Source organism: Hyperoodon ampullatus (assembly GCF_949752795.1).
Source record: "Hyperoodon ampullatus genome assembly, chromosome: 18".
NCBI classification, from domain to species: domain Eukaryota; kingdom Metazoa; phylum Chordata; class Mammalia; order Artiodactyla; family Ziphiidae; genus Hyperoodon; species Hyperoodon ampullatus.
In genome coordinates this window covers 13,596,776-13,665,182 of record NC_136931.1, presented here as the reverse complement: position 1 = coordinate 13,665,182, position 68,407 = coordinate 13,596,776, and the positions used below count along the sequence as shown (strand labels likewise).

General features: G+C 46.9%; 3 protein-coding genes across 4 annotated transcripts; 2 read left to right on the top strand and 1 right to left on the bottom strand.

Moving 5' to 3' along the window:
• Positions 1–6,366: 6,366 nt before the first annotated feature.
• Positions 6,367–23,280, bottom strand: DDX19B (DEAD-box helicase 19B). 2 transcript variants are annotated; one of them, XM_079723570.1, is made up of 12 exons: positions 23,191–23,280; positions 16,340–16,388; positions 15,400–15,453; positions 14,212–14,347; positions 13,838–13,930; positions 11,367–11,469; positions 10,683–10,797; positions 9,080–9,257; positions 8,507–8,744; positions 7,799–7,961; positions 7,144–7,335; positions 6,367–6,712 (listed from the first exon to the last, which is right to left on the bottom strand). In XM_079723570.1, the coding sequence occupies exons 1-12, from the start codon at positions 23,245–23,247 to the stop codon at positions 6,651–6,653; spliced, it is 1,440 nt and encodes a 479-aa protein (XP_079579696.1). In that variant the 5' UTR covers positions 23,248–23,280; the 3' UTR covers positions 6,367–6,650. The 2 variants fall into 2 exon arrangements, with proteins under 2 accessions (XP_079579696.1, XP_079579695.1); XM_079723569.1 differs by lacking the exon at positions 13,838–13,930 and having other exon boundaries at positions 23,191–23,277.
• Positions 23,281–34,697: 11,417 nt separating this feature from the next.
• Positions 34,698–53,230, top strand: AARS1 (alanyl-tRNA synthetase 1). The gene is made up of 20 exons (XM_079723162.1): positions 34,698–34,856; positions 38,380–38,568; positions 38,880–39,025; positions 40,957–41,148; positions 41,659–41,803; positions 42,152–42,297; positions 42,937–43,045; positions 43,200–43,350; positions 44,064–44,188; positions 44,623–44,767; positions 45,609–45,787; positions 46,486–46,599; positions 47,899–48,105; positions 48,612–48,796; positions 50,028–50,136; positions 50,808–50,921; positions 51,455–51,574; positions 51,698–51,784; positions 52,191–52,304; positions 52,712–53,230. The coding sequence occupies exons 1-20, from the start codon at positions 34,713–34,715 to the stop codon at positions 52,895–52,897; spliced, it is 2,907 nt and encodes a 968-aa protein (XP_079579288.1). The 5' UTR covers positions 34,698–34,712; the 3' UTR covers positions 52,898–53,230.
• A 1,219-nt stretch (positions 53,231–54,449) lies between these two features.
• EXOSC6 (exosome component 6) lies at positions 54,450–55,817 on the top strand. Its single transcript, XM_079722956.1, has one exon. The coding sequence runs from the start codon at positions 54,479–54,481 to the stop codon at positions 55,295–55,297; it is 819 nt and encodes a 272-aa protein (XP_079579082.1). The 5' UTR covers positions 54,450–54,478; the 3' UTR covers positions 55,298–55,817.
• The last annotated feature ends 12,590 nt before the right edge of the window (positions 55,818–68,407 follow it).

The window sequence follows — 68,407 nt, the reverse complement described above, 5'->3', positions numbered from 1 at the left end:
GGCAAAGAACATATCACGATCGTGCCTGATTCTGTGGCGCCATTATGTGTTCTGAGCCGAGGCGTGCGGGCACTCGCATTGCTTACGCTTGCGGTGGGGGTGGGCACGATAGGATGGCGGCTCTGCTCTCAGAATGACTGCTCTTTCTCCCTCGTGATGCCTCTGTGTACCGGAAGTGACGGGAAGGGGAAGGGGAATGCCGTAAGATTCAGAAAATAATTTAGCAATAGTGGCAGGAGCCAGACCAAGTTTGTATTTGGCCCGCAAAATTCTAATGACTAATTTATAAAGATCAATTTGTAAAAATTGTATGAAAAAGTGATTGGGGATTTTTTTTTTTTTTTTTTTTTTTTTTTGCGGTACGCGGGCCTCTCACTGTTGTGGCCTCTCCCGTTGCGGAGCACAGGCTCCGGACGCGCAGGCTCAGCGGCCATGGCTCACAGGCCCAGCCGCTCCGCGGTATGTGGGATCCTCCCGGACCAGGGCACGAACCCGTGTCCCCTGCATCGGCAGGCGGACTCTCAACCACTGCGCCACCAGGGAAGCCCCCGATTGGGGATAATTTTTACAGAAAATTTGTAAAACATACTCCACTGTTAACACACATTAACAAAGCAGCAACACGCCTGCTGACAGCTAGGAATTCAGTGATGACTGATTACACACCTCCTACCCTTACTGGACTTCACCTCAAGGGAAGACAGACGCTAAACTAGCAGTCCCAAACATATACATATTTGTATATGAGGCAAATACAGCCTAGCGGTTAAGAAGGTGAGTCCTGGAGCCAGACTGCCCAGGCGTGTAGCCTGCCTTGCTACTTCTGACCTGTGTGTAGTAGGACACATGACTTAACTTCTCTGTGCCTGTGTCCTCATCTGTAGAATAGGAATCATAACACATTTGTTGTCGGGAGTAAATAAGTTATCTATGTAGACCTTTTGAAGGTCACCTGAGACAGTAATGTCAATAAGGGAAGTGGGGACTCCCCTGTGGTCCAGAGGTTAAGACTCCCGTGCTTCCACTGCAGGGGGCACGGGTTTGATCCCTGGTCGGGGAACTAAGATCCCACGTGCTGTGCAGTGTGGCCAAAAAAATAAATTAAAAAATAAATAATAAGGGAAGTACAGGCACCTGTACAGGGCACCCTGGAGCTGATGACAGGGGACTGAGGCACACGTTCCTGAAGAAGTGGTTTTTACCATTGAAAGAGGAAGGACTAGGAGGAGTGAGACAGAAGGGAGGGACGAACTGGGAGAAGACTTCCAAGTAGAGGTGTTACCGCGGCAGTTGATGCACCCGGTCACTGGTTGTTTGGGGCCCACTTGGCAGAGGGGAGAGGTTCCCCCTCCAGGCTCCTCTCACCACATGGGGTACCGAAATCTCTGGTGCTCTGCTGAGAGGGGGGACTTCAAGAGACAAGGACTGTTGAACAGGAGGTTGGCCACAGGTGATGCCCTGGGGTGGCGTGAAGAAGGTATCCTCTGAACTTCCGTTCTGCTCCCTGAGCACCTGCAGCCTCTGAGGACTCCCGTTTTGAGTTACCTTGTCTCTTTCCTCATGCCCATCTTAGCTAGAATCCTGGAGGTGAAACACTCTTAACCTCATCCATAAGTCCTGGCAAATTCTTTGAATTTTTGTTCCTGCTTCAAAGTGGGCTGGCTCGGGGAGGAAGTTAACGATCTCAAAATGATAAACTGAAGAGGGAAATGCACAGGATCACCAACCTCTCCGCGGCGTGGCCCAGCACAGAAGCAAGTTTTGGCGCGGGTGGGATTGGAGCGGAGTCCAAGGGGGAAGTAAAGCAAGTGAGCCTGGAGACTTGAGGTGCCTTACCTGGAACGCCCACTACACACACGTGTCAGATGTACATACACAACATGGGACACGGTTTGCACTTAAGGAAAATGGAAAGTAACGGGGGGCTTAAGCAGGAGAGTGGGAAAATCAGACTCAAATGTTACAAAGATCACACTGGCTGCTGTGTGACAAAGGAACTAGAGGAAAACCCAATTAGAGGCAGGAGCACCTGTTAGGAAGCCAGTGTCATAGAACAGATGACAGTGGTGATCTAGACCAGGGTCTAAGCTAACTGAAGACTATTTGGCATTTCTCCAATTGCAGAATTCCAAGGATGCTGGAAGCCTATGGATGAGAATATAACAGTTGTAAAGACTCACAAAATGTGTACGAGTACTTCCAGGAGAGTTCCATTTAAACAGCCCCCCTCCCCAACCCCGCTTCCTCTGGGAGTAGCTAGCTGTAGTCCTGCATGAAAGAAAGATCTGCCACCCAAGTACCTCTGCCTATGAGATATGGAGAAAGCAGAGACTGTAAGTGTCTCATCTGAGCAGCTGACATCCCGGACAGCGACCGCTCTCAGGCTTCATCTAATATTTTTTCTCCACCTACTCCTATTCCCCATTTTACAATTAGGACTACTAAGGAGAAGCCCCTTGCTCTGCTGAATACTAATGCCAGAACAGTTTCTAAGCCAAAGCAGAAGCATCCAACAACAGGGGCTGGAGAAAGAGAGGACAGAAGGTAGGAGTGTGACAAATATCCTCCAAGCAGATCCCCACCTGCCCTCTAACTTCCCACTAGGTGTTTGAAGCTCTTCCAGGAAAGCCCTGTTCCAGACTCAGGATTAGGAAAGCAGGAAAGCAGGGTACTGGAGCCTCCTAGCATCAGCCCTTCAGGTTCCCTCACCTCCACTGTGTCATTTTTGGAAGATGCTGCAACCTGAGTGAGACAACAGAATAAAGAACATTTATTCTCAAGCAGAAAAGCAAAGTCAGATAAAACTGCAGAGGGTTCCAAAGAACCTGTTTTCTATGTTCAGGATCAAGAGAAACCTGGAGAGGGCCTCTGAAATTTACAAAGCTTAGGGGTGTTAGTGAAGAATGGCCAGTCCCTTCTTGCAAAGGTTACAGGCCTGACATCATTCATGAGTCATTCATTCATGACTCAACCCTGATGTCATTTGTTCTTTCCAAACCTTCCCTTTGGATTTCTCCCCAGAATTATTTGTGTATAGTGTGTCTAAATTTTAAGAGCCATAGATTCTTTTCGGAATAACAACAGTAAGAAGGTATAAAAGTCTACCATTCCTCCTCTGCAGCACCCCTCCAGTCCATTTCTTCTTCTTCATTTTTTTCTTTTTTTGGCCATGCTGCCTGGCATGTGGGATCTTAGTTCCCTGACCAGGGATTGAATCCACGCCCGCTGCAGCGGGAGCGTCAAGTCTTAACCACTGGACTGCCAAGGAATTCCCCATTTCTTCTTTTGTGTTCTCAATACAACCAGTGACATCCTGGCACTTACTGTGTGATGGGACCGATGTAATAATCTTCTAACTGGTTTCTCAGATGCCAGCCTTTTCCAGCTCCAGTATATCCTGTATATCTCTGCTAGACCATTTTTCCCAAAACCCCATTTCATCACTTCCTGTGATCTAAGAATCTATGACAATTCACTACTAAATCCAAACCCTAATATCCAAACCCAGATATGTTCAAATAATCAAATCTCATTTTCTACCTAACAAGACTCTTCTCTGCCCATGTGGCAAGGCTGCTCCCTTCACTACCCTTCCAGTGTACTGCATTTATCCTAGTGAAGTTGCTTTGGTCTTAATAGGGCCTCATCTGCCTAGGCCACTCTTCTTGTCACTTGGAATCCCACCACTTTTTCTCTCATAAGCAAACTCAACCCTTTCATGAAATCTTCTCTAACCTCAGAAATCCTTACCTTCTGAATACCAGACACTGTGAATGAAACAGCCTTCACGTTAAATAATAAACAAGATGGGAACCAAAAAGGGAGAAGACCTGTTTCCAAGCCCTATTTGTATTCCTTTCCTAGGACTAGAAAATCGAATGTAAGGCCTTTGTAATGCAGGCATCTACCTTCTTTCTGATTAGTTAGCCAGCATACGCTTATTTACTAGCAGGAAAAACAGGAATGTAAGGAGCCCTCTGGCAACTGAGTAGGGCCCTTGGCCTCTGGTGACATCCCAACTGCTTATGTTGGAGCAATGTCAACTCTGAAATGGAATAGTAGTATCAGGTGATGACTAGTCTATGGAATAATACATAAATCTTCACTAATACCAGCAACCAAAACGTGCTGTTTTCTTTTTATACTCAGAAATGATGTCTTAGTAACATGAACATGTCAATTCAGTTAAACATCAATAAAGAATACATTAACGACTGATTAGTTCTTATGCATACAGCCAATGAACACTCCAAAAAACCAATAAAGTCCATTGTTTATGGATAATTAACATATCCAGAATTTTCCACTGGGCCCAAATCTCCTTTTCTCAAGCGAGTTTCGTTTTGTAGGGCACAGTTTATCATTCCATACATAGGAACTTAACTAAAATCAGCAGAAGAAACTCTGGGGACTGAAGCTCAAGGCCTCCATACATTTTTACATCACTGATGTCTCAAAATGGCACAAGGTCACAGAAGCAGCTACGGACCATTACGCCCAAGAGGCTAAGCACTGGCAGGAATGAACATGGACTGCAGTGACACTGGGGGACTTTCCAGAGCCATACATACAGTGAGTCTTTCTTACCTTTTAAAAAGACACATACTCCTTTGGGAGTTTCTCCCCAGGAAAATACATTTAAACTCAAAACACTGCATAAACTTCATCATAAACTCCATAAAACCCATCCAGTGAGTTCTTAGGGGTCTAGCCCCAGATAAGGAACTGTTAATCTAGATTTCTACCAGATACCCATTTATTCCTACTATTGAAGAGTCTGAAGCACATTGCTTCCCATTTTCCTGCTCAGATTTAGGGCTACTCAGTAGATAGGTTATACACATTGTGAGAATGTGGGATGTACTCAGCCTGCAGCCTCAGGAGTCCACACTCATTTAATTATTGCCTTTGTTTTAAGTTATTTCAGGGTTGGTCCACAGGACTTTGCGGGGGTTGGGGGGGCATAAAATTTCTTCCCTTCTTACAAGACTCCCAAGGTGGGTCAGAGTTGGCCAGAAGTACAAACAAGACTCAACACAGTCAAGCGCCCCCAGGGGAATGTGGCAGGACTGACAGTCTGCGGTTCTCTCTGTAGCAGCTGTAACGTCAGATTAGGGAAACCACCTGGGAGGCTAACATTGGCCCCTTCCCTTCCCAAGAGACGAGTCTGGCCCTAAAACACAGAAATGCCTACAAGGAAGGTCTGGGATTGGAATAGTTCTCATCACAGAAAATCCCTCTTCCAGGCCTGGTCCTAGATAAAGTGGCCCTTCCGTATCGAAGTCAAAGAGCTGAGGAGGACTCTCAGCTGGGGTTTCATATGCTCTTATAACTCAGTTTCATCTCATCTTTGCTCTGTCACACTGGGTGCCAACAGCTTTGGCCAGGTGTGAGGAAGTGTCCATTACTATTATTTGCTCTGACCGCTCTGCACAAAGATGCCAAGTAAGGATGGAGCAAAGGCCTTGGCAGTTACTCTTGCCTTGGACAGATGAATGGCTGTAGTCCACCTTGTCCCTAAGTTGCACCTGGTTGTATTCCAAGTACTGTGAACGCAGATATTCAGAATTCCTTTATAATCAAGATGCCTAAATTCTGAAATCATTCCCCAGCTCTGATAAAAAACTTGCCTTCTGTGATCTGGAGGCAAAGCAAGGATTTCTGACTACTGCTGATCGCTTCTGGAGCCCTGAGACTGGCCATTAGCAACTTGAAACCACAATTTTCACTGAGGATCCAAACCTCAGAGCACCTTTTATTTGCTTAGGGCTACTAAACGGTCAAGGTGATGTTAGGGATGTAAAAAAGATGCTGCAAGTGCCCACAAGATCAGGTTTTGTGGCAAGCCAGGACCACCACTAATTCTCCACGATGACTTCTCCACAGGACTTGCTCAAGCACAAGCACAGTTATCAGATGTGCATTCTACAAAGATTGCACCCGCTGAGAAGAACAAGTCATGGTCTGCAACACAGACTTGTGTACACCAAAGATCCCAGGTTGGCATTTTGGTCCATGCTTAGCAAATCTTCCTGCTCTGGCCATCAGGACAGCGGGGACCGACAACACTCAGATGAGCTGTCCCAACCCAAATCCAAAGCAGCAGCTAGCAGGTCTCCTCTGCTGCTTCATGCCACACTCCAAACATGATGACTGGCTTACACACCAAACCTACTCGGTCTCTCTCTCTCTGTGTTCCCTCTTCACCTCTACTCTGTCACTTTCACGAGGGCTGGAGGCTGGCGTGAACAATTCTAAGCAGAGAACAGGCTGGGGCTGCCACAAAGGCTCCTGAGCAAGTGATCAGCCACAACAACTAGATGAGCGTAATGATGTGGGAAAACGCTGGCCAAAAAAAAGACGGAATTTCCAAAAGGTAAATTTCTGTGTATTCATGCCTAATCTTTAAAAGTTGTGTAAACAATTTTTTTCTACCTTCCCCATCACTTGTACAATTTTTGTCAAGTCCAAACGTAATTTAAAATGAGGTAGGTAGTTTCTCTCTACTCGTGCCTTCATCTTTGTCTTGACTGTTGAGGCCTGTGCCGTGAAAGCACTAGTGTGCCATGAAAGCACTAGTGTGCCGTGAAAGCACTAGTGTCCCGTGCAGGGGGAGCACCAAGGGTGGCACCAGTGACTGCAGGAGCTTCTCAGTTGGCTATTTTCTCAATCTCGTCCAAGTCATCTGTGTCCAGTCTTTCTATTTTCTTATCTGGGGGAAGGAAAAGAGAATTCAAAGAGACCAACATGGGGTTACAGAGACACACACTCAGGGAAGGAACAGCACAGCAGGGAGGGAGGAAACACAGGTCTCTGCTGCCTAGGAACGTGCTGTGCCTCTGGCCACAGAGATCCTTCACTGAACCCCAAAGGCTTCCAGTGACTGAGCAAGGGACACAGAGAGCAACAGCCAGAGCCCCAGGCCCCTCAGCCTGGCCAGGGGGGACTGTCATTCAAGTCCCTGAGCCCTGAGCTCTCCAGGTGTGCATTTGAGAACTTCCACATTGTCGGGAAGGAGGGGAATGGGACAGAGACAAAGGCCTCTCTCGGGGCCACGGGAGAACCTACCCTTCACCCTCCCCTCCCCCCCGGACTTGCCCCTGTAAGGGAAGGGCCCAGCAGGGGACACTCCCAGGGACTCACTGAAATGCTCCTGGATTCTGTTCAGGATGTTCATGCTGTGCTTGCTGTCCACCATGTTCACGGCCAGGCCCCTCTTGCCAAAGCGGCCGGTGCGCCCGATCCGGTGCAGGTAGGTCTCGTTGTCCGGGTTCCCATCCTTGTCCACGGGAAGGTCAAAGTTGATGACGACAGACACCTGTTCCACATCGATACCTGCATGAAGGAGAGTTGGACAGGAGTAAGGATGGGAGACAGAAATCACTGTTGTCCACAGTCAGGCCTACACACACCAACCTCAGGTGGAAGGAAGAGTCTGGGATGGGCCAGCTCTGGGATTCAGACAAAGGGGCAGGTAGCAGAACCCAGAGGGAGAAAACAGAACTGTGGCAGGTGCTGACCAAATTATGAAATCAGCCATCAGGCTCCAGAGAGCCTCTGCTGGATACCAGTATCTGGAGAAGCAGCTAAAGCCTCCCTGGGGGCCCCAAGAAGAGCAGGTGCCGTTCTAAGCCACCAAGTCAGGACTCCTGGCTTCTGTGAAAGTTCTCCTCTGCCTAGGGAATCCAAACAGGCTCTCCTAGAGAACAGGATCTCCCGCAAACCACCGGAGTGTCCCCCAGACGAGGATCTCTCTCGCTACCCTGAGCCTGCAGACCAGGACACGGTCTCTGCTCACCGCGGGCACACACGTTGGTGGTGACCAGAACCTTCTCTTTGCCCTCTCGGAAGCGCTCAATCACTGCAGCCCTCTGCTCGACCACCATCTCACCACTCAGCAGAGCCACCTGGTGGCCTTCCTTTGAGAGCTCTGCTGCCAGCCAACTAGCTGTTTTGCGGGTCTGGAGTGAAAAGAATTGTTTTAAGTGAAGACACCTGTAAAAAAAAAAATGAAGACACCTGCAGAAAAGTGGCTTGTTGCCATTAATATATATGAAGGCTCTACTGAGTTCAGTCAGCAGGTTAGGCTTAAAGTTTCTGAATATTTTTTAGCCATGTGATTTTTTTTTTGGATAAATTCCTTCAATGATCTTAGTGTTTACCTATAAAGACTGGTTTGAGCCAAAGGGCTTCATTCCTAAGTACTCTATATTACTAAAACTTTAAAATTATTTTCCTGGATGTTATTTGGAGGTTTTTTTCCCAAGTTATCTCTAAGAAGTGGGACCAAAGAAGGTTTAGATCTTCAGTCTTCCCCTTACAACTCATTATAACCTGCGAGAATATGTCCTGGGCAGATGGAGGTGATTCATTTCCTTTCCAGCCACAGGGAAGGAGCCTGGTCCACCAGCACTACGTGGCGCTGGCTGAGAGGGAGGGCGCAGGGCCACACCCTCCAGTGGAGCTCCTCCCCCGCAGGCCTCCTCCTGCTGCTGCTGCTACTCACATGGCAGAAGATCATGGCTTGAGCAATGGTGATGGCCCCGTAGATATTACACAAGGCCTGGAACTTCTCATCTCTGCTGTTGCACAGGACGTAATACTGCTTGATGGTGTCCAGTGTCTCCTCCTCGCGCTTCAGTTTGATGATGTTTGGGTCTGGGACCACTTTCTGGGCAAATTTCCAGACAGAGTCTTCAAAGGTGGCAGAGAAAAGCAGCATCTGGCAGTTCCTGGGAAGCATCCTGCAAGGGAAGGCCCAGGTGTTCGACATGACCCCGACCGAGTGTTTCACTGGAAGGAACAGAAGCACAGCCTCCCCAGGCTTGGATGACCTGCGTCCCCAGGAAGGTGGCAAAGCAGGGAGGAGCACTGCAGGGAGGAGGGAGGAGCAGACGTGGGGCAGGGACGAGTGGTGGTAGAGTCCCTAAGTCTCCTTCCTCAACCCAGGCTGGGGGTATGGTCAGTGCGACATGGAAACGGCCCACCAAACTAATGCCTCTGAAAGCTGCAGAGTAAAGAACCTGGCAGGGGGCAGATCAGGAGGCCGAGAAGTTCCTCCTGGCTCAAGAGTTCCTACCTCTGGATGCGGATGCTCTGATCTTGGTGGCCCTGAGTAGCTATCATCACGTCAGCCTCATCCAGAACAAACACCTTGATCTTCTTGGGGTCAATGAACTTGAGCTTGGAGCACCAGTCCAGAACGGTCCCAGGGGTGCCAATGACAATGTGCTCACTGATCTTCTGACCTCTTTCCACTGTGGAGACAAGATGTGCTCTGTGGGTATTTCCATGGCACAGCCAGCTCTACTCTCTGAGCAATTCTAAAGCTATGATGTATTTTAAAGCAATTGTTTTGATGTTTGCATTAATACTTTAAGGAAAGGTTAGGATAGTACTACAGTATTTAATGGACATACACACAAAAAACAGTAATGCTGAAAAGATTGGGTAAGAGTATAAACAATGAGATGAAAATGGTATTCTTTTACATTCTCTACAATCATCAATCCTCTTTCAAGGATTTATCTTTATTTCTTCTCTGTCAACATCGTTCTCCCTTGCCCGGGTTCGCATTTCCTCACACGTAGACTTTTTCAAAGTTCTCACCCCAGTATACTCTGCCTCTCAGTTCTCCCAGCATCTGTGTCAAATGAGTCAGTTGCCTTTATGTGCCCCTTTCCCAGGTCAGTAAATAAGATTCATTATGAAAGGTTTTGTCTTTTCCAAGAAACAAACTGCCTCTCTTAGAGTGCTTCCCCAGACTAGGCCTGGCACAGCATGGCACATTCTTGGCCCTGTGCAGCCTGAAATTGAGAATTTGGCTCATTTTGGGTTAGATGGTACTTACTGATTCAATTTTTAGTCCTTTAATTACAGTATAACCTTAACCAAATACATACAAGCTCCCATAGAATACAAGCTCCCATAGAAGTCACAGCCAAGGGACTTCCCTGATGGTGCAGTAGTTAAGACTCCACGCACCCAATGCAGGGGACCCAGGTTCAATCCCTGGTCGGGAAACTATATCCCACATGCATGCCGCAACGAAGAGTTCACATGCCACAACTAAGGAGCCCATGTGCCGCAACTAAGGAGGCTGTGAGCCGTAACTAAGACCCAGTGCAACCAAATAAATAAATATTAAAAAAAAAAGTCACAGGGAAAATTTTGCCTTAACATGAATGTTGAGTCAATTTAAAGCTAACAAATGCTCCTTTTTACTTCAGTTAACAAACCAATTACTGCCCTCCACAAACAAATGTTCAGAATCCTCTGCCATTCTAACTCAAATACAAACTGCAATATTTTAGATGTCTTAAGACAATTAGGGGGAAATGAAATGGACTAGATGTTAGTTATTAAAAATGTGTTATTTTCTTGGTTGTGATAAGGGTATTGTGGATATGCTGCAGAATGTTCTTACTATGAAGTGCACACTAAAGTACTTAGGAATAAAGAGCCACAGTGTCTACAATTTACTTTCAAATGATTCACCAAAAAAAAAAAAAAAAAAATACGGACATATATACAGATAAAGCAAATATGGCAAAATGTTTACTTTTCGAATCCAGGTGGAAGGCACATGTGTTCATTGTATTATTTCAACTGCGTACATTTTGAAATTTTTCAAAATAAAAAGTAATTAGCTTAATTAACAAGGATCACATATTCATACTCACATTTATTGCCACGAACAGCATAAGCTAGCTTCAGCTCAGGGTAAAATTTGCCCATCTGCTCAATCACTTTTCCCGTTTGAAGAGCGAGCTCGTAAGTTGGGGAGAGGCACAGACACTGGTAGGGAAAGAATGCAGAGAGGATTCAAGACACTCACTAATAATGCAACAGGGAATTACCATTAGAACTTAATGATTCCTCCAGCTGAGGCTGAAGCAAAGAATATATAAAGTGCACACCATTTGACTCTTTAAGCTGCAGAGTCATAAGCTATAATTCTCAGGGGTCAGAACTCTGGCTGGGTAAAGACACTTGAGAACAGCTATTGGCCACTGGTGTACCAAAAGCCCCATGTGAGTAGGGATCTGAAATTCCAATTGGAGATAAGCTTCCTTTTCTCTTACTCAGAAGGTTCTCAGAAGTTCCTAATGGATGATAGTTGTAGATTAAGGAAGTTTTTCTTGCAACTAAAGAAGCCAAGCCTATCAGCAGTATCCCAGGACTGGCAAATCATCGAAAGGGGAACAGGATTTTTGTTATTACTGGAAGATCAACCATGTTGTTTGTGCTCAACTTACGGGGTTCTAGTTTATGTGAAAAGTAATACAAAGCTCGGCTTTTAATCCATCAAATGGCATTTCCCTTCCAGCTATGAGTTAGAAAACCCAAATTCACCAAGCCCTTACCTGGGGGTATCTGTTTGCAGGTTCTACTTGGCTGAGCATGGCCAACACAAAGGCAGCTGTTTTACCAGTACCAGACTGAGACTGGGCTATTAAGTTCTGTGGGCTGTACAAGAAAACAAACTGTTTAGGAGTATAAATCTCATGCATTCTTTCAGTGAATAAAAATGAAGCATAAAGCTTAATTAAAGAATGAATAGTCCAACTTAATTTACAGAAGGAGGCCTTGGATTCTGTAGTAAAGTTACATATGCTAGCTTCACAAATAGAAGATTTTATGGTTTTGATTTGAAGTACTCCTTCCTTATCTTTTATCTATTCTTGACATAGCAGTGAGTGATTCTTCTAAAATGTGAGCCAGCTCATGTCACTTTTCTGCTCAAAAACCTTCCAATCACTCCAGATTTCATTCACAGCAAAAGTTAAAGTTCTTCTAATGCCCTACAAGGTCACGCCTGATGTGGCTCCCCACTAGCTCCCTGTTCTACCACCTCACCACTGCCGGCCCCCTTCCTCACTCCACTCCACCACAGTGGCCCCGGCGCTGCTCTGGAAACATGCCAGCCATGCTCTTGTCTGAGGGCTTCTGCACCGGCTATACAGTGCCTGGTACTACTGTCCCCAGATGGTAACACGACAACTCTCTCCTCTCCTTCAAGTCTTTGCTCAGATATCACCTATTTAATGAGATTCTACCCTAACTACTTGATTTAAAGTTGCAACCTACTTTGAAGAGCCTTAAAAAAGATGTACTGGTCATGATAAAGCATAGTAAATAGTCACAGTAAAATGTCACTGAAAGAATCTAGGAGGTGGGAATATAGGTGTTCACTATAAAATCCTTCCAACTTTTCCATAATAAAACGTTGAGAGTAAAACTGCAGTCAGGTCCTTGGTATTCCCAATCCCCCCATCATGCTCTATTTTTCTCCTTAGCACTTATCACCTTTTTAAAAAAGAACTTTATTGAGATATAATTCATATACCATACAATTCATCCATTTAAAGTATACAAGTCAATGCTTTTTGGTATATTACATTAATGATTTTTTAAAATTGTGGTAAAATAGATAATATAAAATTTGCCTTTTTTTTTTTGCGGTACGCGGGCCTCTCACTGTTGTGGCCTCTCCCGTTGCGGGGCACAGGCTCCAGACGCGCAGGCTCAGCGGCCATGGCTCACGGACCCAGCCGCTCCTCAACATGTGGGATCTTGCCGGACCGGGGCACGAACCCGTGTCCCCTGCATCGGCAGGCGGACTCTCAACCACTGCGCCACCAGGGAAGCCCAAAATTTGCCATTTTTAAGTGTACAATTCAGTGGCATTAATTATATTTACAATCTATCACCTTTTAACAGACTATATATTTGATTTATTTTTAGTAAAAATATATTATCTATACTCCAAACTAGAATGTAAGCTCCTTGTGAGCAAGAATTTTGGTCTGCTTTGTTCACTAATGTATCCAAGTGCCTAGAATAGTATCTGTTACAAACCAAGCCCTCAATAAATATGTTAATGAAGAAAAAGTACTAGAAAATTCTCCCAGATCTCTTCTAACATTGACAATCTAACACTGAGCATCTATGAAAGCATCAAGATCCATAAATACAAGTGGCAAATGTGAAACAATCTAATAAGCAGTCAATTTATTCATTTTTAAGTATGCTCAAAAGACATTATCCATCTTGAAAAATACATTATGACACAGAACAAAAAAAAAACTTTGAGAAAATACAGACCTAAAGCATCTATTTTCAGACAAATAGGGAAAGGGGGATTTAGGATTATATGCAGTACAAATTTAGATAATCTCATGTGACGTAGGGATCAGTTTTTATAAACAGTTCCTCATGCTCTAGAACCTTGTTCCTCAAAATGTGGTCTGACACCAGCAGGACCAGCAACACCGGGAAGCTTATTAGAAATGGTGAACCTCAGTCCCCACCTCAGACTTACTGAAATCAGAATCTGCATTTTAATAAATTCCTATGAGATTCAAACGCCTATGAAAGAGTAAAAAGCACTGCACCAGAAAATGACCTTAGCAATTGTACTGTTCTGGTCTCCTAGAACCCTGTTTGGTTTTTGTCTTCTACATTTGACACATATATTTTACTTATCCATATAATGAAATCATGGTGTATATAAATGATATAAATGTATTTACCAACATAGAAATATTATTATGTAATTATCGTATCAAAAAAACATTTAAACATTTTATATGGTTCCTTTAAGAAAAAAGTATACATATGCAAGTTTACATAGAAAAACATCTAGAAGTCTCTACTCCAAATATTAATAGTGTAGGGGAGAGGGAGATTACAAATTATTTTTTTTCTTATTTTTCACTGTTTTCTAACTTTTCTAAAATGAGCGTGTATTACTAGTATAGTTTTTTAAAATAATAAAAGTTAAAAAAAAACATGGGAGGTTAAAAATGGGATAGAGTTGCATCAGGACACGTACGGCTCAGCAAGCATTAAAGGCAACGCGTTCTCTTGTATCTTGGATGGACGGTTGAAGCCCATGGCGTAGACTCCCTTGAGAAGCTGTGGTTTCCTAGAAAAACAGTTAAAGATGAAAGTCACAGTCTCTTTGGTTAAGGAAAGAAGCCAAATATCTAGCTAACAGTACTGGAACTGTGAACTGGACACAATGTATAAGTGCAGCTAAAGCTTTTACAAATTACCTAGAAATTTTACTTACTAGCCCAAAGCAGCTAAATTCTTTTATTAAACTTGTGTTAACTAAAAATGTTCTGTAGTGATGAAAAAATTCTTGTAACAGGCCTAGGATTTCTATCTAAACACAAAGGGGAGAGACAGAAATTAAATGCTCACAGCCGAAGCTCCTCGAAGGACTTCACTGAGTAGAGCGGGGAGTTTGGATCCCGCTGCAGAACTTCCACTTGGTTGGTGTTATCAACAAGGTTGCTTCTGATCAGCTTGTTGAGTAAGGACTGGGCGGCTCTGTCCTCTGTCAGGAAAAAAAGAGTGTGAAGATTTAAAAACTCCATGAAATCCAGCGTGATGATCTCATCTGAATTCAGCTGCCATTGGTATTTTAAGCAATAACATGCATTTGTACTGGGACTCCTAATTCAAGGTATAGCTTAGTTTAGATTTATAAATGCAATTAAAATAGTTTTATTAAAGGGAAAAATTATGATACTCGTATCATCTGTTGGGGCCTCATATTCTTCTCCAGAACTCTATTCCTAACAACTGTCCTTTCTTGAGGTTACTGATTTCTCCTATCCAAACCCAAATATTTACTCCCCAATTTACACTCAATATAAATTTAAAATTATGAGCTTAAGGGACTTCCCTGGTGGCACAGTGGTTAAGAATCCGCCTGCCAATGCAGGGGACACAGGTTCGATCCCTGGTCAGGGAAGATCCCACATGCTGTGGAGCAACTAAGCCCGTGCGCCACAACTACTGAAGCTTGTGTGCCTAGAGCCCATGCTCCGCGACAAGAGAAGCCACCACGATGAGAAGCCCGCGCACCACAACGAAGAGTAGCCCCCACTCGCTGCAACTAGAGAAAGCCCACGCACAGCAACAAAGACCCAATGTAGCCAAAAATAAATAAATAAATAAATAAATAAAATAATAAAATTATGAGCTTAAAAAACACATCACAACAATGGAAAAAAAAACAAGTTAACAAAGTCTGTATCTTGATGTTGGATAAGCTGTTCATTAAATGTGTCAAAATACCAACAAATATATATAATTTTATTAGAAAATGGTGATGCAAGTTAAAATTTCTTTTATAAAGACCAATACAAGATAATCATTCAGGGAATATTTCCTGCTGCTGCTGAAGTTTATCAGTTGTTCAAAGTAAAATTTCTCTAAAATGTAAAGAATTAGAATCCCTTTACCAATGACTATGTTGAAATTTTATTAGCACTGTGACTCCCATTAAAGTCCAGCCAAGTAGAGTGTAAAAATGAAACCTCGTAACATTCCATTCTCTTAGACTGTAGAACTTCATGTATATGTAACTCTAGGCTAGGTTACCTTTCTCTTCTTCATCTGCCTTCTCTGTATTAGCATTGGTCTTGACCACAGCACCTTTATCAGACACAAAGCGGCCGTCATTCAAAATCACATCCCATACCCAACAGCTGAGACAATTCAAATTCTATGAGACACTAGAAATGTAAAGGCCTGGGGAGCAAAAAAATAAATGAGGAAACCAAGCCACAGATAAAAACATTTTATCGTTCCTATATAAACAAAGGTATGAAAACTGTCGCTTATATTTCAGTTCTTTCCAAGTCCTCTCACTTTACCTCAAAAACTAATATTAATCCCTCACAGCGTCAATATTTCTCTCATGTTACAGAAAGATGGTTACAGCAATGACCAAAACCACCTTGATGCTCAACAGAGGAATATCTATATCTATGCAAATCATATTTCGTCAATATACAAACACCATAGTGCCATTAAGACTCTTTGTATATAAACTGTTGATTAATAGAAACATATATTCAATGTTGTAGTTCTGTAAAAACATACAGAAAAATAATTCAGAGTGAGGTGTTGCAATTTCTCCCCTATAATGTTAAATACATCAACAAAAATTCAATGGACATCTTAGGTTTTTGGTAGATACGATTTCAGAATAATTACAATAGGTTAACCCTCAGGTTGTTCATACTTTGTCTATCTCATCTCAAATTGAGGAATATTTTAAAAAACAAATAATCATTGGCGGTATATTTTCATGGTTAGTAATACACTTTATAATTTATAAGCCAATTAGGCATCCTCATGCTTATATGAAGCAGCACACCAAACAGTCCCGTTTGTTGATTCCCAAATCAAATGACTGCCAGTATCTGCCAGCCCCCTGTCTGGTACACATATAATCTTTTTCCAGACAGTTGTCATGTTAAAACATTAATACTAAAGGAAATTATTTTTGTTTTCAAACTAGCATTTAGTTACTCACCATTGGCATCTGGTTTGATTTTCTCTTCCTTAAGATGCAAGTTGCTCAACTAAATGGAGAACATGGGGGGGAAAGTGTCAGGAAAATCACTTAAAAGATTTTGCATCAATAGTGCCTCCCCCAGTGAAGCTGGGAAGAAATGAACCACTCTCATGACCTATTCGATAGGACATATTCATTAGGTTGTTCTGCTGGGCTCCTTTTGTTTACTAAATGTTAGAGTGAGAATAAACAAAATATCCCACAAAACCAGTTGAAAAAAACTGGTTACACAACAGCTCAAAATCCACACTTCCTAATTACAATCCTTAGAAAGAATTATAATTTGTGAGTTTGCTTAATGCCCGGATTACACAGATTCTCTCAATCTCTCAACAGAATACCATTTGAGTTGTCACTCTCATTTTTCAAACGAGGAAATTTAGAGATACTGGAAAATGCAGTCATTCTTCAGAGAACACTGAGGCGGGAAGACTGCAATGAAAAGCATCTGTGGGTGGGAATCAGTCACGCTGCAGACTATGTTGGAGCGACAGAGCCACAGCACGCCAGTATGCATCCTCACATTCAGGTTGCCTTGTGCTAGATGTCTGGTATTTTAAATTGGGAACAGCCTAGAGCATCATGGCACACTGTGTAATCAAAATACCCAGCAGGATGAAGTGGGAGTAGAAAGGAAGGGTTTAAAAGGAAAGACATTTCAAAGAAAGATTTATTAGGACTTTGATTAAACACTGTAAGTTAGGGATACCCTGGAAGGACTTATCTCCCCTATTAGGATGAAAATTTGTCAATTATACCTCAATAAAGCCAAAAAAAAAAAAAAAAAAAACAGAACTTAAAGACAGGGGATATTTTTATTTTTAGTTGACCTTCGGATCTAGCCAAAGCAGGTGCTCTAATCATAAAATATTAAGTGGGGCTTAAGACATCATGTAGAGAAGGGAAAAAGAATGAAAATCACCACCACAATCAAATGGCTATTGCTTAAAGCACCACTTGCACAGGTTTTCTGTCTTGAGGTTCATTTCTGCTTTTCCTCTAAGTCCAAGAAGGGGGAAAGTGGAGGGAGGAATGAAAAAACTGTTTTAATAAGTGGTTAGCTGGGAATGGAGGAACCTCACTTCTATTGATGGAAACTGAAAAGGCAGTTTCTGGTGTCTGTCTACTTCGCTGTTAGGGTGGATGGAGGAGGAAGCGGGGGACGGGGGAACACACTGGAGAGACTGGCAAGACGGAATTGGCAAAAAAAAAAAAAAAAAAAGGAAATCACTATGAAGCAGTAAAAATCCTTCATTAATTCTGAAGGACAGAGAGCACACTAACAGATAATGAATGAGGCAACCTGCACCGTGTATGACATATAGTAGGCGTTCAATATATTCTAGTCTTCACTAAAGCACTCCTCTTCCACATCCTGCCAATGAACATGGTTTAAGCCTAATATTCAAGGCTGTTAAAAACAGAGACAGACAGACTGACTTACTGGCAATATTTACAAGAGCAGGGTTAATAGTACTCACGCCTAGGGTGATAACTGCTACCTAAAATAAATGATAGGGTTGAGGTATAAGTGAGTTAGAAATATCCTTTACTGTAATAATCAGTGATAAAAGGACAACCTATTCTTTTGTTGGTATATTGTTACAATTGAAGCTAACAGAGTAAATAAACAGTTAAAATAAATAAAATGCAATGTACAGAAAAAGCTGATAGCAACAATGTAAATGAAACCAGGAAATGTTGTTTTGATTACAATGTATCAGAATTCTGGAGAGGTTCCAGCAGATCCTGAAAACATACTCAGCCCTCACTTTGCTGTAAGGATCTCAAAGCCTAAACAGCAAAAGCACCAGGACAGTGAAGTTCACATCACCTACTGCAGTGTCAGTGAACTGAACGCTGAAACTTACGTTGAAAGTCCAGTTAGTTCTGATTCCTTCCTTTGCTCCGTTTACTTGGACCAAAAGGGAGAAACCAATTTCTCTTGCAACTTCATTCAAAACTATTTTGCAATCCAAAAAAGTAACCGAAAGGCAAAAAAGCCAAAACACCCACCTTATAATGTCTACATTTTTTTCAATACCTTTAGTTAATATTCTAGCTTTTTTTTTTTTTTTTTTTTTTTTTTTTTTTTTGCGGTACGCGGGCTTCTCACTGTTGTGGCCTCTCCCGTTGCGGAGCACAGGCTCCAGACGCGCAGGCTCAGCGGCCATGGCTCACGGGCCCAGCTGCTCCGCGGCATGTGGGATCTTCCCGGACCGGGGCACGAACCCGTGTGCCCTGCATCGGCAGGCGGACTCTCAACCACTGCGCCACCAGGGAAGCCCAATATTTTAGCTTTTAAGATGTGTTAAAATGATTGGAATCTATACAGTTACACACTGCATTTTATTCAAAAGCTACTTGAAAAAGGATTCTCGAGACAGAAGAAGGAAGATTTAATGGTTATTCAGTTATACTGAATAAGGAATGCCTTAGGCACAATGGTGAAGTAGGAGACTTAAAGAGTCTTACTCATCAGGGTTTCCTACTCCCTTTGCCCTTCTCTAAATTGAAATTTCCTAAGGAACAAGGGGAACAAAGAGGAACCACAGGGGAATTAGGAAATAAACATAAATAGGATTTAATATTTTCTCAAATGAATAAGTGGAGCTTGATGAATATTTAAAACACAGTAACCTTGCACTGCACATGTCAGAGTCACCTACATCACACAATTCCTGTGGAGATCCTCAGTGGGAGTTCCACAAGGCAGAAGGAAAGAGCTGTCTTTACTCATTTGTTCAGTTTTAGAATATTGGGATCTATTATAATTTACCTGTGTATGATTAAGTAAATTCACAAAACTTATCCAGGTTTAACTAATCTGTACAATATGGATAAGTAATTCAAGATTCCTGCAAAGAAAATGAATTATAGATAACAATAACTATAATAATAACAATCACTTATATAGCACTTATTTCAGGCATGTCCATAAATCAGTGAGGTAGGTACTATGATTATCCCCATTTAATAGATGTGGAAATTGAGGAACAGAGAAGTTAAGCAATTTGCCCAAGGTTATAAGTGTTGGGCCCAGAATACAAATCCAAGTCTGTCTGGCTACAAAGTCTTAGGTCTTAACTTCTACACAATAGTGCCTCTCATAGATGATACTAATCTCAAAAAAATAATAATAAACTTAAAGATGATACAATGATGCAGTCACTTTGGAAAACAGTATGGCAGTTCCTCAAAAGTTAAACACAGAGTTACTATATAATCCAGTGATCCCACTTTTAGATAGATACCCAAGAGAACTGAAAATGTCCACACAAAAACTTGTACATGATCAAGTACATATGAATGATCATAGCAACATTATTCATAATAGTCAAAAAGTAGAAACAATTCAAATGCCCATCAATGGACATCAATGAATAGATAAATAAAATGTGCTATCTATACAATGGAATATCATTTGGCAGTAAAAGTGAATGAAGTACTGATACATGTCACCACATGGATGAACCATGAAAACACGCTAAGTGAAAGAAGCCAGCCACAAAAGAGCACATATTATATGATTCCATTTATAGGGAATGTCCTGAATAGGCATATCTAAGGGGACAGAAAATAGATTAGTGGTTACAAGGGGCTGGGCTGGGAGGTTGAGGAGAAATAAGGGTGACTGCTGACGGGTACAGGTTTCTCTCTGAGGTGATGAAAATGTTTTAAAATTGACTGTGGTAATGTTGATCTAATCTTCCTATTACATAAAAAAATTAACTCAAAATGGATCACAGACATAAATGTGACATTTAAAGCCATAAATCTTCTAGATGAAAATACAGGTGAAAAGCTTTGAGGCCTTGGGTAAGGCATATTTCTTAGAGAGAACACAAAAAGAACTAATCATGAAAAATTTGACAAATTAGAATTAGCCAAAATTGAAAATGTCTCCTCTTCAAAAAAGTACTGTTAAGAAAATTAAAAGGCAAGTTCCAGTCAGGGAGAATATTTATGCAAACGACATATTTGATAAAGGACTTGCATCCAGAATACATAAAGAATTCTCCCAACTCAATAATAAGAAAACAATCAGATTTTTTAAGTGGGCAAAAGATTTGAAAAGCCACTTCAAATAAGTTATACAGGTGGCAAATAAACACATGAAAAGACTCTCAACATCATTAGTCATTAGGGAAATGTAAATTAAAACCTCAGTGACATACCACTATACACCTATTAGAATGGAGGGAAAAAACTGGCCATGCTGTGCTGGTGAGGATGTGGAGCAACTAGAGCTCTTATACATTGCTGGTGGTATAACAAAATGGTACAGCCACTTTGGAAAACAGTTTGGTTTGTAACTTACAAAGTTAAACATACACTTAACATATAACCCAGCAAATCTCACTATTAGGTATTTACCCAAGAAAAATGCAAACATAAGTCCATACAAAAATCTGTATCCTAATGTACATAATAGCTTTATTCATAAATGCCAAAAACTAGAAAATACACAAATGTTCACCAACAGAAGACTAAGCAAGCTGTGGTACACCCATTCATGGAATACTACCCAGCAATAAAAAAGAACAAACTACTGATCCATGCAACAACATGGTTGAATCCCAAACGCATTATGTTAAGTGAAAGCCAGATTTTTTAAAAGGCTACATATTATATAATTCCATTTATACCACATTTTGGAAAAGGTGGAACTAAAATGACACAAATCAGCAGGTGCCAGAGATGGGTGGGGAGAAGGAAGTGAATGCAAAAAGTTTGATGGAACTTTTTGGAGTTGTAGAAACGTTCTATATATTGATTGTGATGGTAGCTACACAACTGTATGTCTCTGTCAAAATTCACAGAACTGTAGCACTAACAAGGGCGAATTTTACTTTATATAAACTATATCACAATAAACTTGACTTAAAAAATTAAAAGGCAGTCCAAGAGATCCAACATTCAACTGATAAGAGTCTGGAAAGAGGAAATGAAAAACCAAGGGGAAGAAATCAACAGTGAAATTTTTCAAGAAAATTTCCCATAACACAAGGACAAGAGTTTTCCAGATTGAAGTTCCCACCCAGTGCCTAGTAAAATAAATGAAAATAGACCCATATCAAGACACATCATCATGAATTTTCTGAATACTGGAGACAAATAGAAGATTCTTCAAGCTTAGGGAAAAAGAGGTCACATCGGGAACCAGAATGGTCTCAGATATCTCAACAACAAATACAGAAATCTAGAAGGCAATACAACAATGTCTTTAAAATTTGGCAGGAAAATAATTTCCAACTAACAATTCTACACCCAGCAATACTATTGTTCAAATGATAGGGCAAAATAAGCTAATTTCGGAAAGGCAGTATCTTAAAAAAGTTACTTCCCATACACCTTCAGAAAGCTGATAAATGGCTCCACCAAATCGAGAAAGATGAAGAGAGGGGATACAGAAAGGAAGGGATCCAATACAAGATAAGAGGAGGAAGTCCCCAGATTGAGCGCAAAGGGAAATTTGCCCTGTACCCCTCCAGCCCCCAAAATGAACTGGGGCAACTAGTACAGTTTTTTTTTGTTTGTTTTTTGCGGTACGCGGGCCTCTCACTGTTGTGGCCTCTCCCGTTGCGGAGCACAGGCTCCGGACGCGCAGGCTCAGAGGCCATGGCTCACGGGCCCAGCCGCTCCGCAGCATGTGGGATCTTCCCGGACCGGGGCACGAACCCTCAACCACTGCGCCACCAGGGAAGCCCCAACAACTAGTACAGTTTGAAACAGGCTAAATAAAAGACCTGGGAGAAATGGAACTGACAGATCACTTGATGTGTGGGAACATCCTGAGATAAACTTAGACAATTAGCAAAGAGGCTGGGGTTGAATTGGTGATAAACACAAATTTAAAAAAAAGGCAGTTATAAATTCCAAGGGAAAAGTTGTATAGGAAATAAAGGTATTCCTGAGTTACTAATAATATAAGCACAGAATACTGATCTAACTAAAATCACAATATAATGGAAAGATGGGGAATGGGAAGGTGTGCTTTTGTGGTGGGGATAGGAGGATGGAGGAAAGTGTCAAAATCAATAAACACCTAAAACGGAAAATTCAAGAAGTAGCAAAGCAAGCATGTTATTCAGGGAACAAGGAGGTCAGTATCGTAAATCAATGTCGAGAGAAATAAGTTTTCTTTGGGGAGGAAGAAACTGGCGGGAACCACTTTCTAAAACTATTTGACTATCTATGTGCATATGAAACATTTTTATCAGTTATAAAAAATAAGACTAAGTCCTTGTTCTCGAGAAATTAACAGAAATAAGTATCAACAAAGCGGGTTCGAAGCACTATGAGAACTCGAGTGTTTAGGCGGGAAAAATGAATTCTACATAGTAACGTTTCACCCATATCTTGCTTACTGTGTGTCAGGCCCAGAACAAAGCTAAGCGGATCAGGAGAGGATTTACTGACTGCCAAGCCTACAGAGTCAATCATTCATCATCACTGAGCAAGCTGAGGAAGCACACAAATATGAATGAATAAGCCATGGTTCCTGAGCCCAAGCAGCTCAGAATCGGAAGGTGGAAAATGACACCTACATAGGTGATTATTACAATTCAGAGTCCTGACTCCAGGAAGACAGGCGGGCGCCTGGGCTCTTTAGCTATGGGAGCGCTCACCTGCGCTTACGTAACCTGTCGGGGGCTGGGTGGGTAAACAAAGCCAGCTCAGGGTCCAGGCTCCATCCCTACGCGCACCCCATCCCGGCCCAGACCAACCTAGGGAGTGTCTTTTCCCAGGCATCTGATCCCGGCCAAAACGGCCCCCTGACCCTTTTGCGGCTGAAGCCAACTCACCGACTCGGCTGCCGCTTCCTGCTCGTCCACCGCCAGGGCCCACGAGTCGGTGGCCATGGCCGCGGGCACGGCTGGGACGCAGGTGCCTGCAAAGTAGCCGGCTGGCGCGGCGCGATCCGCGATCCGCGATCCAGATAGACTCCCACCCCAAAGAGGGGGGAATTCTTTCGCTCCGGCGCTGGGGACCGGAAGCGGCGCGCCGCAGTGACGTAAGAGTCCGCGCCGGACCGGCCGCCCCTCACCCGCTTTGGACTGGCACTTTTGTCGCCTTCAGGCCCCTATCCCTTCATTGCTCTTGGTTTCTTATCCAACGTCCAGAACCGCAGACTAAGGTAGTATCTTAAAGTGCCTAAGCTCCTGTCAACCGGCTCTCCAACCAAAGAGCAAAACCACATTTTACTCTCTATTGCCACCGTGCTGGGAGAGATGCCACATTCTCTCCCAGCACGGTGGCATAGAAGATGCTCATATAGATTGAATACACCAATACACAAAACCATTACGGATAGTGAGCAAGATGAATTTGAAAGAGATTTTTTCCTTCGCTTTTCAGGTTGGTAATTTTAAATGTCCAGGTGTTTGGATAGCCCTCTCAAACACCGTTTGGTTAAAAATTTGTCCCACAGACTATGTGCCAACATCACTTACAGGAATTTGACCTTGAAAAATACTCAGAGTGGGTGCCAGGGAAATGTGTTCCAGGTAGAAAATCAGAGACAAAAAGCAAGCAGGTTTGTGGAACCAAACACAGTTTCTGGAATGATGACAAGAACCAGGGATGAAGTTGATAGGAGGTCCATGAAAAGGGCCGTGCAGAGCAGCTTATGAGCAAATGAGTTCACTCGAGGGATTGCCCCACTCTGGTGTAACTTTTAGAGTTAGCCCTGCCTGGCTAGAATCCCAGCTCTCTCATGTAAGGGTTCTGTGACTGGGAGAATTAAAATATATATATGTGTGTGTATGTGTGTGTGTGTGTATACATGGCTTTTAGAAGAGGTAAAATAAGGATTAAGTGTGACACTTTCCCCTAACTGGGATCAAACAAGCTTCTCTCTCCTTGCTACTTCACTAGAAAGAAGCTGGGCACTTCCCTGCAACCTGAGTGAGAAATGAATCCCCACTTCTTTCACTTTGCCAGTAATCCACTACAACAAATTAATTTCAAGTAACAGTGGGGTCTATGGGGAATTTTACTTGTAGACTTATAAGTAAAAATGTTTGGGCAAGTTACCCTTACAGTTCCTGCAATCCTCTTCTTGCCATGATTCTTTTTCTCCCGCACTCTTTACAGGGTTAATTTGGGGGAGATTTTTTTGGACCCTACAGGTAAGGATGTGCAAGAAGAAAAAGGTAAATATGCATTATGGAAGGCCATGACCTACATCTCCTCATGTGAGAAGCAACCCTGGGAATGTCTTGCCAAATTATATTGATCACAGGGCTAAAAGAGGTTAAGGAACTTTTATGTTTAATGAGGTTAAAAATAAGCCATTAAAGGTGCAGCACTGGGGCTTCCCTGGTGGCGCAGTGGTTGAGAGTCCGCCTGCCGATGCAGGGGATACGGGTTCGTGCCCAGGTCTGGGAAGATCCCACATGCCGCGGAGCACCTGGGCCCGTGAGCCATGGCCGCTGAGCCTGCGCGTCCGGAGCCTGTGCTCCGCAACGGGAGAGGCCACAACAGTGAGAGGCCCGTGTACCGGGAAAAAAAAAAAAAGGTGCAGAACTGTATACAATAGGATCCACTTGTGCAAACAAAACAAACTCACATATATACTTGTACATACTACAGAAAATGTATAAGATACACACAAAACTGGTATCAGTGGCTGCTTCTAGTGAGGGGCTCTAGAAGTCTGGGGTGGGATGAGACTTCCTTTTCATTGTGTACAGCTAATCCTTTGAAAATTTTTCCATGTGCGTGTTCTCCTTTTAAAATTGTATTTCAGACAAACAGGAAAGGGAATACTATAACAGACATCTAGATTCCCACCTCACGGCTTAAGAAATAAAACAATTAAGATTCAAATGAAGCCCCTGCATTGCCATCCCAAGAGACAGAAGCTCTCCTGAATTTTAGTGCTTATCTTTCCCATAAGTGCTTTTAGTATGTATAGCTTTTCCTATTTAAAAAGAAAAAAAAACTTAAAAATAAGCCCCAGGATTCTAGACTTTCCAATGTCCACCCCCAACACCTGCACAATGTGAGACTCCTGGTAAGAAGGAAACGGGTTGCCAAAGTGGGGCGTGGAGAGAGGAATCAAGGGAATAAGAGCACCTGGATTTGAATTCAGCCTCCTGCATTTACTCCCACGTGACCTTAGGCAGCCCGTCTCCTCCGAAATCTTGGTAAGCACTCATCTCACGGTTCGAGGATTCAACGACATCACAAGGTTAAGGGCCATCGGCCCAGTGCCTGGCCCTTGGCGAAGGCTTGATTAAATATACGCTGTTATTATTATTCCTGTCACCCCCTCCCGTCCCAGCCCGGGGTGGGGGCGGGGAAGAAGCCTAAACGTGGGAAAAAAGGTCTTGTTTCTACCCTCAGAGATACTCACGTCGCCCACAGGCAGGGCGAGCGGAAGGCGCCCTACAGCGCGACTTCGGAACGGTCTAGCATCCCCGGCCATCGCCCCTCAGCATTGCGGTTACCGCCGCCAACGGCGGCTCACAGCCCGAGCCTCATTGGCTGAGGCCTTTCGAAGCCAGTCTCGCCAGGCAATCAGAGAAGGGGAACTGCAAGCCTGGCGCATGCGCACTAAAGTACCTAGGTGCAAAAGGCTAGGTCTACGTTTCAACAGGGGTAGCCTTTGGGTATTGAGCTGTTTTTTTCCCCCTCCCCCCGCCTTGAGTTTTTTTTTTTTTTTTTTTTTTTTGCGGTAGGCGGGCCTCTCACTGTTGTGGCCTCTCCCCTTGCGGAGCACAGGCTCCGGAGCACAGGCTCAGCGGCCACGGCTCACGGCTCACGGGCCCAGCCGCTCCGCGGCATGTGGGATCCTCCCAGACCTGGGCACGAACCCGCGTCCCCTGCATCGGCAGGCGGACTCTCAACCACTGCGCCACCAGGGAAGCCCCACCGCCTTGAGTTTTTTAAACCGAGTTGTTTTTTCCTGAATGTCAGGCTCCCGCCTTAGGTTGGAAACTCCATAAGGACAGGGCAGTGCTCTCCTTAATCTTAATCTCTAGGGTCTAGCGCATAATAGACACTCACTTGGTGAACAAATAGATGAGGAATGCACATCCCCCCTCCCTGACCCCCAGATCAAACATTTTTATTTTTAATTTATTTTTAATGAATATTTTATTTAATTTTATTGATTTTATTTTATTTTTGGCTGCACTGCACTGCAAGTGGGATCCCAGTTCGACCAGGGATCCAATCCCTGCCCCCCTGCATTGGAAGCGTGGAGTCTTAACCACTGGATCACCAGGCAAGTCCCTATTTTAAATTTATTTTTAATCTTTTTTTTTTTTTTTGGCCAGTCTCTGCAGCATATGGGATCTTAGTTCCCCGAACCCGTTCTCCCTGCAGTGGAAGTGGAGTCTTAACCACTGTTCTGCCAAGGAAGTCCCTGTAGATCAAACTTTTTGATCTTTGCCTCTGAACAAATAGGTGAAGAAGCTCATTCTCTAGTTTAGGCCACTGCTACTCCAAGTGTGATCCCCCAGTAATAGCACAGATAACACGTGGGAGCTTATTAGAAATTCAGAATCTCAGGCTTCGCTCCAGACCTACTAAATTGGGATCTACATTTTAAGATCCTAGTGAGGCAGGAGATAGATGGGCCCCAGGTTAGACATTTACAACTGGCCTCCCGTTTACATTTCATGAGACAGAAAAAAGTGGGTCAAGCTGGATACTTACAACTAGCCTCCTGTTTGCATTTCCTGAGACAGGAGATAGGTGAGCTGCAGGTTAGGCATTTACAATCAGTCTCCTGCTTGCTCTGAAATAGAAGAAATGACAGGGACAGGGTAAATAGCCAAGCTTTGTCTCTTGTGGATGCGTTAAGATAACAGTCATGGCAAGAGCAAAGAGGGGCAAAACCTTGTTTGAGTAAAGGATCAAGGGATCTCCGCTTCCCCTCACCTTGGGGCAAGGGAGACACTACACATGGGCAGAAAGGCTCCTTGGGGGTCAAAAGTCAGGGGACAACTCCAGGCCATGGTGACGCTTGCTTCTCCCAGACACATTCACGTCGGGATCCATCTTGACTGAGAGGTGCGTGCGCACCTAAGGGGAGGGTCCTGAGACAAATTAGCCAGGGGAGAACAAAACAAGATGATTGGCCAGAAGGAAGACAAAGACCCGGAAAACTGCCCCTTTATAAAGAATTTAAGAATTTCCCAAAGGCGCGACTCCTTCTCTGAGTTCGCCCATGTGTCTTTCTGCACGTACTTTGCTTTTCCAATAAACTTTTTCCTTTTCTCTTTACCTTCTGCCTCCTCGCCTGAATTCATTCTTGACAAGGCAGGCAAGAACTAGGAATCCAAGCCCTAGCCGCTGGCCCCTGTGGTCTAGTGGTTAGGACTCCCGGTCCGGGAACTAAGATCTTGCTTCCAGCTACCACTTGCTGTTAATTGCTGCAAGCTACTGCTTACTGCTGCATGCATCAGAAATCACTAGGTGACTCCTATAGTACTTCATGGTCTGAAAACTCTTCAGTCACCCCCATTTGACCTGATAGCAAATAAATGAACATTCAAAGTCCATTTTATAGATGATAAAAGTAGCTTAGGTGCCATGGAAGAATTAGACTACATCCTTCCAAAACTAAGTATTTTAGCTGTACTATCTTGAGCCCCTGCTATCTTCTTCCTCATGCCCCCAGGTAAGGTTCAACCAGTATTCTACTGCAGAGCAAGCCATGTGTGTAGCACTCACTCTCACCTACAGTCCTAAGCAATTAGCCCAGAATAAGTTAGTAGTTTCCTAAAATAGACAATTTGCATGTTGCCTTAAGATAGTTTTCCTTCTATTATATAGTTGACACTATCTGTCAGGGAAAAATATTGTAACTGGGAAGAGCCAAATCTGACTACATGTTGGATCTGTTTCTTTTACTTTAACCTTTGCTTTCCGCTGCTTTGTTCACTAAAAGGGTACTGTCTATACATAGTGGCCTGCCTCAGGGAACCCTGCCCCTGAACATTAAACCAAAGCGCCTTTGTTCAGGGAAATATCCAGACCCTGTCCACCTGTGGATGGCTGCAAGAAATAAGAAATGAACACATCCCCTCCCTGAGGCTGGCCATTACAGGGGATATTTGCAAAATTTACAGTCTTTTTACTTTACCTCCTCATCTCCTCCCCCTCTCTACTATAAAAGAAACTGGCATCCACATCCCAATAAGTGGTTATATTGAGACTTTAGTCTGCCATCTTCTCGGTCTTCTGGCTTCCTGGATAAACTCGTATTCCTTGCCTCAACACCTCATCTCTGATTTACTGGTGTTGTGTGGCGAGCAGAGCGAGCTTGGACTCGGTAACAGTATCATAGAGAACTGGGTAATTATCTGAATAATTCATGTAGAAAATTCATTTTTAGAAGAATGTGACTTTTGGGCTTCAACAATTTCTCTTCATGTGTACTGAACCAATCACTGGGGAATAAAAAACATTTTTTAATCTATCTTAAATTCTTGTTAGTGAAAGTGCTATATTAACAGCAACAACTATGGCAACATAGCTAAGTTACTAAGGCTACAACCAATATTACTTTATTTTGAAAGTACAGTTTGTACAATTTTGGCTCTCCATTTAAAATGTGCGGGTACAAAAGTCTGACCCACTTCTCAGGTTGTTGTGACTAAATATGCTATTTTGGGCCATTTCATTAAATATCTTTTTTTATTTTAATTAATTTATTTTTGGCTGCATTGGGTCTTCGTTGCTGCGCGGCTTTCTCTAGTTGCAGAGATCGAGGGCTACTCTTCATTGCGGTGCATAGGCTTCTCATTGCGGTGGCTTCTCTTGTTGCGGAGCACAGGCTCTAGGCGCGTGGGCTTCAGTAGTTGTGGCACACGGGGTCAGTAGTTGTGGCTTACGGGCTCTAGAGCACAGGCTCAGTAGTTGTGGCACACGGGCTTAGTTGCTCCGCGGCATGTGGGATCTTCCCAGACCAGGACTCGAACTCATGTCCCCTGCATTGGCAGGTGGATTCTTAACCACTGCGTCACCAGGGAAGACCTATTTTGGGCCATTTTGGATCAGAACAGTTGTCTCTCTTGGTTTTGACCTTAGCTGTCTTAACCTCTGGGTGCCTAAGTTTCCTCAGCTGTTAATAGCAGGTAATAAAAGTAACTCGTAAGGTTGTTGTGAGGATCAGTGTCTGCTGCATACTAAGTGCTCAACAAACGCTAGGTGTGATGATGATTATTAATGCTTTGCTGTGAACTGGGAAATTAAGTGACTTTTTGCTAGCTTTTGAGCTTGACCTTCTATTTGTGTAGCATGCTCTTTTACATAAAAAGAGTAAAATTTTTCTGAAGTATTGAAACCAAGCAGGACCCTGTGGGGCCGTCATGGGCACAAAAGCCTTTCTAGGAAAGAGGTTTTATTCAGCCTCCTTGACCTTCCCAGAGTTCCAAAGGGCAGATTCAGACAGTTGCTAATCAGGGAAGGGAGGGAATGCAGAAACAAGGGAAGAGCAGTCAAGAAACAATAGTGCAGACTTGGAGTAGGGTCCTGGTTCCTCCTCAAGGAATATACATATAATATCTTTAAGTTCTTCTGCAGGAACTAAGGCACCCCACTCAGGAGGAGGATGGTAACTTCAGGCTGAGCACAAGATTCCTGGAGCACCACCCTGTTACCTCACCACCAACCAATCAGAAGAAAGTCACACACCCTGCAGCCCTCACCCTAAATTTTACCATAACCCCCCCAAATCATCAGGGAGTTTGGGGTTTTTGAGTACCAGCCACCCGTTCTCCTTGCTTATCCCTGCAATAAACCTTTCTCTGCTCCAAATTTCCATTTTTTGGGTTGTTTGGCCTCACTGTACATCGGGCATATGAACTTGTGTTCCATAACAATATCTTTAACCCAGTTATGACCAGCAGCACAATTTTATACCCTTGTATTTAGATATACAAGATGATGTAGGTTAATAGTGGAGAGGTTTAGGTCATGGGCTTTGGAGTTGAACAGAAACGGGTTTGAATCTTGGCTCTTTAACTTACTTTTCAGTGTGTACTTAGGCAAGGCAGTTACTTCATCTGTAAAAGGTATGCCAGTTGGCCTGCCTCATACACAGTTTAAAAACTAAACGAAATAATGTAGGAAGTGTTTAATAATGCCTCACATATAAACATTAACTATTACTTTTCAAAGGCAAATCGAGGACCAAATGCCAATTTAATTGTCTCTCGAAGAGTACTTGTCTCTAAAGGACAAGTGTATCCATAAAGCACAACGTATCAGAATCTGAGGTCTGCATACCATTCTGCAACTAAAACGAACATAACTAGATACTAAGAGCTGTGACCTCTAGCAAACACACGTCACCATTTCCCCCTTATTAATCATGTCAACGACTAGGATTTAGAGTATGGATACTAAAATGTCGGTCCCCAGAAGTCCACATCCTTACTTGTCACGTGACGTGCCCTAGTCCCTTCTTTCCCTGCCATTGCATCAGCCGATTTAGAGCCGCCTTCCCAGAAACCAACTAATAAGCTGATTCGTGCTCCAGTTGACTGGCATGTCGGATGACCAATAATTTCTCGGAAAGGTAAGGCGCGGCGGGGCACTTTCCACCCGCGGGCTCTGGTTGGACGGGGCGGTGCGTGCTGCCGAGGGCGGTGGTTTGGCGCTGGTACCTCTGCGTGTCTGCGGGAACAGGTAACCGTGGCTCCGGGCGCTGGGCTTTGAGGGAGGAGTTAGGAACTGCGACCCTCGGGAGAAGCAGATTGACCTCTGAGAGAGTTCTACGGCGCCGCGATAGCGGCTGTGCTTGGCGTTTGGTCCCTGGGCCAGGCCCTGTGAGTCCTCTGGAACGGGACATGGGCTGGAGCCGGGGTTGAGGCAGCCGCTTGGCGACACGGCAGCTGGAGAGTGGCCTTTTGTCAGACCCTTGGAGCGCCGGTGGTGGAGTGGCCTCGGGTCGCCTTGCTGAGGACCGAGACCTTGGAAGGATCACTGTTGTCGCTGACCATCCGCCCAAAGCTGAGGTTTTATCTCCCCTGGTTTTAATCCCCTAGGGGCGGGCGGGGTTGCGGGCGGGTAGAGTGGTCAAGACGGGTGGAATCAGGCTGGGAGCCGTTCCCTAAATTCTTAAAATTAGCTAATAACTGATACTAGTCCAGGCCTATCTAGAAGCACTTTCCGTGCTCCACCACGTTTAGCTATTACTTTTTCAGGGTCTGCGTTTCCAGTGTGCTTTAAATTCATTCGCAGTTCGCTACTAAAGGGTTATTAATTATACCATGAAATACTTAGCAACCACTGTGCTGGATGCTGAGGACATACCCGTAATGGTGAGCAAAAACCACCAGTCATGATTCCCACTGGGCTGGAACTTACAGCCTGTTGGGGAGATGGACCTCCAGCTGTCAAATGCATGTGCAAATTATGACGGGAGACACCTGGGGCTATGAGAATAAAATAGGGAGAATCTGATCAAGAAGGAGAAGGCTTCCTTAAATAAGTCTCTTTGAAATTGAGATGCCAACAATGAGAAATTAACTAGGAGAAGGCAAAAAGGGAGAATAGGGTAGTCAGCTTACCTGGCAAGTGAAGACCATGTTGAAAGGTCCAGTGGCTGGAGCCTTAAACCCAAAGGCCAGTGTGATTTAAGGTACTTAAGACCTTTACAGTTACTGCTGGGAAATGGAATCTGACCTCCTTTGTGCTACCTCTGTATCCAATATAGCCTTCCTGTGTATTTATATTGAATAAATGAATGAGTGGTGATGGTGACACAGCCTTTAATAGTCCCAGTGTCCATAGGGCCTAACAGCAATATATTGGATCCTTTTACATCATACTGCAGTTATTTCTGTGACTGTCTCCCTATTAAGGGCATGGACTCTCTTTCATCTTGGTTCCCAGCATACAGTATGTATTCAATACGTTGAATGAATAAACAAAGATGGAAAATTCATGTGTCTTTTGGAATGGAACTGCTTATTTTCCTCAGGTAACACATTTAGAGGAGGAGCAATGAACATTCTGAAACAGCTATGATGTTGCTGCGCAGTCAGAATTAGCACCGTACGTTCATTGTTGCCACCATGATTAATATTCATTGAGAGCCATGATGAGAAGGGTCGAGGAAGAATGTGGTGTGACAAACTTTCTAGAAACCGTAGCCTTGACTCCTTAGCGTGAACAGAAAGTCCTCAGCTGTGGGGATTTTAGTCAGCTCCTTGGCTCTGTCTGCCAGTGTTTCACCATCTTTTTGTCCAAAGGGCTTTTTGTTTGAGTAATGAGTTGATTGAGTTGTGAATAAATCAATTGAAATTGTGATTAAACATAAATCTAAGTCACAGTCTCATCGTGTTCGCTGTGTACATCTTTCTTTGTATCTTCCTCCTAGGAAGGAAGAAAACTTTGAGCTAAGTGATGTAAAGTAATAGTATCCAATTTGTTCCAGGTTACAAGTTGCTTCCAAATACAGGATGGCTTTTGGCCTCACACCCCCGGTGGCGTAGGCAGAGTAGATCTTACTTTTTTACAAAAAAGGAAACAAATTTAGGACAAAGTGCCTTTTTATTTATTTAATTGTTTAAAAAAATTTTTGGCCATGCTGTGAGGCATGTGGGATCTCAGTTCCCCAACCAGGGATTGAACCTACGACCCCCGCATTGGAAGTGCGGAGTCTTAACCACTGGACCACCAGGGAAGTCCCAAAGTGACTGTATTTTTAAAATAAATTTATTTATTTGTTTGTTTATTTTTATTTTTGGCTGCGTTGGGTCTTCATTGCTGCGTGCCAGCTCTCTCTAGTTGAGGCGAGCAGGGCTACTCTCCGTTGCGGTGTGCGGACCTCTCATCGCGGTGGCCCCTCCCGCTGCGGAGCACGGGCTCTGGGCGCACAGGCTTCAGTAATTGTGGCTTGTGGGCTCTAGAGTGCAGGCTCAGCAGTTGTGGTGCATGGGCTTAGTTGCTCGGCAGCATGTGGCATCCTCCCGGACCAGGGCTCGAACCCATGTCCCCTGCATTGGCAGGAGGATTCTTAACCACTGTGCCACCAGGGAAGTCCCCAAAGTGACTTTTTAAAGGTTAGAGCCAGGTCTAGAATTCTAGAGACTTTTAGATAATGTTGTGAATGAGAGGGTTCCTATTTTTCTAGACACCCAGTGCTACATGGCACTACGACTCCATGCCAGTGATTGGTACCCTCTACCAAGGCCTGTCACTTCTCTCTAACCCGCCTGTCAGAGAAGCCGTGTAGTATATGTGAAAGAGCTTTGAAACTGTTTTATTCCTAATTTCCCTCTCTTCTGATTCCCTCTCTCTTTCACTGGCTGTTGAGCTCTACTTCCTCAGTGTGGCTACAGCGTCCTCACTCCCTAGCAGTCAGATAGCTGGGAAGGCAGCAGTTTAGCAGTTGGGTTCTGGAGGAGCTAAGCGGAGGCAGGTACATTCCTGCTACTTGCAAGGCAGTTTCTTGTACAGATGGGCCCATCCCCAGGTCCACTGTTTCCTCCCCTAGATGGTCACGCCAAACCTAGAGGCGCTGGCTTTGGAGATAGTGGAACTTTGCACTGTTCTAGGCATGTGGGTTAAGACAGAGCTGGAAGGGCCCTTAGAGCTCATCTATTATGGCCCCCTTTTGTTCGTGAAGTAATTCCCTTAAGGACTTGGAGCTAGGACTGGAACCTGGGTCTCCTGAGCCTCCCTCGTCTCCAGGGGCCCTTCTGCTAGACTGAACTGTGAGGTTTTATTCCCATTTCTTTCTTTTTAAAAAAAAAAATTAATTTATTTAGTTTTGGCTGTGTTGTGTCTTCGTTGCGGTGTGCTGGCTTCTCACTGCGGTGGCTTCTCTTGTTGCAGAGCACGGGCTCTAGGCGCGCAGACTTCAGTAGTTGTAGCACATGGGCTCAGCTGCTCCATGGCATGTGGGATCCTCCTAGACCAGGGCTCGAACCTGCGTCCCCTGCATTGGCAGGCGTACTCTCAACCATTGCACCACCAGGGAAGCCCTATTCCCATTTCTTAATTCCTGACCTAGGGCTTGGAACAGCGGACGCTCCATACATTTTTGCAGTGAATGAATGCATGAAGAAACCACCTCCTCCGCTTAATGTGTTGGTGTATTGAACAGATTGAGGTTGGCCCGGGAAGGAAGAGCATGTGGGGTTGCTGTCTGCTACTGCAGCAAGTTTTGCTTCGATGATGATTTTAGCCTTGGACATTACAACATAGAGGTTTTAGGATCAAACAGCTTACCCGTGGCCTGCTTTGACATGGCCTGAGAAGCTAGGAGTCTTGTGTAATGTTTACTTATCTCTTAGTTTCAATTCCTTTAATTTTCTTTCATTTTTCCTTTGGTTAGTTCCGTAGGGTTATTTTCGAGATGGACTCAACCCTAACAGCAAGTGAAATCCGGCAGCGTTTTATAGATTTCTTCAAGAGAAATGAACACACCTATGTTCACTCATCTGCCACCATCCCTTTGGATGATCCCACTTTGCTCTTTGCCAACGCAGGCATGAACCAGGTAAGGGTGTTTTCCCTTCCCCTTGGCTTCTTTGTCCACAGAGGCAGCAGAGCAGCCCTGGAGTCAGTCAGAATCCCAGTGCTGTCCTTCCTGTGTGATCCTGCAGAATCTACTTTATGTCGTTGAACCTCTGTTTCTTTGTCTGTGAAATGAGGAATAATGATAGTGCCTGCCTTTAGGTTGCAGTGAGGAGTAAATAAAATAATGCATTTAAAATGTTTAGCACAGTATTTGAAGTAGGTACTTGAATATTAACTATCATTATTTTTAATTATGAGAGACCCAGATACTCATGGATTAAACTTGTATGCCTCTCAAGAAAAATACAGCCTACACCTAGTCTGTAAAGTTTTGCCTTTTTTTTTTCCTCCTAAGGAAAAAGCTGTGCTTTATTACAATCAGAGGCTGGGTTAATCTTGCTGAGCCCTGAGGAGACTTGTTAACTCAGCTGTTGTGGTTGTCCTTCATCTTTTCATTGTCCTTGTTTTTTTTTCTTTATAAAATGTCAGTTCTGGGCTTCCCTGGTGGCGCAGTGGTTGAGAGTCCGCCTGCCGATGCAGGGGACACGGGTTCGTGCCCCGGTCTGGGAAGATCCCACATGCCGCGGAGCGGCTGGGCCCGTGAGCCATGGCCGCTGAGCCTGCGCGTCCGGAGCCTGTGCTCTGCAACGGGAGAGGCCACAACAGGGAGAGGCCTGCGTACCGCAAAAAAAAAAAAAAAAGTCAGTTCTTCAGGATTCTTTTAAGGCTTTGCTTTCATTCCCATTCTAGGCCATGCACAGTCTTATTTTTTTCCTTTAATTAATTAATTAATGTATTTATTTATTTATTTTTGGCTGCATTGGGTCTTCGTTGCTGCGCACGGGCTTTCTCTAGTTGTGGCGAGCGGGGGCTACTCTTCGTTGCGGTGTGCGGGCTTCTCATTGCGGTGGCTTCTCTTGTTGCGGAGCACGGGCCCTAGGCGTGCGACTTCAGTAGTTGTGGCACGCGGGCTTCAATAGTTGTGGCTCACGGGCTCTAGAGCGCAGGCTCAGTAGTTGTGGCGCATGGGCTTAGTTGCTCCGCAGCACGTGGGATCTTCCCGCACCAGGGCTCGAACGTGTGTCCCCTGCATTGGCAGGTGGATTCTCAACCACTGTGCCACCAGGGAAGTCCCATGTACAGTCTTATTGATTTTTTTCCCTTTTTAATTTTTTTAATTTTTTATTTTTTTATTAGTTTCTGCTTTATAACAAAGTGAATCAGTCATACATAAACATCTGTTCCCACATCCCTTCCCTCATGCATCTCCCTCCCTCCCACCCTCCCCATCCCACCCCTCCAGGCGGTCACAAAGCACCGAGCTGATCTCCCTGTGCTCTGGGGCTGCTTCCCACTATCTATCTACCTTATGTTTGGTAGTGTATATATGTCCATGCCTCTCTTTCGCTTTGTCACAGCTTACCCTTCCCCCTCCCCATATCCTCAAGTCCATTCTCAAGTAGGTCTGTGTCTTTATTCCCGTTTTACCCCTAGGTTCTTCATGACATTTTAAAAAAAAATTCCATATATATGTGTTAGCATACAGTATTTGTCTTTCTCTTTCTGACTTACTTTTTCCCTTTTTTTAAACTTCTTTCTTGAAGCTACTGCCACGAATGCCAATTCGGATCTACTGCTGACGAAACTTTATTAGTAGGATTTGTGTTTGGGGCAATTGAAGTATAAAAGATATTTAAAAGTTTTATTTTTGGAGACAAGCATTTTCTCGTGAAGTAATGAGAGCATCACAAGTTTATAAAGGTGTTTAAAAGGAGTTTTTCAATATACCTGTGACATTGAAAACTATTTAATTGGCTGGAAGTGGATTCAGGTTAGATGGGGCCCTCAGGACTTTCCTTTGGAGGTTCTCTGGGTGACTGCTTAGCCCGGTGGACCCACCAGCCCTTAGGATGCCCCTCACTGTGGGATAAGTTGACATTTTCTGTTCTCTCAGGTCTCTTCTCTGGCATGGAAAACTGGGAACATTCTCTACCTGTATTACATGAACCATGAAGTTATAAAAGTGTTTTCAGTTGTGTGAGTCCCATGCATACACCTGGAATTGAGGGCACTAATTTTAGGTGGACTCTTTCAAGGTGGTGAGTTTTCTGGAACACTGGAACAGTTTTATTCTACTCAGGCATACCTAGGCTTTGTCTTCTCCCACATGAGCTGAATGTACTTGGCAGAAGGACCATGGAGTCCAAGGTTTATAAACATTCTCTGAATAACAGTAACTAGTAGCCTGCATGTAGCACCTTCTATATGCCAGGCATTGCTCTGTGTCTTATGTGTGTGTGTGTGTATATATATATATATATATATATATATATATTTTTTTTTTTTTTTTTAAGATGTTGGGGGTAGGAGTTCATTATTTATTTTTGCTGTGTTGGGTCTTCGTTTCTGTGCGAGGGCTTTCTCTAGTTGTGGCAAGCGGGGGCCACTCTTCATTGCGGTGCACGGGCCTCTCACTATCGCAGCCTCTCCTGTTGCGGAGCACAGGCTCCAGACGCGCAGGCTCAGTAGTTGTGGCTCACAGGCCGGCCGCTCCGCGGCATGTGGGATCTTCCCGGACCGGGGCACGAACCCGCATCCCCTGCATCAGCAGGCGGACTCTCAACCACTGCGCCACCAGGGAAGCCCTGTCTTATGTATATTAACTCATTTAATCCTCACTCTGTGCCATCCTACTGAGGCACTGAAGGCTCAAGTAAACTGCCCAAGCTCACAAAGCTGGTAAATGCTGGAGCATGGATTTGAACCCAGGCAGTCATTTGCTTATGTGCTCTATGCCTCTTGATCAGAAATACCTTGTGGTTTTTTTTTTTGTTTTGCTTTGTTTGTTTTTACATTTTGAATTAGTATTTATTGAGCATCTATTCTTTTCAGGTACTTTTCTAGGTGCTGGATAATAGCTAAGTAAGATAGTTTCTGCTTTTAAGCAGTTTATGATCTAGTGCAGGACTGTACAATGTACTTTCTGCAATGATGGTAATTCTATATCTAATCACACACCAGCCATGTGTGATTATAGAGCTAGTGTGACTTAGTGTGACCAAGTGGTGCTAATTTTACTCCCTTAACAGGTCTCAATTTTTTTTCTTCCTCATCAGCTTTACTACCAAGCCAGCACATTGGTTTTAGAATATGTTCTTCCAGAAAGATGGTATAAGCCCTGACTGCAGAGACTTGAGAGGAAACACAGGTTTCACTGCATCAACCTTGATTGTTATCCCAGATCTGGCAGGGCCTTCCTTTGTGCAGCTGGTGTTACTGGCAGTGGTGGAGACCGTTGGAGAACTAGGACCAGGGAGGAGCTGCTCCAAGACAGGCTGCCTCTGCTGCAGCCCACAGGGCCACCTGCCTCTGATAAGTTTCTGTATTGCAGGCTAATCAAATCCGGAAGTGAATAGTCTATGTGTGTTCTCTTCCTGCCAGCCTGTAACCACCTGATATATCTGCAGCTCTTTAAAAGTTGAAATGTTCCCTTTCTTTTTTAGTTCAAACCCATCTTTCTGAATACGCTTGACCCATCTCACCCTATGGCAAAGCTGAGCAGAGCTGCCAATACCCAGAAATGCATCAGGGCTGGGGGCAAACACAATGACCTGGACGATGTGGGCAAGGATGTCTATCATCACACCTTCTTTGAGATGTTGGGCTCCTGGTCTTTTGGAGATTACTTCAAGGTAAGTTCAAAGAGGAGATCTCTGGGCAAAGATCAAAGGGATTTTGAGCAAAACAGTCATTTCTACTGTGGGAAATGGGTTCTAACTTTGATGGTTTCGTGATACAAAATATCATCTAGGAGATTCAGAAGTGAAGGACATTTATCAATTCTAAGACTTCTTGGAAGCAGTACCTGTAATTTTATGATTTCAGTTTACGGGTGGATTTCTTGGATAAATTTGACTGTGAAGATACTGTATTGGACCTCTCCTACTCATATTAAATAGATTCTGGTTTGGTCATATTCCACATCTTTTTTATCTTTTTGTAGGAATTGGCATGTAAGATGGCTCTAGAACTTCTCACCCAAGAGTTTGGCATTCCAGTTGAAAGACTCTACGTTACTTACTTTGGGGGGGATGAACCAGCCGGCTTAGAACCAGACCTGGAGTGCAAACAGATCTGGCACAACTTGGGGTAAGAATGTAGCTCGCATGTGGAGAGTATGAGTATGGAGGAATAAAATGGTTCCTACACTCAGTGTCAGAGTGGGGTCTTAGGACTTGGGGTGCATTTCCATTTCCTATTTTGGGGTGTGTATGTGGAGGTGGAGGTGACTGGGAGTAATTATCCTTTGGTGCATCCGTTGCTTCTTAGTAGGTTTACTTGATCATTCTGTTGTTGAAAGCCAACATAAAGAGTCTCTTTTTTTTTTTGCTTTTTATATATTTTTAGAAATTGTACATAGAGTGCATATATTTTGAAATTTCAAACTATATGGAAATGCAAAAAATAGGAAATGGAAGATCCCTAACATTACTCCTTGTTTTTAGTTTGATACCCCATATAGAGTCTTTCAGGCCTTTTTTCATATTTCTGTAGCCCTGTGTGTATGTGTGTGTCTTTTTCAACAGAGTGTATTGATATGAAACAGTTTATTTCTTATAGAAATATAATGGCGTCAAACAGGTCTAGGACAAAGGAAGTTGTGGGGTTTTTTTGTTTTTGTTTTTGTTTTTGCGGTACGTGGGCCTCTCACTGTTGCGGCCTCTCCCGTTGCGGAGCACAGGCTCCGGATGCGCAGGCTCAGCGGCCATGGCTCACGGGCCCAGCCGCTCCGCGGCATGTGGGATCTTCCCAGACCGGGGCACGAACCCATGTCCCCTGCATCGGCAGGCAGACTCTCAACCACTGTGCCACCAGGGAAGCCCTGTGGGTTGTTTTTTTTTAACGTAATATAATTCTAATATAAAATCACATAGCATAAAAGGTAACATGATAGATGAGTGATATGTGTTCTGGGCTTTGAACATAATATAATTTATGAAGCTCTGTATCAAGAGGAATCTGTGGAGTGATGTTCCCCTGTAGATAACAAGAATGCTCTTGATGTCCTTGTCTCATTTTCTTGTTCTTTTTACTTAAACTCTCTTGTCGTTTAGTGCATAGCTTTTTATATACTTAAGCACTGCTACTTCTTTATTTTTACTTTTTTGAATTACTTTTACTCCAGGTATATTATTCCAGTCCAGCTTCCCCTTGTACTTGGTCTGAAATCCCTCTTTGGTTAGACTCTATAGTCTAAATGTACTTGGATGTTTTTAGTAGTAACACATGTGAAACTTAAAATACTGATCTTGACTTTCTGAATCCTGTTTTACTTGGCTTGTATATATCTGTACTTTGTTTTCAAGCAAGCATAATCTTTTCTGAGTGCTCCATTATCTAGCAACTCTCAGCACAGTCAATATTTTGGAAATGTTTTAACCTTATTAAATTCTTTTTGGTATCATTTTAAGGTAAAAGACAGATGACTAAATTGGGGCATAGAGAGGTGACTTTAAATGATTGGCTGCTTTTTTTCAACACTTACACTGTCATAATATAATTGTTTTCATTTATAAAAATGAAGGAACATTTGCAAAGAAACGTGCAAAGAAATTTGTTTAAATTCTGGTTGGGAATTCCCTGGCGGTCCAGTGGTTAGGACTACGCACTTCCACTGCAGGGGACACGGGTTCCATCCCTGATCAGGGAACTAAGATCCCACAAGCCAGGCAGCCGATAGATAGATAGACAGACAGACAGATAGGTAAATTTTGGTCATATTCAGCATAAACATTTTCATTTTTATGTGTTCCTGTCTAGGCTTTATCTATATCTTTGCATGTTTTTATTAATTTATGATCACAGCATATGTGCATTTTGTATTCTGTTGTAGTCACCCTTGAAAAGAATCATGTTCTGCTTCTTTATGGGGATTTGAGTGCAGACTCAGCACTAGTAATTGCCAAAGAGTGCGAGCCTTCTTTCTAGAAATGCATAAGGATCTCATTTTTTGGTGGATGCAAGTCTCTGCAGAATCCTGTCACTAGCTATAACTGGGCTTATCTTCCCGCTCTCTGCAGGCTGGATGACAGCAAAATCCTCCCAGGCAACATGAAGGATAACTTCTGGGAGATGGGTGACACAGGCCCTTGTGGTCCCTGCAGTGAGATCCACTATGACCGGATTGGTGATCGGGATGCGGCACACCTCGTCAACCAGGATGACCCCAATGTGCTAGAGATCTGGAACCTCGTGTTCATCCAGTATAACAGGTGGCCTTGGGGTCCTGATCTGTTCCTGCTAAGAGCAGCACCTTTCCTCAAGCTGCGTAGAGCGAGAGGAACTCAGAGCGCATGGCTGTCTTCTCATCCTCGTCTTTGGGGACAGTGGAGCAGTGCTTAAGGCATCATGGGATCTTGTGGACACTTGTTCAATTTTATTTCTCAGGTTTTCCCTCTGATCTCTGGGACAGGGCTGGGCCTATTCTTTTATAAACTAGTTTTATTCCACATACTACCTGCTTAAGGGCTATTCCTATAATGTCATTTTTGCTATAATTTGAACTGCTGTTTTAACGCTCATTTCCTTGAAGCTTGCCTCACTCTTTAATGAACCCCAGAGTATTTCTTCTCTTTCTCCCTTCACTCCCCACCTCCCACCAAAACAGGCAGAGGCAAGTGGCAAATAGCACAGCCTGCAAGCTGCAAAGTGAGTCCTACCCAGCAGGGAGAGGTGGCAGCCTGAGTCCATGTTTCATCCTCCTCTCTCTCTGGATCTTGCAGGGAAACCGATGGCATTCTGAAACCTCTTCCCAAGAAAAGCATTGACACAGGGATGGGCCTGGAGCGACTGGTGTCTGTGCTGCAGAATAAAATGTCCAACTATGACACTGACCTTTTTGTCCCTTACTTTGAAGCCATTCAGAAGGTACTGGTCCTATTGTAGACTTCTGTGGAGGTTTCCAGGCTGGACCCTTAGTACTGTGAGAGATAGAACAATCATATGCTTTGCCGGGTGAGGGTACCTGTGACCATCTACCAGCTTCATTGTTAATAACACAGGGGTCTAAGCACAAGGCACTGTATTTTACTGTGTGCAGGGGCCTAGCTGGAGGCTCTTCACTCTTGCTCCTGTTACCTCTCTTGGGGTTATAGGATCTGGCAAGAGGGTCGTCCTTTCTCTTTATGCCCCGTCAGTCCCCTCTGAACCTCCTAGGGTGAGGCAACACTAGAAGGGCTGCTTCCTGTTGAGCTGCCTCCTGGTTTTTATCTGTAGGGCACAGGTGCTCGGCCATACACTGGGAAGGTTGGTGCTGATGATGCTGATGGGATCGACATGGCCTACCGGGTGCTGGCCGACCACGCTCGGACCATCACCGTGGCCCTGGCTGATGGTGGCCGACCTGACAACACAGGGCGGGGGTAAGTGTGTTACATGTGGGGCAGGGTTAGGACTGACGCTGTTGAGTTTTATGGCTCTCTGTGAAAGTGAACACCATACTTCATTATTGTTGGTCTTCTAGGTAGTTGGAGGGATCCTTTTATTTTTTGTAGGAATAAAGGGAGTTTCAGCTCACTTTTTGAAGAGTTCACTATATTAAATTTCTGCTGCCAAGTACAAGATGATAAGGATTGTATTTAAGGTTGTCTGATAAGATATTGGCAGGGGCAGGGGAGATACTGATGAACCCCAGGCAACTTCGTTACTGACAGCCAGGACCTGGGATTGGATTGTGGGCATCAAGGTGGCCGTCTGGTCTCTACTTCTTGCCTCCATCTCTGGTTCAGCAGAACAAGCTTGGAAAATAAACCAAGGTTACCCCAGGTTATCCTTGATGCATACTTGTGGATATATTACTGAGTTTTATGTTGGAATTAATGTTAATGACCTTGGGGGAATGCAAAAAAAAAAAAAAAAAGCAGGCTTAGGATAAAAGAAAGACTCTGAAAGAGAAAGACAAAAAATTGGCCATGTTGCTTGGGTAGAATTCCAAAGGACCCACTACAAAACACTCGGCTGAGAATGTTGTCTAGCAGGAAACTGGGTTCTGCCTCTTATAGGTATGTGTTGAGACGGATACTCCGCCGGGCTGTTCGATACTCCCATGAGAAACTCAACGCCAGCAGGGGTTTCTTTGCTACATTAGCAGATGTTGTCGTCCAGTCCCTGGTAGGTGTATTTCCTGTTCACTTCTTCTGTACTGAAGCACATACCTTAAAAGGTGTAGAGTGGGAGATATCACACTGTTAATGAGAACTTTTAGAGGAGTCATAGTATAGTCCCTGCCTTCATTGGGCTCATATCTGTGTCTCCTGTTTACCAGGGAGATGCATTTCCTGAGCTAAAGAAGGACCCAGATATGGTGAAGGACATCATTAATGAAGAAGAAGTGCAATTTCTCAAGACGCTCAGCAGAGGGCGTCGCATCCTGGACAGGAAAATTCAGAGCCTGGGAGACAGCAAAACCATTCCGGGTAAGGACCGGTTTGTTCCTTTCTTCCGTAGGCTGGTTCATCTTTCTGGAAGAGGCAAGCCCTTTCTCACAAACTGACAGTGGACTCCTGTGTCTCCAAAGGCTGAGCATAGCTTGGTTAGACCGCTTTTGGTGTAAAATGGGGTTTATAGTAAGATTATTAAAAGTAACATATTATTGTGGCAAAGTATTCAAACAGTACAGAAGTAAAAAGTGAAAATCCTCTTTCCCAAACTCATTTCTCAGAAGTCACAACTCTTTGGAGTTTGTTGTATAACTATTCAGGAATTTTCTGTATTTGCATACAAACGTATATAGGGGTGTGTGTGCATGCGCAAGCAAAAAATGGGAACGAATAGTATATAGTGTTTTACAACTTTAATTTTTTACCAGACAGGAAAATTAATTCCAAAAGTTTTTACTTTTTATGGAAGTATAATATAATGTTCAAGGTGAAAGCCTGATGAATTTCCACAAACTGAACACACTTGTGTTCAGATTAAGAAACAGAACTTTTCCAGGGACCTCTCGTGCTTCCCCCAGGTTGACTGCAAAAGATTTGATGGATTTTCTGACAAATACACAGAACCATTACTAACTTGCCTGGCTCTTTAATCCCTCCTGTCACTGCCAGTGTCCTCCTGGGAAGGGGTTGGGATGGAAAAGAAGGGGGCCATCCCTGTCATTCTTATGTGATTCCTTTGTGCTGTGTAGGGGACACTGCTTGGCTCCTCTATGACACCTATGGGTTTCCAGTGGATCTTACTGGACTGATTGCTGAAGAGAAGGGCCTGGTAGTAGATATGGATGGCTTTGAAGAGGAGAGGAAGCTGGCTCAGGTAAAGCATTTGGGGAGTGAGCAAGAAACTCAGCACCAATCACGGCAGGACTTGGCTGCAAGGCAAGAAAGAGTTTCCTTCCATTAAAGTCTTTGAAATTCTGTTTTTCCCAAGACCAGGGGAAATTCTGTTTTTCCCAAGATCCCCCTTACCCCAGGGGATATTTGGCAGTAGCGTATAAAGACGTTTTTTGGTTTTCACAACTGGGGATGGATGCTACTGGCCTGTAGTGGGTAGAGGCCAGGAATGCTGCTCAACATCCTTCAGTGGACAGCCTCTCAGAACAAGAGTTACCTGGCCCCAAATGTCAGTAGCGCTGAGATCAAAAAACTGTTTTAGAGCTTTACATTGGGCATAGTTTAGCAATTTCAAGTCCTTCAGAGTTCTTTTTCTTTGACATTAAGGTAACTTATGCTTATTTCTCTTACTGGCAGCTAAAATCACAGGGCAAGGGAGCTGGTGGGGAAGACCTCATTATGCTGGACATTTATGCTATTGAAGAGCTCCGGGAAAAGGGTCTGGAGGCAACAGATGATTCTCCAAAGTATAATTACCATTCGGACTCCAGTGGGATCTATGGTATGTTAGTGTGCTCATCTGGGGTGGTTTTCAAGCAATGAGTCTCAAGATTAGGAACCCAGAATATCCATGGTAGCCTTGCTTGCCATGCTGTGTAGTCATGCTGTGTAATTTTATACTCAGAGAGACCCTTGGTGATTGACTTTCTATTTATTTTGGAATAATTATAGATTCACAGGAAGTTGTAAAAAAAGAAATTTACCAGGAGATTCCTTGTACCTTAATACCCAGTTTTCCCTAATTGCAACATCTTGCAGGAAACAAGGGAAATGACATTGATTGATAAAATTCACAGTGGCTGTTGAATTTTGCATCGGGATAGTAGCATTCTAAAGTTAAGACAACTCAAAAGAAATATACAGGTGCTACATGTTTTTGCTTTTTTTGCTCCAGCAGAGATACCTAAATCTATGTAAGGAAGCCCACAAAAGGAATACATTCCTTATGAATTGACCTTGGAGTAGGGAATTTATCACTACTCTTAAATACCTACTAATCAAATTCATCAGGTTTCTGTTCAGTAGCTCACAGTTAGGGTGACCATCTGTCCCATTTTCCCAGAATTGTCCCAGTGTTGACACTGACATTGTCCCTGTGTTTCCTCACACCCTGGGAAATCCCTTGGTCCCAAGCAAACTGGGACAGTTGGTCACCCCTACTGAGTATTATATTCTCCAGTAGAAAACCAGCACGTTAAGCCCTTTTGTGGAGTCTAATAGGCTTCTTCCAACATGAAATTAGACAATTAGGACCTAAGGAGAGTTTGAGAAATAGAATCCGATAAAAGCCAGCTAAGAATGTGTGAATGAAGTCATCAACCGTGTTTTCCCCTTGTATGCAGTGTTTGAGAGTGCAGTGGCTACAGTGATGGCTCTGCGCAGGGACAAGATGTTTGTGGAGGAAGTGTCCACGGGCCAGGAGTGTGGAGTGGTGCTGGACAAGACCTGCTTCTATGCCGAGCAAGGAGGGCAGATCTACGACGAAGGCTACCTGGTGAAGGTCGATGACAGCAGCGAAGACGTGAGCCAACAGTTCTTCTTCATTAGTGGGGAGTGGGGGCCCAGCAAAGGGCCGGGCCTGGGCCCCGGGCAGCTGCTCTGGCTCCTCGGTGCCCCCAGCCCTGAGGAGCAGACACCACCGATCTTTGAGTCGTGTTCTGTAGTCAGTGTTTCTGAAGCCGAGGGAGCTGCTTCTTGTACTGTGTTGCTTTCATTGCAGTTAGGTCCCCTTGTAGCAGGATCCTTGCAGCCAGGCTGCTTAGGTTGATCCTTGGTTCCTCCAGGCTTTCCTTGTAAATAAGGAGAGATAGCTCTCTGGAGGGCAGACATCCTTGTAGAAGACGTGGCCTGTAGCTCAGCCACTGCTGTCTCTGCGGTCTTGGCTGAGTTACCTAGTCTCGGGCTTGAGCTTCCTTACAATGGCTTTAATTCTCTAAGACGCTCCTTAATGGAGAGTGTGTGTGTGTCTGTGTCTGTGTATATATACACATGTATTACATATTTAAAGTGTTGTGTGTTTGTAATGATAAATATTTATATAGTGGTCCATATATATACGTATGTATGTATATATAATGGTATTAATGGTATGTGTGTATAGTACATAAAGGGAGAATTCATATTTATGTCCATTTATATATATTTATATATATACATATATACACACACATATGTATTTGGATTTATTTATGTATTGGTCTCCTCCTTGACTCCTCTTAGAAAACTGAGTTTACGGTGAAGAACGCTCAGGTCCGAGGAGGGTATGTCCTGCACATAGGAACAATCTATGGCAGCCTGAAAGTGGGGGATCAGGTCCGGCTGTTTATTGATGAGGTGAGTTTGAGTTGCTTTAGGCTGGTTAGTAATCATCTCTCCTTCCCCTTTTAAAAATAATGTCAGCTTTATTGAGGCATACGTGGCATGTAGAATTACAAGAGTTGTTTAAAAGTGTACGTCATAGTGATTTGATGCAGGTTGTGAATTCATCTCCTCCTCTGGCTTTATTTATTTATTTATTTTTGTGGTACGCGGGCCTCTCACTGTTGTGGCCTCTCCTGTTGCGGAGCACAGGCTCCGGACGCGCAGGCTCAGCGGCCATGGCTCATGGGCCCAGCTGCTCCGCGGCATGTGGGATCTTCCCGGACCGGGGCACGAACCCGTGTCCCCTGCATCGGCAGGCGGACTCTCAACCACTGCGCCACCAGGGAAGCCCCTCCTCTGGCTTTAAATTGGTCCATCATTACTGTCCCTCCTAAGTGAAATTATAAGTAGATGATTGCGTGTTAGGTGCAGAAGTAAACTTTGAGGGATGTCACTGAGAGTTAAATCTGTTCCCAAGTTAGACCACAGTGATTTCAGTTGAGATCCTATAGCTTCATTTTCACGGATTGCCTTTCTGCAGCTTAACCTCAAATACTTCTTCAGAAGCCAAGGATCCTGTATTAAGAAATAGGTTCTGCTGCACGTGCCAGAGCTCCAAAATAATAGTAGCATAAAATAAGACAGAAATGTGTTTCTCACCTGAAAGTCTGAGCTGATGCAGAGGCCCTCCCCACAAAGTCACAGGGCCTTGCTCTTCCTTGCATTTGTTCCACCATCATTCCTGGGGCGTTGCCCTTTCATGGTCCAAGAAGGTAGCTATCAGATCCATTTTCTAGGCCAGGGGTTGGTGGACTTTTTTTGTGAAGTGCCGGATAGTAAATATTTTTGGTTTTCTGAACCATACTGTCTCCATCACAGCTACTCGACTCTGCCGTTGTGGCACAAAAGCACCGTAGGCAATACGTAAACACACGGGTGTGGCTATGTTCCAATAAACCTAGATATAAAAATGGATTGCAGGATGGGTTTGACCCACAGGCCATAACTTGCTAACTCCTGTTCTAGACAGTGGGAAAGAGGAAGGGGAGGGTGTGTTCCTTTAAGGGCACACATCACTTCTGCTCCCAGCCCACTGACCAGAATTTAGTTACATGGCCACAGTTAGCGGCAAGGGAAGCTGTAGGCTTTATTCTGGGCAGCCATGGGTCCAACTAAAAACTCTAGTACTTGGGAAGAAGTGGAGAGCAGGTACTGGGGGCCGACCAGCAGTCCACTGCAGACCTCTCCACCAGCCTGCTCTGCCCTTTATAGCCCCGACGGAGGCCTGTCATGAGCAACCACACAGCCACCCACATCCTAAACTTCGCCCTGCGTTCCGTGCTTGGGGAGGCTGACCAGAGAGGCTCCCTGGTTGCTCCTGACCGCCTTCGGTTTGACTTCACCGCCAAGGGAGCCATGTCCACCCAACAGATCAAGAAGGCCGAGGAGATTGCAAACGAGATGATTGAAGCAGCCAAGGTAGGTTGCGTTACATGTGAGCTCTTGGGTCATGATCTCCACTTTTTTCTGCACCATCGCTTTCTGTGTGCGGAGCCGCCTCCGCCCAGATGCTCTCACGCTGTCGAGCTGTAGTCTGTCCTGTGAACACATGTGTTCAAAGCAGTGATTCTTAACTGTGCTGGGTAGGGGGCAGTGCTGGTGTTCAGTGGGGGGCCTCAGGGAGGTCTTTGGTCCGCCCCTTCCTTAGGACAACCAGAGCTCTTTTAGTTAAATCTGTTTTACATATAGCACATCCATTTAAGATTTGGTTCACAGTTTAACAAAGTAGTTGGAGATTCCTATTTTGAGCCCCTTGACTTTGCACATGGGGCTTTATTTTGGGAGGCTCAGGGCACATGATGGGCAGAGCCGAGATCAGAAACCCAGAGCCCTGCCTGCAAGACCGCACTCTCCCTGCTGCTTCCTACTGCACCTTCAGAGAAGATCTTTTCCCAGCTTTTTTTCCTATCTTCTTTCCATGGCAGCCCGTCTACACCCAGGATTGTCCTCTGGCAGCAGCTAAAGCCATCCAGGGCCTGCGGGCTGTGTTTGATGAGACCTATCCTGACCCTGTGCGAGTCGTCTCTATTGGGGTCCCGGTGTCTGAGCTGCTGGATGACCCCTCCGGTCCTGCTGGCTCGCTCACTTCTGTTGAGTTCTGTGGGGGAACGTGAGTACCTCGGGGGAGCAGTGGGTGGACCTGCCTGTTGTTAATTTGCGTTACCCTCGGAGGGTGTGGGTAATAGGCTAGACCAGCTCTCATTTGTCTAAGGTTGAAACAGAGTCCTCAGAAATGCAGTTGCCAAACAGCATTCCCAGGAATCAGCATCTGCGTGCTCCCATCAGACCCATCAGTGTTTGACGTTGACATTTACTGGGTGTGTGATGAAATGTTCTTCCAAGGAGGGGAGGTGAAAAATGTCACCTTAACACTTACAGCTGCTTGCTCTCGTTCCCTGGACGGATGACGACAGGAGGCCTGGGAATTCATGATTCAGCAGGGCCGTGGAGCTTCTGATCTGGTCCTAGCCCCTTTTCATTCCCAGGGCCTCACATAGTTCCCTTTGCAGGCTTGAGCAGCATCTGTGGAATTAACCTCATTGTCTCAGAGCCCCTGAGTCAGGCCCCACGGTAGACCCGGCTCAGTTTGGCTGTGGGCAGCCACATGTTTCTGCCAACTTGGAGTCCTCCATAGCCCTTGGGGTCTTTCTGGGACCGTCTGGTGGCCTGGGAAGTTCCTGCCTGCAAAGAAATCAGGGGGAAAAAAACATTCTTAAGGCCATGGTAGAGCCCATCCAGGGCCTCTTGTGAGCCTCAGGCAGGCAGAGAGCAGGTGGGTGTGTGGAGGATGGGGTAGGGATCTGGGAGGTCACATTCCAGGCCTCCCTCTGCCCAGTAGACTTGGGCCTTCAAATGAGTCCCACATCTGCCTTAATACCTCTCTACATGACACTCTCTAGAGCACTGGAAACAGCTTTTGGAGACTTTACGTCATCCTTGCGGAGTGGCTGAGAGTAAATGAACATTTGAGGTTCTCTGAGCCCCTGGGGTTGTCTGAGGTGCTGTGGTAAGACTTGAAAGGGAATCCACTGATACTCTCAGGCTGTTGAGCAGGTACAGAAGGCAGCAGTCCGGTGAGGGAGAACTATCCACATTTCACGCATGAGAAACCTGAGGCCCAGGAACATGGTGCCTTGCTCAGCGTCGGCCCCAGCCAGGCCTTCTCTGACTGCCTGCCCCTTCCAGGCCACAGCTGCGTTCTGAAATAAACACGGAGGGCCTTTTCTCATCATCCCCTTGAGGGAGCTTCCCTGGGAGCGACTACCACTTAGGGCTCCTGCCTGCCAGCCAAGGGCTCCTGGGTGCTGTGAGGACCATGAACTTTGCCTTCTGCCATTCAGGCATCTGCAGAATTCGAGTCACGCGGGAGCTTTTGTGATTGTGAGTGAAGAAGCTATCGCCAAGGGCATCCGGAGGATTGTTGCTGTCACAGGTGCCGAAGCCCAGAAGGTGAGCAGGTCAGGCTGGTTTGTGGCTTACTTGAACAAGGCAAGCGGGGCCCAATCTGTGGATCCACAGTGCCGATGGTCACGTGGCCGCTGCGGTCAGAATTGGAGGTACAGCACTCCCTCCAGAGTGTCCTCCCGTTACCCCGCCTGGCGGAAGAAAGCCAGCCCCGCACGAAACGTTCTAGCTATCTTACATTTAATCTTTTAAAATATAGGTAAATTCTGCCATAAGATGTCTGTGTCTAGGTGGGTAGGCCATAGTTTTGCTGTGGCTTCTGTGCCCCCAGCACTTAGCCACATCTCCCTAGGGGTATGTACCCAGTTTGAGACGCATGGAGTACGGGGACAGTTGCTCTGGGCGTGGGGACTGTAGCTCACGCCTGACGTGTGCCGGGGCTTGAGGAGTGATGATTTCGTAGGTGGGAAGGGCTCCTGGCTCATGAGTTCTCCGTCACCCCCTGAACCTGAGTTCCGCTGGTCAGGTATGTGAGGAGGGTGCTCCTTTCTGAGGCATGAGGCTGCAAACACTTGCTCCTGAAGGAAGAGAAAGTTCTGGTGTTCTGGGGGTGTGTTGTTCCATAGCCTGCCATCAGTGTCTGCCACCGTTTACAGAGTCGTGAAGCTGAAAGTTGCCTGACCCACAGTTGGCAACTCTGATTGTCCTCCTCCCAGGCGCTCAGGAAAGCAGAGAGCTTGAAGAAATCTCTCTCTGTCGCGGAGGCCAAAGTGAAGGCCCAGACTGTGCCAAATAAGGACGTGCAGAGGGAGATCGCGGACCTCGGTGAGGTAGGGGCGGCCTCCCTCCTCAGGTCCTGGTTCTCGGTGCAGTGGGCCTTTGGACTGACTTCTGGTGTCCGGCAACCTTGCCAAGGGGGCTTCCCGGATCCTGGCCTGCGGACCCCTGGAACCAGCTGCTGCCCCCGTTGCCGATGGCAGGGCAGCCCCTTCTGAGCACTAGTGGGCACTGGTGTTGAGGGGGGTGGGAGAGGCGCTGTGGGAGCCCACTGTCTCCGGGTCTTCGGGTGTTTGTTAACATTCGGGGGCTTCCCATTCGCCCATCACGGGCTGTGTTCACTGCCGTGGGGGTCCCCGCTCCCTGTATTCTGCCCCTTTCTCTCCAGCCCTGCTCCTTACAGCTCATGCACTTGCTCATAAAGTGACTCGTCTCAAGGCCAGTGGCTTCCTTTTTGTTCTTGTGTTCTCTCTCCTTCTGGACGCTGGTTGGGGGACTCTGCTGTCAGAAGCCAGAAGGGTGGGGTGGGCTCACATCCTCGCTCCTCGTGGCCCAGCTCCCAGTGGACTTCCTGTTCTGGTTCCAGGCTCTGGCCACCGCAGTCATCCCTCAGTGGCAGAAGGATGAATTCCGGGAGAATCTCAAATCCCTGAAGAAAATCATGGATGACCTAGACCGGGCTAACAAAGCCGATGTCCAGAAGCGGGTGAGTCCTGGCAGTGCAGGAGCTGGGAGGATTTACCCAGCAAAGGCTGTGCAGACTGCTCTCTGGGTTTCGGAGTCTGAGCCTCTGACCTGAGGCCTCTCCTCTGGACTCCCTTCCTTGCAGGTGCTGGAGAAGACAAAGCAGCTCATTGACAGCAGCCCCAACCAGCCCCTTGTCATCTTGGAGATGGAGAGCGGCGCCTCGGCCAAGGCAAGCCGGGGTTGGGGCTCCATGGCACTGCCCTGTGCCTGTCTGCTGCTTGTCTCCTCCTCTCGGGGTCTCAGCCTTCTGGCGGCTGAAGTGGGAGCCTTGTGGCTCTGAGCAGAGTAGTTGCCTGACGGCCCACTCTCTGGGACTGAGGTTGGGCTGAGCCGTGGAGAGAGCTGGTGGCTGGAGAGCTGTGTCTCCTCGAGGTGGAAGGCGAAGCTCCGAGCCAGAGCGTGGGTGAGGCCCTGTGCTTAGTCCTCCACCCAGGCTCCCGGGACCAGCACCTGCTCTTAGAAGGGGGTAGGGGGTGGGAGCTCTCTGAGAACTGAGCTCTGCAGACCCGCTGCACTTGTGGAGAGCGTGGCCTCCTTCCCCAGGGCCATGGCCTGATGCCAGGTTCTCCCCACAGGCCCTGAACGAAGCCTTGAAGCTCTTCAAGATGCATTCCCCTGAGACGTCTGCCATGCTCTTCACAGTGGATAATGAGGCTGGCAAGATCACATGCTTATGTCAAGTCCCCCAGGTCAGAGTGCCCTGCAGTCTTGCTCACAGCAGCTCTGTGCCAGTGGCCATAGCTTTTCTCAGGGAGCTTGGTTCTTCTTACACCTGTTTGCCAAGACCCATGTGTGTTTGTGCAACCCCTGTTAGAAGTGACCGTTTTCCTGCTCACCTGTTTGTCACCTCCCCAGCACCCCTTCCCCTCAGGCTCTCCCCTCCCTCATGGATATGTTTAACCGTGCTGGCTTCGCTACTCGGTATGCCTCGCCCTGGCTGTCGTACCCACTGTAGGATCTCTCTTAGCTCTGGCAGCATCACCCAGGGCAGGATTGAGTGTCAGGCTCCCCCATCCTTTTTCCATCCCACCCCTCTCCTTGTCTCCCTCAATCCCGTCCTTTGTCCTGACCCCCACTTCTCCTTCCCATCTTCTAGAATGCAGCCAACCGGGGCCTGAAAGCCAGTGAGTGGGTGCAACAGGTGTCAGGTCTGATGGATGGCAAAGGTGGTGGCAAAGATGTGTCTGCTCAGGCCACAGGCAAGAACGTGGGCTGCCTGCAGGAGGCGCTGCAGCTGGCCACCTCCTTTGCCCAGCTCCACCTGGGAGATGTGAAGAACTGAGGGGGGAGGGTGGCTTCCACGAGGAGGCATCTCCCCCGCACCCAGATGGATCCGTCCAGCCAGGAGCGCTCCATCCCCCACAAGGACATTCTAATCTTGGGACCTTTAAACAGCCCCATCTGTCCTCCTAACCCAGCAGTAACTGGAACTTAGCCTGGGAGCCAGCCTGTGACTCAATTCCCATGTTACACTTCTGCCCCGAGCACATCAGCGCCATCTGTCTAGAACCACTACCCCAGGATTGTGTCTGTAGAGTTCTCTGCAGACCCAAGGCTCTGGGCCTGCAGGGAGGAATCGTTTTTGCTGCAGAGAATAAAAGGACCATGTGCAATACTCGATAATGCCATGTGATTTCTTATCTCCTCCTCCCCTCTCTCGCCCACCCCCCACCCCACGGGTGCCCCCAGTGTGACAGCCCATGGCTCCCTGGGTGTCTGTAGAATAAATGCTGTGGCTCCAACTGGCTTCTGGTCGCAGTCCTTGCCGAGTCTAGCCCCAGACCCCTGAAGTTTGGGAATAATGGCCGCTGGATTTTCCTCGACATCTGTAGAGGTGGCCCACAGAATAGAGCCCCTTGTAGGAGAATATCTTCATTTTTTAGGCCCATATCCCTTTTCCTCACTTGATGTGCAGGTTGGGTGTGAGGTCAGAGGCATTCTTTGGTATAGGAGGTGTTTAGGGTACATCAGTTGCCTCCTCCCACTCCTTTGACTGCCACGTCATTCCTGGTTCCAGGACCTCACTTGGACGGTGAGGGTGGAGACTCTGACCCGGTTCTGCGTCCATTCACCCAAGTCTGAAGACAGTTGGGTTTGGTAGCAGTAGTGTACAGTACTTGGTTGTGCCTGCTCTGGCTGATTTCATGTCCCCTGAGTACAGCAGGCTGGCTCTGGGGCCCTGGGTCATTCTCAGGCCTGCTGACTTTGAGGGGGGAGGAAAAGCAGGTCTGTGCTGATAGAAGAAGCAGAGGCCAGCAGTCACAAGGCCTGGGGGTGAGGAGTGTGAAAAGCAGACAGAGGGAGGGTGCTGAGGCCCTTGGCTGCAATATGTGCATGCCAGGTGAGGAGTGTTAGGGATACAAAGAGCTCACACAATCCAGAGCAGGAGAGACATAGTTCCATTCATTCATTCGATAACGTTTCTGCCAGCCAGGGCACTGACAGTACAGGAGTGACCAAGACAGAAGGTCACTGCTCTCTTGGGCAAGGCAGTGGGGAACATGGATAAAACAGTCACGCACATAAGTGCAAAATTAAAATAATTACAGCTTCACAAGTGAAAGGAAGAAGCCCTACGCCCTGAGTGCAAAGGCTAGAGGTCAGCCGAGCCGGCCTAGGTCCCACTTCTGCAGGCCTACCCGGTACATCCGTCCATCCATCCACCGAGCTCTGGGCGTCCTTGCGGCGGCCCCAGGACTCTGCAGCGCTCGCCGTTCTCCCTCCGGGGCGGCAGGGGGCGGTGTGGGGCGGCCTGCCGCTATCCCGACAGTCCTCGCGCGAGCGCGCGGCTTTGAGCGGGCGGAAGAGCCGGCGCGCGAGGCCGGGCCGACGGGTGAAGGCGGCTCGCACGCCAGATGCCGCCATGCCTGGGGATAACCGCCGCATCCGCGGGCCCGAGGAGTCGCAGCCGCCGCAGTTGTACGCGACCGACGAGGACGAAGTGCCGGCCGCTCGCGACCCGACGCGGCTCCGGCCTGTGTACGCGCGCGCCGGGCTGTTGAGCCAGGCCAAGGGCTCGGCCTACCTGGAGGCGGGAGGCACCAAGGTGCTGTGCGCAGTGTCCGGCCCACGCCAGGTAGAGGGCGGTGAGCGCGGTGGCGGCCCGGCCGGAGCGGGCGGCGAGGCCCCGGCCGCGCTGCGGGGCCGCCTGCTTTGCGACTTTCGCCGTGCGCCCTTCTCGGGCCGCCGGCGCCGCGCTCCCCCGGGTGGCAGCGAGGAGCGTGAGCTGGCGCTGGCGCTTCAGGAGGCGCTCGAGCCGGCAGTACGCCTGGGCCGCTATCCGCGCGCGCAGCTCGAGGTGTCGGCGCTGCTCCTCGAGGACGGCGGCTCGGCGCTGGCCGCCGCGCTCACGGCTGCCGCGATCGCCCTGGCCGACGCGGGCATCGAGATGTACGACCTGGTGGTGGGCTGCGGCTTAAGCCGCGCGCCGGGGCCCGAGCCCACTTGGCTGCTGGACCCCACGCTGCTAGAGGAGGAACGCGCCGCCGCCGGCCTCACCGTGGCGCTTATGCCGGTGCTCAACCAGGTGGCCGGGCTGCTGGGCAGCGGGGAGGGCGGCCCGACCGAGAGCTGGGCGGAGGCCGTGCGCCTGGGTCTCGAGGGCTGCCAGCGCCTCTACCCCGTTTTGCAACAGTGCTTAGTACGGGCCGCCCGCCGGAGGGGCGCCGCCACGCCGCCCTGAAGCAGAACCCTGAGCAACGACGGACGCCGAGGACAGCTACCGCTGTCCCCGAAAGGACCCGCGCCGTCGTCTTGCAGACTGCGTGCGCCAAGCTGAGAACTCGGAGCACGGAAGAGGATCTGGGGAGGCGTGCTCAGAACTGATGCACTGGACAGCTGTGTTGGTGTGATTTTTTTTTTTTTTTTTTTTTTTTTTTTTTTTTTTTTAATTTTTTTAATAGAGAATTGGGCACATTTTATTCCAAATCATAACCATGAAGACTTAGAAAATCAAACACACCGAACAGCTTTAGATCCAAATTACATTTTTAGAGACTGGGGGGAAACAGGCCAGGGAAAACTATGAGCACCCTTTCAACTTTGTCCACTGAATCTCATCTCCCTCTGCACACAGCGGTATTTCAAAAGGGTCTGGTTTTCACGCTATAGGTATAGGACTCCTTCAAAGCCTTCAAATTGAAATGTAAAGTTCCACTGAGTGTCTAAACCAGCCTGCCATTAAATCTAAGTAATTTACTGCCTCAAAATATAGGCTAGGTTTTATTTTAAAAGAAAGCCGACTTTGCGACTTCACACACGTCAGGAAAGGAAATCTCAAATGCCCAAAGTAATATCCTATCTATTTGGTGTTTTAACATTTCTTTGTGGTGGTGTGATTTTTTTTACAAACTGTTCCGTTAAAGGAACTTTTCTAATTGAGTTGGCTCCCAGCCACGACTCAGTTGAAGAAACCTGCGAATGCAGCCTGACCCCCAAGTTGGAAAGGACTTCAACTGGACTTACCTGGAAAGTGGAACCTGGAGCTAGTGTCTCGTAAGGGATGGACCCTATGCAGGCCAGCCAGTGACCCCCTCCTATATTATTGGGCTGCTTTTGAGAGAATGGACAAGGGGGCTGTGCTTTCCCACTTAATATCTGAGCTAAAGCAAAACCTCTTTCATATCTGAAAAATTTTGTTGTTCTTGGTACAGGATTTAAGAGAGCAAGGCTCTTCCGAGCTGCGTAGTGTGTTCGCGGACTCCTGGTGTCAAGGGCTTGGGACAGCATTATATGTGTCCTGGTGTCCCTCATCCAGTCTCGGCTCCTGGGAGAGGGCACTTGAACTGCCAGGAGTGAGAGTTTCTGGATGTTGGAGATGGAGTCTGGCCGTTTTGTAGGGCAGAGCTGGCCTGTCTGACCACAAGGGTAAGATCTTCCCTTTGTGTCTCCTGAGCCCTGCAGGTTTGTGCTCAGGTCTGGTTTGGAGAAAGGCGGGGCAGCTTGGTGCCCTTTCTGCCCTGGCTTGGTGTGAGCTTCTGAGCTTGTGTGTCTCGGGCCTGCTCAGCTTCTCTAGGAAGGGTTGGCCTGGGACAGCCAAAGGGCCAGAATAAGGCTTGGAGACCACACCGAGAACCCCTGATCAAGAGGGAAAAAATATAAATTTTATTTCCCCCCAGTGACATAATACATATTTCCAAAGCAGATCTGAAATACATGGTATCACATCAGCAAGAAACAAGATAGAAACGACACAAAAAGGATACCCCTTTTGACACCCAGACAGGATTGGGGGCTTTGAGAGGGAAAAGAGCCGCTGGAACAGTACCTGCAGTCAGAGAGTGGGCCTCAGCTTTATAAGAATGGTGAGCTGGTGCTGGGCAGTTGCAGGCCTCTTCCCTTCCCTGCCAGTCCCCAGACTGTCATCTGGAAACATGACCAAAGCTAAAGCCAGCACTGGGGGGAGGCTTCCTGGCTGGTCTGGCTGAGCCGTGCCTCCATTTCCGTTGCCCTTGCTCCAGAATGGGTTGCATGGGTGCCACTGAGAGGCCTTTGGAAAATCACTCAAGGCAAGGAAAGGAACCACTCGGGAAGGTGCCTGGAGCTGATGAGCCTGGAGGGGTTACAACCTTCTGGCTGTCTTCCTGGTCTGCTGCATGATTCTTCACCTGTAGGAGAAGCAGAAGTAGGACTCTAGCCCCAAGGGCTGAGTGGTGTGGTATGGCTGGGAAAGGGAGGGCCATGTGCTAACAACTCCCAGTCTCTCACCCCCACCTCCCTTTCTTGGCAGCTTTGACATCTCAGTGCTACTGTAGATCCTTCCTGAGACTTGGGAATGGACCCAGGACCACCAGACAGAAGAAGGCATTTTCTCCGCCTACCCCAGTCTTTTCCTAGATGTGATTCAGCCTTGGGCAGCAGTAAGTGTCCCCTGGAGCCCACAGGCCAGAGCTAGGCAAGTGGAGGAAAGGAAGCTCCTCACTGCTAACCCCCCAGCAGCCCCAGCCTTGCTGAGGTGGCCCTAGTAACAGTAGGGGCTTGGCCCATCTCAGGGACCACCAATCGGAGAGGAGGAAATGGTAGGGCAGGGAACATTTGGGCCCTTTGAAGTTGTACAAAAGGCTGTTATCAGATCCAGGTTTGGATATTCTCAGTCCAGGAAGGTCAGTGTGCTCCAGCTTTCCTGCGGAGTATGGTACAATGCAAGACAGCCCAAAGACCCTGGGGCAGCGGGTGGGCAGGGGCAGGCTTACCAGATGGTTTTTGGGCAAGGGATCTGGGGCCATGGGGCACACCTGTGATATTCCCTGTACAATGCTCAAAGCCCCCTCCCCACCCACCTTCCAGGAGGAGAAATGTATTTCAGCCCAGAACTGGCTCAGCTGCCCAGCTGTAGCCCCTGGTCCATTTGAGCCGACCAAGCCCGAATTAAGAGGGGAGAAAAAACAGGGCAGGGCCCCATCTTCTCCTGGGCATTGGCTGTGATGGAAGTCAGACGCCTCCCCGCAACCACCATTGTGGTCTCCCACACAAACCCAAGTCCCTCCCTTGCTCACAGAGAGGCCACAAGGAGGGTGAGAATGGGGGGAGGCGTCAGGCCACTCACTGCCTCCAGGTCTGTGTTGTGGAAGCTGTCCGCCTCTGGATGGGCCCTCTGGCCCCTGGGCTCCTGCTGGGGATCAGTGGTTCTGCACGAGGAACCTTTACTCCCAGAGCCCCTGTTCTGTTCACAGCCCTCTGTCCCTGCACAGGGAGAGTCACTGGTCAGTGGCTAGATTTGAAGGCCCCAGCTAACCCCAAAGATGCCACTTGATGCCCAGCACTGACCTAGGGAATCTAGGGAATCTAGGGCTCGAGAGGACAAGATGGGGATGGGCTGGGACACTGCTCTGGCTCCAGACAGCTGTTGAGTGGGTGGGGGTCATAGAACAATCTAGAAGCCAAAAGGGTCCTCAAGCCACAGAGACACCCAGAGGGAGTGGGGGGAAGTGAACTCCAGGGAGGGCGAGGAGGAGCCCTGCACCCAGGGAAAGCTGGAGGCAGGACCCCCTGGTACCTTCAGAAGTGGGAAAACCTGGAGCCCGCTAAGGTTGTGGCCTGGACCCACACTTGGGGGGGACCTCACCTGAAAGCTGGTCCCTCTGCTGGTCCATGCGCTCCACAGTGTCCAACAGGCGGTCCACCTGGGCTTTGATCTGGCTCAGCTCTCCCCTGATGGAGTGCAGCTCCTCAGTCTGGACTGCTGGGAGAGGGGCCAGCGTTGGTACCAGTCACGTTCAGGAGGCAGAGGGCGGTGCTGCGAGGACTCTGAACCCACCCTCACTGCTGAGGGCCTCCCAGTTCTCCCCTAGCCCTGCGGGTGAGGGCCGTGCTCCCTCACTCACGCTTTATCTTGGGGGTCAGCTGACTGTTCCTGGGAGCCTTGTGGGGACTGAAGTTGCTCTTGACCCCCATGCCCATGTGGGTCCTCCGGCTCTTGATAGGCACCCGGTTGATTAGCGGAGGGATCCTCTGGTACTCGTACACCCTGTGGACAGGATGGAGGGGGAGTCAGGCCAGCTGGCCCCACCTGCTTGTCCAGAGGACAGGGGGCAGGACCCACCTACCTGTAGGGGAGATCTTCCCCGTACAGCTTGTAATCCAGGTCATAGCTGCTGTTGAAATAGAGATAAATGAGGAAAGGGTCATTGTCCAGGGCCAGAATCCTTGCCTCGACTCCAGTTTAATTTGGAGAAACTGATGTATGCAGCTTTTCCTTAGAATCCCAGGATTCTTGACCAGAAGAGCCCCTAGGGACTTGACCAAGGTCACTTTGGGAGACCACAGCAAACCAGCTTCCCCATAGCTGGCCTCTGTTACGGGCACGTTCCGGGTGCCTTCAGGTGGCCGGAGGGGGCAATTGCCCACAGGCTTCTGGCCATCCAGGTCTGGGCTGTCCAAAGGCTCCTCTACCTGACCCAGGCACTGCTGATCTTACTCTGGTTCTTAGTCTGGCAAAGGATGCAAGGGAAGAGTTAAGTCAGGGCTCAAAGCCACGGAGAGAGCCTTTAATCCTTGCGTGGGAATCGCCAGGATGCAGGGCTCAGCCCTGGCAGGGCCAGACAGTCGGGGTTAGGGCCGTGGCCAGGCCACCTTCCCTTCGCTCCAGGCCCTGGGAAAGAGGCTGAGTCTGGAAGGTCCCAGGCTGTCCCTGCCTGGCCTCAGCCCTGCTCTCATGCACCGTGCACCTCCAGGGAACTGGTGCCTAGGAGGGAAGGGAAGATGGGTGCAGAGGGACAGCTGGGTCCGGCTTGGGCAGGAAGATCCTGTGGGGATACGGCTGCAGGCAGTTCGGGTGCAGCCTGAGGCTTCAGTTAAGGCAAGTGAGGAGTTGAGGGGGAGGAGAGGGGCTGCAAGCTGGGGGCAGTCAAGTTTCTGAAATAACTTTCTGGGACTGTGCGCCCACACCACCAGCTCAGGTGCAGCCGATGAGGGGCAAGGCCTATGGAAGCCACTGGAGCGGAATAGGGAACATTAGGGGGCCCCTTCCCCTTCATGCCGCGAGGTCCCCAAGCCTGTGGATGAGATTTCCGGCCACCCCCGCCCCCGCTTTCTGGCCTCAGGAAGTCTGGTGGGCGGCCCAGGAGCCGCTGGGATGCTGATTCCGGCGGTGGGAGGCCATCCTTGGAGAAAGGAAAGCGAGCCGGTGGAGCGCGGGAGGGCAGGTACCCATCCCTTTGGCGCTCTGGGGTTGGGGTCGGGGCCCGGGGCACGGTGCAGGAAGCAGGCAGCCCCCTGAGGGTCAGCAACGACCAAGCTGGGACAGCTGGGGGCCAGGACAGGGCTCAAGGTTACGAGTCTCAGCTGAGCATGACCACTGGGAAAATTCTCACTTGTCCGGCCCGCCGTGGGTTGGCCGTGGGGGCCCCCTTTCCGTGACTGGGTGGAAACCTCAGCAGAGATCAGACAGCTGGAGGGGAGGGGAGGGAGATGGGGAGGGACCAGTAGCCGACCACCTGAGCTACCTCGATGAACCTTGTCCTACAACAGCATTGGTGGTTCAGTGGTAGAATTCTTGCCTGCCACGTGGGAGGCCAGGGTTCAATTCCCAGCCAATGCAAGAAGCACACTTTTCTTTAAACACCTCTTCCTCACTTTTTTTCCTAAAATGACTAAAATTTTAGAGTACCTAAAAGTTAATGGTAAAGGAATGGTAATTCACTGACTGCTGAGCACAGACTTGGGAGCTACCGGAGTTGAGACAAAGGCAGGGTGAGTTTGCGGGTTAGAGGTTAGGCGGTATTCGCTGCTCCAGCTTGCTGTAGCTAGAGGGTCCCTCCCGGTCTGGGGTCATCCCTGCTCTGCCCCTGCGCCCAGTCATCAGCCAGGGCTGAGGCCTGTGCCCTGGGCGTGTGGCCTTGATCCTCTCTTCTTAAGGGGCAGTGGCCTAGTCACACAGGGTCTGCAGTCACATCTGTCCCCTGGTCTAGGCTAATGATTACAGTGCAAGCTGGGACTTCCCACAATAAGAGAAATAAAATGCACCATCCGTATGACCCAGTGGGCAGAGGTCAAGCCACCTCCCTCAGTGTCCTCAGGGGCCAAGTCGGGGGAGGGGACCTGGGGCAATCCTTCCACCACAAACCTTTCCCTCCAGGTTGGCAAATGCCATTTTGAGACCCAAGACACAAGGCCTGGACTTGACCAGTTCTCATAGAGAAGTCATCCAACAACTCAGGGGCCACCAGAACCCCATCCCCGAACCACCCCTCTTTGGGTGACTATCCAAAGGGGCCAGAGCCACAGCAACAGCCTGCTGCTCCAGACATGCTGCCCTAGTCCCCAGAGAAGGGTTTCATTCTCCCCACTGGAGTCCCCTAGGGACACATGGGTCTTAAGGAAGCCACCCCTGCCCCAGGCCTTGAATGCCAGGCACCCCTCCGAATGGAATCTGAGCTCCTGCAGGACAGCTGGCATCACTCCCCATTGCTTCCCTGTTCTCCCAGCTGCACTTACAGGACTGGGTCCGAGCCTGCTAGGCAAGGGGGTGGGGTGACGTGAAATCTGGAGAAGGCAACTGGAGCTGAAGAACTCAGGAAGGGTTAACCCAGCCTCAAAGCGGCCGTGTGAAAAAACACGGCAGAGAACTATGGGAAGAAACCACTTACCTCCCATCAGACGGATATATACCAAACCATATCAACTCCCAGATGAGAGTCTCACGCACGGAGGCAAACCAACACACCGCATGTGCAGTTCAGCATCACTGAGGAAATGCAAGCTTAAAAAAGTACGAGTACACACCTACCCATCAGCCCAAAACAACACAATGAAAAAGCAGTCCATGCCGGCAAAGATGATGTAGACGTTCTGGCTGCCACAGGCAGGGAGAGATTTGGCCTAATGTCTCTCGAGGTCAACCTGGAGGTGCGGAGGCTTCTCAGAGTAGCCCCTACCCAGCCCTGCCATCGCACTTCTGAGGAGATGAGACCCAAAAGAAACCAGAACCGGACTTCCCTGGTGGTCCAGTGGTTAAGAATCCGCCTGCCAATGCAAGGGACACGGGTTCGAGCCCTGGTCCAGGAAGATCTCACATGCCGTGGAAGCAACTAAGCCAGCGAGCCACAACTACTGAAGCCTGCTCGCCTAGAGCCCATGGTCTGCAACAAGACAAGCCACTGCAGTGAGAAGCCTACACACCGCAAGGAAGAGCAGCCCCAGCTCGCTGCAACTAGAGAAAGCCCGCGCACAGCAACGAAGACCCAACGAAGCCAAAAATAAAAAAATAAGAAAAGTAAATTAAGTATAAAAAAATTATAAAAAACCCCACAAACAAAAACCCAAAAGAAACCAGAACCTTTGGCAGCAGGCTGTTTACACACTGCTGTACCTAACAGCAACCACCTGCCCCACTGCCTCCCTGCCTCCCCCACTGGCAAGACAGAAACCACTCAAATGCCCACAGACAGGCCAGGAACTGATCGCAGACATCACAGGCTCCCAGCTGAGGGAATCAAGAGGCCACCGGTTCACACACACCCTCGTTACGCCTGTGAAAATGGCACGTTGGCTGGCAGAGGTTGGTGAGCTCCTTTCTAAACATGTTTAAAGGTTTCTTTAAAATTCCTTGAAGCTTCCCAAGTTAGAGGGAAGATTTCATCCAGAAAGGTTCCCATTGTCTACTTCCCAAACATGTATACCCAGAAAAAGCCCCCGAGCACCCCACAGGTGAGGCTCCCCTTGGAGGACTCACACCCCCGGGTCTAGGCGAGAGGAAAGGGCACCACCAGCAGGAGGGTGTCTGGGTTGTGTCAGCTAGAAGGGGCCTTGGAATGAGCTGGGTTGACACCGCCGCCCCCCCCCCAGTTTACAGACAAAACCTGTGGCCAAGGGAGACCGGACCTCCTCCGGTACTACAGAGAGTAGGACGAGCAGCCTGGCCAGCTGGGCGGGCAGCACACTGAGCAAGCCTCCTGGGGTTCTCACTCTGTCCCAGGGGAGCCCAGAGCCCCAAACAAGCTGGTGATCAGACTCCCTCCCCGGTAGGCAACCCCAGGCAGACTCACCAGGAGATGGCTCTCCCCCATGGCCTCTTCTGGCCTGGCCGGGCAGGGCCGGGCTTGGGCTCCCGAGCCATGTCTCAATCTGAAGAGAGAGCCAAAGAGTGGGATAGAGCAGGAGAGAGAGAGGGAGGGGTGGGGGGAAATGGGGCCAAGTGCACACGGGCTCCGCCTGCCTCCTGGCTGGCCCTTCCCTGCTCCTCCGCTCTGAGGCGGAGGGCAGTGCCCCTCCCCAGTCAGTGGGCAGCCCGACCTGGCCTCCAGACACTGGGCCCACCTATTCAGAGCTGGGCTCCGGCTCCAGAGGGCTCATCTCCATCCTCAGAGGACCATGGTTCTGAGACAAACAGTCCCTTTGGCTAACTTCAAAACGAAACCACCCCCCCCCGAGGATGGGGAGGCTGCTCTACTGTTTCCCCCAAATTACCACGGGAATCAACCCATCGCCCAGGCCTTGGAAGTTGGGGGTGGTACCGTCAAAGGGCAGGAGAGGGGATGTCCGTGATCCTCTGAGGAGACACCCGTCCCTGGTTGGGTTAATTCTCGAGTGTTCTCCTGCTGCCTGTCTGCCCGCCCACAGGCCTGCCTGCTGCCAGGCCCACGCCCCACAGCTGCCTCTGGTCTAAGCTCCTGGGCTGGCTGTGTCTGAAACGGCCAGGATGGCTCTGAGAAACAAAGCAAGCAGCCTGCCTGGTCTGGGGTGGGGACACCCCGCTGCCCTCTCTCTTGGTGGCAGGGGAGTCGAGTCAGCTGAACCCGATTTAGAGGAGGGCTGAGAAGTCAAGCAAGGCAGCCGTCTGTGCACCAGTCACGGGCAGACTGTCTCCTTTCTGGGCTCCTTCAGTGTTCACCACTTGAGCACGTAGCTCTATGCTCGTGGGAGACAGAGGGGAATCTGCTCCTTGCCGTATTCCCCCAGCTCACTTGGGGCCTGGCCACTTAGTAGGTGCTCAGTTGCTATCTGCTGAATAAATGAATGGAACTCCATTAAATAAATTCCAGCTTTTGCTTGTGGGTTTGGATCAGACCCCAGAGTTTCACCTGGGACCTCGAGGCCCCTCCCTGAGCCCACCCCCTTTCTTCCTGAATCTATGATCATCATCCATGGCCCACTTTTAACTGCCAAGACAGCAACAAATGCGAGCCTTTTCCTTTTCCTGTTCACAAGACTTCCTGCAACACAATCACCAAGAGCAGTTATCCAGCACCTGCTTGCTCGTGGTGAGGAACAAGGAGACCAGCAACGATGTCCCTGAGGCATTGACAATCCAGATCGAGTGTTCATTTGGGAGGAAGCTGGCAATTCTGTACCCGCACCCTCAGCCTTCTCTTCCATTCATGATCCTGCCTTATCCAATTATCCACTCAAGAACACATTAAACAGATATCCGTGCACCAAGAAAACAGCTGTACTCCCATGTTGTCTGGCTTTCTATGTCTGTTTCTTTGACTTTCTTATTTGCAATGTCCGGAGAGGACAGAAAAACACACCCATGTCCACTGTGTAGGGCAGCAGTGCATGAGCACTATGAAAATACATAAAGAAAACCTCATTTAAAACGGACTTGGGAAGCTCTGAAGAGGGAACTCGCACACATGTACCATTCATTGCAGTCTGTATAACCAGCAGGAAGAGGGAAGATACAAATTATTTTGACAGAGGAGGACATTAATCACATGGGGATTTTATCTTCTGCCTTTTTTTTTTTTTAATATTTATTTAGGACTTCCCTGGTGGCGCAGTGGTTAAGAATCCGCCTGCCAATGCAGGGGACACAGGCTTGAGCCCTCGTCCAGGAAGATCCCACATGCCGCAGAGCAACTAAGCCCGTGCACCACAACTACTGAGCCTGCGCTCTAGAGCCCGCGAGCCACAAGCACTGAGCCTGCGTGCCACAACTACTCAAGCCCGTGTGCCTAGAACCCATGCTCCGCAACAAGAGAAGCCACCGTGATGAGAAGCCCACACACCAACGAAGAGTAGCCCCTGCTCGCCGCAACTAGAAAAAGCCCGTGTGCGGCAACAAAGACCCAAAGCAGCCAAAAATAAAATAAAAAATAAATTTAAATATATTTACTTATTTGGCTGCACTGGGTCTTAGTTGTGGCACACACAGAAGCTTCATTGCCGCATGTGACATCTTTGTTGCTGCATGTGGGATCTTTAGTTGCAGCACGCGGGATCTTTTAGTTGTGGCATGCAGGATCTAGTTCCCTGACCAGGGATCGAACCCAAGCCCCCTGCATTGGGAGCATGGAGTCTTAACCACCAGGGATGTCCGGCTTGTGGGATCTTAGGGATTAAATCCAGGCCCTCAGCAGTGAAAGCACGGAGTCCTAACCACTGGACTGCCAGCGAATTCCCTCTCCTGCTTTAAAAAAAAAAAAGAAATTTCCTCCCTGCCCCAGCAACAACTCTCTTACCACCACTTGCAGCCAATGAGAAACTGCCACAACCTTGAACGCTTGTTCTTTTCCAGTGAAGTTTTGTTCAAAACAGCTCTCCCCAATTTCCCCCTAAGACTTAATAAAAGCAAGCATCTCTCCTTTGTTCTCCAGGCTTGCCTATGATACATCATAACATGCTTGTCCCAAATTGCAATTCTCTGTTATTTCTGAGTAAACCTATTTTGCCAGTAAAATAACTGGATGTTTTATTTTAAAGGTTGACATTGCATGGTGTCAGAAGTGGGATCCAGAGATGCCCTCTAATGACTTGGAGGCTGGTGAGCAAGCAGGTGTTGGTACCCATGGAGTTCATTGAGCTCACTGCTTTCTTGTCAACCCTGGAGTTTGAAGGTAAGTTTTTTCCTGAATCCAAGGTCTGCTCTCTCTGCATTTTGAACTCTCCAGCTTTATTGGAATCTGTTTTCATGAAGCTTTCTGGTAAGTCACCCTTTCTGTTCAAAGCGGGGAAAACGTGTGATTCCTAGTATTTTTTTGTTTGTTTTTTAAATTTTTATTTATTTATTTATTTATTTATTTATTTATTTATTGGCTGCATTGGGTCTTCATTGCTGTGCTTGGGCTTTCTCTAGTTGCAGCACACGGGTGCTACTCTTCGTTGTGGTGTGCAGGCTTCTCATTGCGATGGCTTCTCTTGTTGCGGAGCACGGGCTCTAGGTACGTGGGCTTCAGTAGTTGCAGCATGTGGGCTCAGTAGTTGTGGCTTGTGGGCTTAGTTGCTCCGCGGCATGTGGGGTCTTCCTGGACCAGGGCTCGAACCAGTGTCCCCTGCATTGGCAGGCGGATTCTTAACCACTGAGCCACCAGGGAAGCCCCAGGACTTATTGTAACTTCTTGTTTTTCAAATTGTGATCACAGACCATTGGTGAATTTGATTAACGTTTAATGAAATAGAACATGTACATATTGTCTGTACCTACAAAGATAAATTAATAATATATATCTTCAATTTTATCTATAATTTATAGATAAATTTATTATAGATTTGTTTATTTGTATATAAGTAGAAGATAATAGTTTCATAAAATGCAAAATAGAGTGCATGCATGACATACACTGAAAATAGGAAATACAGTTTATTTAACTTTTATTTCAGTTACTTATATGTTTTCATATACGTAAGTATATGCTGGGCCATAATATTTCTTACTGTGGAATGATCCAACACATTTGAAAGCAACTGCTCTTATACCAGAGTAAATGGAGCAACAAAAGGGTCTTACAGCCAGCTGAAAAGGCCAATACAAGAACAACCACCCTTTCTGCCCTGGACACACTCAGTGATAACTTCTCAGTGCCAGGCTATAATCACTTGTTGATAGGCTCATACTTTGTTGCCTTGTCTTTTCAAATTTACAGCCAAGTAGCAATCCTTATTTAAAAGAACATACCCCATTTCTCTTTTTTTATTCTATTTTTTAATTGAAGTATAGTTGATATACACATCCCCGATTTCTTTTTTTCTTTTTTTTTTTTTTGCGGTACGCGGGCCTCTCACTGTTGTGGCCTCTCCTGCTGCGGAGCGCAGGCTCCAGGCGCGCAGGCTCAGCGGCCATGGCTCACGGGCCCAGCCGCTCCGCGGCATGTGGGATCTTCCCGGACCGGGGCACGAACCCGTGTCCCCTGCATCAGCAGGCGGACTCTCAACCACTGTGCCACCAGGGAAGCCCCCTTATTTTTTATTTAAAATTTTTTTTAAAAATTGAAGTATAGTTGATGTGCAATATTATATAAGTTACAGGTGTACAATGTAGTGATTCACAATTTTTTTCCCTTTTTCCTATGCCACACGGCTTGCAGGATCTTAGTTCCCCAACCAGCGATTGAACCCGGGCCCTTGGCAGTGAAAGCACAGAGTCCTAACCACTGGACCACCAGGGAAGTCCCTAGAATGTAGGTTTCTAATAACTTTAAGATCATAATGCTGAACTGGTAAAAACTTCTAAAACTTTACTGAAAAACTGATTGATTCATAAAGCTGCTAACCCAAGATCAAGATCAACAAGAATTAGTTACAGGACACTAAATTAACTAATGAGGATGATTGTAACTTTTATGACTTTTTATGCTGGTTCTCCAATGTTTTACTTTTCCAGATTTAAGGAAACTTCTCTTCAACATCTATGACCTACAGCAATTTGGTAAAATACACCTTTGTAAACAAAGAAGAAACATTATCTTTTTCTCCCTAATTGATTCCTCCAGAATTTGGAAACTCTTATTAAATATTCTTATTTTTCATGACAATATATGTATTTGCATAAGTTCAATAAGCATCTATTCTCCTTGTAATAGAAAACAATTGGAAATATTGGCTATATTACCAAGGCTTTGACTGGATTATCAAAATAAAGAGAGATATGCATAGATTCAGGTATGACCAGACAATTTTAAGGAACTGCTTGGAAAAATCAGGCTAGTACCTTGATTACAAGGTTCCAGCAAAGTAATCTTAGAAAGGGCTTATATGAGGGAATTCCCTGGTGGTCCAGTGGTTAGGACTCTGTGCTTTCACTGCCAATGGCCTGGGTTCAATCCCTGGTTGGGGAACTAAGATCCCTCAAGCTGCATGGCCAAAAAAAAAAAAAAAAGGGCTTATATGGTTAATCACTATTCTTGCTGTATTTTTGTAAATAATCAAGCCAAATTTACTACAAACAAATTAGTTTTACTATGATTATCTTTGATAAAAAGGGTAATAATTATTGAGAGAGAAATTGTATTTGCAACTTTGTAGATATTAGATTCTTGTCCTGTTAATGATAAAGTTTCAAGGTTTTTTTATACAGCTGTAAGCTGAACTGGATTCTAAACTCTTCTAGCTTCCACAAATATCTGACTATAAATCT

Excerpts from the sequence above, each read along its gene's own strand:
- DDX19B (XM_079723570.1), bottom strand. The coding sequence starts at position 23,247 with ATGGCCACCGACTCGTGGGCCCTGGCGGTGGACGAGCAGGAAGCGGCA. Across the intron at positions 8,745-9,079 it reads CAGAGCATCCGCATCCAGAG|GATGCTTCCCAGGAACTGCC; the intron begins GTAGGAACTCTT and ends CTTCCCTTGCAG. Across the intron at positions 6,713-7,143 it reads CAGAATCCAGGAGCATTTCA|ATAAGAAAATAGAAAGACTG; the intron begins GTGAGTCCCTGG and ends TCCTTCCCCCAG.
- AARS1 (XM_079723162.1), top strand. The coding sequence starts at position 34,713 with ATGGACTCAACCCTAACAGCAAGTGAAATCCGGCAGCGTTTTATAGAT. Across the intron at positions 41,804-42,151 it reads ACTTTGAAGCCATTCAGAAG|GGCACAGGTGCTCGGCCATA; the intron begins GTACTGGTCCTA and ends TTTTATCTGTAG. Across the intron at positions 51,785-52,190 it reads AGAGCGGCGCCTCGGCCAAG|GCCCTGAACGAAGCCTTGAA; the intron begins GCAAGCCGGGGT and ends TTCTCCCCACAG.
- EXOSC6 (XM_079722956.1), top strand. The coding sequence starts at position 54,479 with ATGCCTGGGGATAACCGCCGCATCCGCGGGCCCGAGGAGTCGCAGCCG.